The sequence below is a fragment of the Hakea prostrata genome, chromosome 1 (assembly GCF_041222555.1).
Source record: "Hakea prostrata isolate BN-2017 chromosome 1, UWA_Hpros_2, whole genome shotgun sequence".
Classification (NCBI taxonomy): Eukaryota; Viridiplantae; Streptophyta; class Magnoliopsida; order Proteales; family Proteaceae; genus Hakea; species Hakea prostrata.
The window spans coordinates 18,913,263-18,980,447 of NC_142600.1; the positions used below are offsets into that span (position 1 = coordinate 18,913,263).

The 67,185-nt window shown below is 36.8% G+C and overlaps 5 protein-coding genes and 1 pseudogene across 5 annotated transcripts; 3 read left to right on the forward strand and 3 right to left on the reverse strand.

Moving 5' to 3' along the window:
* Nucleotides 1-7,936: 7,936 nt before the first annotated feature.
* Nucleotides 7,937-8,878, forward strand: LOC149028068 (NDR1/HIN1-like protein 1). Its single transcript, XM_089147672.1, has one exon. It carries the CDS (start codon nucleotides 8,061-8,063, stop codon nucleotides 8,685-8,687), a length of 627 nt encoding a protein of 208 aa, XP_089003798.1. The 5' UTR covers nucleotides 7,937-8,060; the 3' UTR covers nucleotides 8,688-8,878.
* Nucleotides 8,879-12,264: 3,386 nt separating this feature from the next.
* LOC149028069 (large ribosomal subunit protein mL43-like) lies at nucleotides 12,265-19,833 on the forward strand. The gene is made up of 4 exons (XM_089168317.1): nucleotides 12,265-12,341; nucleotides 12,964-13,088; nucleotides 16,118-16,224; nucleotides 19,352-19,833. The coding sequence occupies exons 2-4, from the start codon at nucleotides 13,009-13,011 to the stop codon at nucleotides 19,522-19,524; spliced, it is 360 nt and encodes a 119-aa protein (XP_089024443.1). The 5' UTR covers nucleotides 12,265-12,341; nucleotides 12,964-13,008; the 3' UTR covers nucleotides 19,525-19,833.
* A 3,882-nt stretch (nucleotides 19,834-23,715) lies between these two features.
* Nucleotides 23,716-31,403, reverse strand: LOC149028070 (TFIIB zinc-binding protein). Its single transcript, XM_089168329.1, has 7 exons — nucleotides 31,234-31,403; nucleotides 30,723-30,775; nucleotides 30,456-30,583; nucleotides 29,089-29,129; nucleotides 24,936-25,019; nucleotides 24,794-24,850; nucleotides 23,716-24,679 (listed from the first exon to the last, which is right to left on the reverse strand). Exons 3-7 carry the CDS (start codon nucleotides 30,571-30,573, stop codon nucleotides 24,602-24,604), a joined length of 378 nt encoding a protein of 125 aa, XP_089024455.1. The 5' UTR covers nucleotides 30,574-30,583; nucleotides 30,723-30,775; nucleotides 31,234-31,403; the 3' UTR covers nucleotides 23,716-24,601.
* An 8,052-nt stretch (nucleotides 31,404-39,455) lies between these two features.
* Nucleotides 39,456-40,766, reverse strand: LOC149028071 (uncharacterized). Its single transcript, XM_089147677.1, has one exon. It carries the CDS (start codon nucleotides 40,641-40,643, stop codon nucleotides 39,981-39,983), a length of 663 nt encoding a protein of 220 aa, XP_089003803.1. The 5' UTR covers nucleotides 40,644-40,766; the 3' UTR covers nucleotides 39,456-39,980.
* A 5,186-nt stretch (nucleotides 40,767-45,952) lies between these two features.
* On the forward strand, nucleotides 45,953-47,733 carry LOC149028072 (trans-cinnamate:CoA ligase, peroxisomal pseudogene; annotated as a pseudogene).
* A 13,341-nt stretch (nucleotides 47,734-61,074) lies between these two features.
* LOC149028073 (protein SMAX1-LIKE 3-like) lies at nucleotides 61,075-65,017 on the reverse strand. Its single transcript, XM_089168338.1, has 3 exons — nucleotides 63,429-65,017; nucleotides 62,684-62,873; nucleotides 61,075-62,588 (listed from the first exon to the last, which is right to left on the reverse strand). The coding sequence occupies exons 1-3, from the start codon at nucleotides 64,652-64,654 to the stop codon at nucleotides 61,425-61,427; spliced, it is 2,580 nt and encodes an 859-aa protein (XP_089024464.1). The 5' UTR covers nucleotides 64,655-65,017; the 3' UTR covers nucleotides 61,075-61,424.
* Nucleotides 65,018-67,185: the final 2,168 nt, after the last annotated feature.

Here is a 67,185-nt window from a genome sequence, read left to right on the forward strand (position 1 = left end):
CTAAGGTGCATTAATATGGCTTCCCAAAATTGCATACATTGTTGCACAACTTTAATTCTTATGGTTCATGTAGTGTACACCACTCTAGTTGTTAAACCCTTTGATTTTCTATCGGATGTAGCCCAATTCAAGACTCCGTTCAATGTAATCAACTGCAAAAGACAGTGGCTTTTCAATTAATTTTCACCAAAATGGCATTGCAGAAGTACCTTTACGGAAATAATGAACCATGGTTGGGCTTCAATGCTGGGCAATTAATGTGTAACATTGAGCTGTTTAAGGTCAGGATTTAAAGTGGTCAGCCATTTTGTGTTTTTTTCTTTTGGATTTCAATTGGGATGTTCAAAAAGTTAAAAATAGAAAACCAAAACGGGTGCACCAGAATTGATCCCAAATCACGAAGATCACAATTCGCAACTGCTTCAACAAATGATAACACCTTCTCCTGGGCATTTCATCACCATGAGTTTCCCATCTGGGTTCTGTACTAGACTCCCTGCTAATGGATAAAAATGAACTAGCACTTTAGCCAGAGCTTGTTTGATTGTTTCACAGGGATTTTCCATCCTCCTCATCCCATCCATCTGGAAGCAAAATAGAACATCAGCAGGACCCATTAGTAACTCATCTACAGGAGATAAATGATAGAGCCCTTGATAAGTCTTCATTTTTGGGTGAACAACATCACGCTTAAGCTTTGTTATTGAAGTGCTGATTCGACAGTTCCATGTGAAGCTTCACATAGGCTTATTGTAATCCATCAGTTTTATCTGTCAAAGTAAAAAACTACTCTAGCTAGCTATTCTTGTCTTTGCATTAACTAGGTAGCTCCAAGACGAGCAAGTGGCACCTGGAGTGAGCATTATGATTTATGATTCTTGAGAGCCTTCGCAGGGAGAACATGACTTGGGTACCCCATTTTGCTTGGGAACAGCGTTGCTCCCAGCAGTCAAAGGCCCAGATTCAATTTGGGGTTCAGAGCAAATCTAGACCGTTGAGTGAAGTGTTTATTCAATGGTATAGATTTGCCCTAGACCCCAAATTGAATTGGGGGTGCAAAGTTGCCTAACTAGGTTCCTCGCATTTTGCTCTGAACAAAGGTTAGTTCTTTGCTTTGATTATTTTCTATTTTTCAATACAAAGTGACCTCTCTAGTTTCAAAGAAGAGCAGACCAAAGATGGAAGAAAGAATAGAATCATGGCTTTCTTATAAGAAATAATAAGCATGTGAAACAAATGCATAAGCAAATATCTTTTCCATATACTTCTAGCCATGGATTCTCACAAGAAATTTTGAAAACAACTACATATGTGTAAGAATTCTTTTGAACCTTAGCAACCCTAGAATGATAGTGTATTTGAATTCACGTTGTTGCTTGGTTCAGGGACCCTTAATTTATGTAAGCTCATACATTTTTTCTTAGAAAAAATGTTGATAGTTAAATTAACATTTAACATGCATTTATTAAAATTTGGTTCATGATCACTTATGAGAAGTAATATTTCCCAATAACCCACAACAAATGATTAATTATTTATGAAACGGAGTTATGATCAATTTCTAAACTACATTAATATTATCTCAATATGCCAACATCAAAATTTTTTTTGGGTACAATGACATCAACTTTATAACTACACGATGAAATTGAGTAGCTACTATTTGACGTGCACACATTTATTGTTTATCATCATTCACACAGTGGCTTCAATTGCTATGAACAATGATCTAGGTTTGAGTATAGACCACCTTTAATGGACTTTTGCTTAGGTCCTGCGCATTAAATGCACAGAACTGTCAAGCCAAACATCATGGATGTTGATCTCGACCATTGAAATTCAACGGTCGAGATTCAATTTCGATCGAGATTTCGGATCTGACGGTCCAAAATCTCAACTTGACAGTAAATGCGTATGATCAAAACAATTTTGACCTTTAATTACCTAACTGGGACAAGTTGTTAGATCAGGAATCCAATTTCGGTTAGTTATTCTTGGGTTAATGAATCAACTTATTAGTTGTTTACCATATTTTACTCTTTCCTAGCCCAAAGAAGATGAAAATGAAAGTAAATCATTAAAATTAGGACAATGGTAGGAGAAGATCAAATGTTAGGCTTTTTCATGAATTTAATTTAATTTAATTTGGTAGGAGGAGACGACAGTCTACCAGTCAAGCATTTTAGTAGATATTTTTATTAAACAAGAATAAGAAGAAATATATATAAAAATTAATTAAATTACATGTAGAAATATATAAATTACCTAAAATAAATTATATTATCTCTAATCAAACATTTTTAAGTCCCATCTTTTATTTAAAATTATCTATATATTTTTTTGGATGAGTAAAACTATCTATATTAGTCAATAGGTCTACTTTAATTATTCAACCTACTGATAAGGTGTTATAATATTTATTATTTGTAAGTGTTGTAATAAACTAGTAATGCAATTTCTATTCAAAAAAGTGTTGTAACGTAATTATAGTAGTAAGTACTTTACTAGATACAATCTAAGGAAAATAAAAAATATATTAAAATTAATTGATAATGAGTCAAAGGGTAAATTAGGAGATTAGTAAAAGTATTGAATTAAATTATACAAAAATGTAATAATCAACTTTACTGAAAAAAGAGAGTAAGGTCTAAGTGCATCAACTTTAGTGAAAGAACGATCAATCTTTTTTGACGAAAATTTAGAAAGTAATAAAATGAAATGAAAATGAAAAAGCGGGACGTTAACCTTGTCTAGACTTGTACACTACTACTTCCATCTTTTAATCCTAAAGTCCTACCAGTTCCATGATTAAAAGAAGTTCTTAAAGTTAGATTAAGCTTTTAGCTTCCACTTTAGTGAAAAATGATCAAGCTTTTCAATTAAGTGCTATATGACGGCACTAAAGGTTTAATAATTATTTGATATAACTAGAGGGTCAATTCTGTCTTTTTAATTACTTCCCTTATCCAATTGGCAACTGCCTAAGATCCATCCACGTGGATTGATAGAAAGGGTTCGTGATCCATTATTTCAAAAAGTTGGCCCCGATGAACCTCAGACATTAATAAAAAAAATATCAGTCACTGGATTCAGATTCCATATGAAGGGTACTCCTCGTCCAGTCCTCTCATATCTATAACTTCATTACGGATCTCCTCCAGCTTTAATTTTTAATTAATTAAAGAAGGGAGAAGAAGAAGAACAAATGGAAAACAAAAAGAAAGCGATATTCAGAATCAAGACAAATTGTCTTTCGTGTTCAAATGAACAGTTGAGTAAGATATTAGGAATCACTTAGCTCGATTACCATTTTCATTGTCTTTGTGGAGAATTGCATTAAGTGAAAGAAAAGGACATGCATGATGGTTCTTTTAAAAAGAGACACATAAATATACGATTGAAGGAGACAAGTAAAGCATAATAATCATCTGGGACCAATCCTATATCTACCAGGTTCACAGGGGCATCAACGTCTTTTTTCTTTTTCTTTGTATTGGATTTGAGTGTTAGCTTGTGGGTCTATATAATTATAATTTGATTGTATTTGTATTTGAGCTGATTATTGATTAAAATTGTAATTATCTTGAGATTATGATTTTAGGTTTTCCTATAACTTTGTGGGTATGCAAGTGGTATGAAGTTTTCTGAGATGGTGGAACTTCTTTTGTTTGTAGTAGACGTAGGTAGAATTTTGTTGAGTCGTGTTAAATTCCTCTTGTGTGTTTGGCTCGTGTTCTTCTTCATTCCCGACACCTACTCACTCAATCAAGACCAGTCGTTACATACTCATCTAAGGTCTATGGAGAGCTCCGATGGAAGGTGGGAACCTGGGTTTCTGGTCAACTGTCCTGCTTATATCAAATGTGGCCAATCCGTCGGCCCCATCTTCCGGTGCCGGTGTCAAATTTCAACTCTTCGAGCCTTGAATCACCGGAATTTGAGGGACTATCTCTCATCGTCAGACTCGTTGGCAAGCTCATCTGGATATATACATGCATGGATGGTTCAGATAGACTTAACCAGATCGATTAGAGACCAACCAGATTAATGAAGTCAACTCTCCTCGCCATCCCCAGTTGACTCAGTGAATCGGTTTCGAAATGTATGTAATGGAGCTACCTACCTACGTGCATCCAAGTTCATACAAAAACACTCTCTGTGGCTTAACAACGATGGACCACAAAATAATATTAATGGCTATATCATATCGTGGGATAGGAAGGAATAATCTTTTTTTGTTATAATATATTATGCTTTACTTGTCTCCTTCAATCGTATATTCATGTCTGTCTCTTTTTAAAAGAAAAAAAAATCATGCAAGTCGTTTTCTTTCTCTTAATGCAATTTTCCTGAAGACAATGAAAATGGTAATCTGGCTAGTTTGACTGCTAATATATCTTACTCACTCTACTGTTCATTTGAACAAGCTAGCTTTTGAATTCTGAAAACTATTGTTGATGAGTTCATGGTATCTGAGAAAACAATTTTCTTGATTTCTGGGTATTCCTGTCTCTTTTTGTTTCTCATTTCCTCTTTTCTTCTTTTTAGTTTTGGTGTTCAATGCCTTTTAGAATCTCCAACCACTGAAGGGTTCTTTCTGTGCTTTATTCTCTATCTCTTTTCTATTTCTATTCATTTTTTATGTACCAATCCAGAACGAAATTTAAGGTGGATCCTGTTGGGACTTTATGGGCACAATAATTTGATAAAGAACTTATCTCTTTTTGAAGTTTCATTTGCTTTCAGTTACTGAAAATCCTTTCCCTAACTTTCTTCTTCAATGTTTGGTTAAAGAGTGCAAAATAATGGAAGTTGGGTTTACAGGTAGGTAAGCATGGAACCTACCAATATGAAAAGTCTTCTAATATGGTCAAGCACACATGGTTTGGACAAAAACTGCGACCCTGTGGAGTGTGGATAGTATTTCTTCACCCACTCTCTTTTCTGATAAGATGTGAAAAATTAAGAATATGATCACAAGCAAAATTGCAGAAAACTCTCTGGTAATTAAGCAGTTGCTTTCTGCTTCTTCCCATACATGTATATATGTCTTCCTATTCAGTCTTGTGTTTTGTTTTCTAGTTATAAACTGATTCATATTAGAGTATAAACAAAATGAGGATTGAATTTTTTACAGATCCGAGGGGGTTTAGTGCCCAATTAGTTGCTTTCACGAGTGATGCTGAAAATGATGGAAGACCTGATGGAAAAGATTCCTCAATCTGTCATGAGTTTCTAATATTACATGGTGGTTGCTACTCACAAATCTCATTTATCCTTTTTCTAACGTAGGTCACACTTTTTGGATGTTCTATTTTTCAATGCATTGCATCCGAATTTTTTAAGTAAAGTTTAAAGTACCTATATCGAGTATTGTATCGCTCTAACTAATGTATTTTAGTGTAATTCAATGAAGAGATGTATCGAGATGTATCGTATCGGCTAGTATCGTATAGTATCATGAGATACTTTAAATCTTGTGTTTAAGTATTGTTTTGTGGGTATCTCTCGCGTGACCCTTAAACTACATATAATGTTTTAGAAATTTAATGGCTGTAATTATAGCCGAGATGAAGATTACAGTCATTGAATTCTTAAAATATCATGTATCATGGTTTAAAGACGATCATGTAGAAGATACCTACAAAGTAAGTAAGAAACAAAAATTGATTTAATCCCTAATGGCTATGATCGAGAAGTTAAACCTATGATGAATGAAAAAGAAAACCTTGGCATTGATCTTGGACTTAAGTGTGAAACATGAAAGTTACAGGTTTGATGGTGAATCGTGACAGGGCCCTGCCCTGGGTTCATGGAGAATTTGATTAATCTTATTGGTGGGACCATGAGTACGAGACGGGCTCACCAAGGATGAAAGACTTGAACTCAGGAGGAAATTCGCATTAATGTTGGGGTCATCGTGGAATTAAGAAATAAACCTGTAACAGTTACCAGCTGTTGTTGGGTTTTGGAGTCGTTCTCTTGTTTTGATTCTAAGTAAACGCTACCACTTGTAGTACATACAAAGTTAGTAGATAATTGTATCATGCACACCTAGGCATTTTTATGTCGTATTTCTCATGTTGCGAGGCCTTCCTTCATGCATGGTCTATTATTAATGAATGGGCAAGAATCAAGATGTTGACCTTATATTATATCATTTTTCTTAAAAATAAAATATTCAGTATGAACACGAATTAGCTACTTTCTGGATTGGGAGTAAAAATTTTGTTAGAATTTTTATTTTTCTGGAATTTTGTGGTGACTGGTGAGGGTCTTTTCCTGGAAAAGAAGGAAAAGGTTTGTTGGATGGTTTGGGACTTGGGAGTGGATGTGAAGTTGGTCATGATAGTAGGTCCCACAAATGGGGCTATGACGTGTCTCCTATAGATCTCCGTCACCAACCAAACGAACGAACGGTCCATAAAACCGCATTCATTAGTCAAAAAAAAAAAAAAAAAAAAAAATCCTCCGTAGAAATCCGGCATAAAGCAGTTAAACTTTTCTGGACTTTTTACACTTGTAATTCTAACTAACAGTTAGTAATAAGTAGCAACCCCAAACACTCAAACCAAATGGTCTAAAGTTAGATTAACCTTTAGGATGGTACGATTTAAAAATTCATTTACCTTTCCAGATTTCATGTCACGGCAAAACCAAGTCTTTTTTTCTCCTTTCTGTTTGATCTTTAATTGTGTAATAACTAATAATTCTTTTTATCTGATCTTTAATTGTGTAATAACTAATAATCCTTTTTATCTGGGCTTTCTGGTAAAATTCGCATCTAGGCTTTTGATTTCATAGAAATTAGAGAGTATAATTACCATGCACGGTAATTGTAAATGACTCCTGGTTCTATCAAGTTCAACTTCAGTATTGTACACTAAATGGTGTGTATGGTCATAATCTTTTCGAATGGTCGAGGTTGAAATCTCCACTATTCATTTTATAGTTTTTTTTTGTTACAGGTAAGTATGGCTGAAAAAAATATAAAAAAAGACATGTAAATTGGTTGGTTGAAATTTCACCCTCAAACATCAGTTCCATCTGATTCCTAAACAATCCATTACGCAATACTGAAGCTACATCCGGTTGTGTCTCTTGTGAATGACAGTTAGTTTCGGATGTCGTGTGATTTGTCCCACCACATTTAGGGGAGGATAATCCAACGGCGTGTATTTCATCCACATGGATTGATGGAAATTGTCATTCAATTCTTTTAAGAAGGTCTATTGATTAATGCGTGTGTATAAGTTTTCCTTGACCTTATTCCTTTTTAAGTGCTTATTATGGATTTTATTATTATGTGACCGATGCAAGAAGGGGTTCATGGAAACTGTTCACATTGCCCACCGAGCCACCGACCCTACAGTTTTCCTTCAAACGCGGTCTAATTAATCAATTTTACAAATCGTCTGCTATAATCGTCCACAATTTCGTAAACCTTCCCATAACGCCACGTGTAAAGCATTTGAAATCTTCATAACCACACGATTCGAACAATTTGGTGTAATCGTACAATCTCATAATCACATGGAGTACGTGGTCAGTGCCACGTGTAAGCATGTCCATTCAAGCTCAGACAAAGCCAGAGTGACTACCGCTAACCTATCTCCACGTGGTCGATTGAATATCTAGCTCCACCCTGTACTGTGTAGTGTGTACACATCATCATAATCATATCTAATCAGCAAGCCGACCATCTTGTCTTATAGGAGGTTTTTAATTAGACTTAAGAGCTAGTTGTAATTAATTTCAAACATTAATTAACAAATGTAATTTCATTAAATTTGCTTACCACTACTTAATCATATATTAAATATTTAATACTAGACCACCCGTAGACTTCTAGCGTGTTTGGAAGGAAAGCCAAGCAGAAAAGAAAAGAAAAAACACTAGATTTTTCCTTCTATAAAGCCTCTACCTTAGAAGTCGGTTCTCCTCATTTTACTCTTACAGCTTTCACAGTTTCACTTCTCCTTCTTCTTCTTCTTCTTCTTCTTCTTCTTCTTCCTGTTCTGTAAGAGCTAGGTGCGTCTCCTTCCCTTTCAGAAATCACCATGTCTGCTAAGGATTGTGGGAACCATGGGTACGAGAGGAAGAAGCGGATAAAGAGAATCTTCGCGGCCATCCTGTTTTTCATCTTTCTGGTTCTGTTAGTAATACTCCTGGTGTGGTTGATCCTACGGCCGACGAAGCCTCAGTTCACTCTACAGGACGTGACGGTCTACCAATTCAACGTTTCTTCTCCCAACTATCTGACATCAAGCATACAGGTGACGGTACAGTCGCGGAACCCAAATGATAAGATCGGGATCTACTACGACAAGCTAGACATCTACGGTATATATCGTGACCAGCAGATCACTCTCCCAACGCTCTTGCTCCAAACCTATCAGGGTCACAAGGACATCAACGTTTGGTCACCCTTCATCTACGGCAACTCCGTACCAATTGCTCCCTACCTCGCTGCTTCACTGAATCAGGATGAAGCTTCCGGTTACCTACTCATCCATGTCAGGGTAGATGGGAAGCTCAGATGGAAGGTGGGAACCTGGGTTTCCGGTCACTATATCATCAACGTCAATTGTCCTGCTTATATCAGATTTGGGAATCCTGCCGCCGGTATCACCGTCAACGCCGGTATGAAATACCAACTCTCCCAACCTTGCAGCACCGACGTCTGATCCTTCCTTCCTTCCTTCTTTCCTTCTTTCTTCCTTTCCATCTACTCAAAGTCATCTGGTATCATCATCACCGTCCTGCTTATCTCACGCTCAAGCCGTGCAGTAGTATTTTCTTTTTTCTTTTTCTTCTTTGAATTGGAATTTGTCTCTCCAATGTGATAAGGGGGTATAGGGGTAATTTAGAGATGTAATTTGTAAATTTTTCTTGGAAGAATAGAATAAGGAGGAGAAGAAAAATACATAGACAGAAATATGAGTAAGGTGTCAACCGTCGTGCTAATTAATTTGTATCTTAATAGTAATTTTCGTTTGTCATTATTGGTAAATTGAGAAAGAAAATCCAAATTCCCATTAATTTGTATTTTCAGTTTTAATTTTTGTCATTTTCTCAATATAAAAAAAATACTGTGGAAGGTTCTACATCATACAGACACCCCAATGACAAGTACATGGCAGCATCATTTGCGCCACTAGAATTTATTATTATTATATTATTAATCAATCAATTTCACATTTGTACTATCACCTAAACTAATTAATTATAAATAATTAAACATGTATACAAGGAGGAAAGTCTCTCTCTTTTCTGGTATTTGGGTTTTCTGCTTGGAGAGAATTTCTCTCCATGATCAGTGAATTTATTTATAACTCATTAAATAACTCATTAAATATTTATTGGAGAACTCTTCGATTAAAAAAATATTATTATAGAGAGAGGGATATACGTGAATATATTTTTATTTATAGTAGGTGAATGGAAAACTCACTGAAAAATTTGGATGGCGGCCAAAAAAGAAGTGATAAAACAATAAATTAAAGGAAGAGAAGCGTTTGGTAAGTGGCATTTTCAATTATGAGAAGTTATAGTTGTAGGTAGTATTAACTTTCGTGTGGGAGATGGTGTGGTTAACACCTCACCTACTTTGTTCACTGAGAAGTACAAGACCAAACACTGAATTATTAGATCAGTTTAGGTGATAAGGTCATCTCTTTGCATTCCTTATTTCCTTCCTTCCTTCCTTCTTTCTATAGTTAGTGATGGTCCCTCTCACCTGCTCCACCACACCAACCTACCTGTTAGTGTTGTTATTAGTGCGATTGGGAACATGGAATGTGAGATACGTTTCTTGGTTATCTTTTCTATCCATCCATATCCATGTATCTAAGCTTAAGCTTATGTATATATGCATGGCTTAATTAATTAATAACTAAGACCAAAGCTCGAACCCCAACGTAGTTTGGAATGTAATCATGTTAGTCTCATCTCACCAAATTCTTTCTAGGAAACCAAACACCTGGTTTGTTCATTTTTCTATTAGGTGAGATCATTAATTCTTAGTTTCTCCCTAACAGTGAGAAAGGAAAATAAAACATTCTAAGAAATGATTAGTCAGTCAACCTAACATCATGTGGTCAAAATAGGGGGGCTAACGTCGGTTAATTTTTATTTTCTAAATTTGTTCAGCACACATTTTTTTTCTTATGGTTATCGCACATATTCTCCAAGATCCATTTCACACGCATAGAGGGTGGTTTTAAAATTTAATCCAATTCTATTCGTATGTGTGTGGTTTGGCCAAAAGGTTTACCTCCATGGAGAAGAAACAAAAGATTAGGTTTTGTTCAATTTTGTTTCTGTAGCTTTAAAAGTTAGTTAAAATTATATGTTTATGTATAGAAAAATTCTGTTCTCATAGATGTGATCTTTTCCATCTAGAAAATATCACATGTTACGATCGAAGAATCACAAGAAAAATATCCGCATGATAAATAGACAAAGATTCTCAGATAATATAGAACACACACTCAAATTGGAAAATAAACTAACAATTGATCGACATCATTTGTAATTGATAATATCCCATTGATTGAAATTATCACATCATCTTCCCAAGTAGCCAAAAAAATATAGAAAGCCACTTGTAAGTTGATGAGGTGGATGTTCACCAGAGCTTCTTGTCTGGTAGTTTATATCTAAGAGTCTAAACAATACCAAAATTATTTATTTTCAATTTAATTTACTTATGAAAGAAACCCACTCCTTCCAATTTCCTTCACAGAAACTTTCAAAGGCTCCCAAACAATCAACATTTCCCACCCTTGTTGGCTTTTCTCCTTTTTATCTGTTGTCATAGAGAGGATTACTTGGATAAGGTATATAGTATCTCTCAGTTCATCTTTTAGTATTCAGAATTGTGTAAAAAATACATGGAGAAGCAGCTTTACTCATTCATTTCCATTTGGGTTGAATTATGGTATCATCAAGCATAGAATTATGATCAGCAAAAATAAAAAATCATTCAGTCATATATATGATGATATTATGATGGAGCAGAGAGATTTGTGTCAAGGGGATCATAAACGCCTCCCTAGTCCCTACTGGTAGTATAGATAGCTGAATCCGGATCTTCTCCCTGTCGGGAGCACACAGAGTGCTCTCCTATGGCTCCTGACCACAAAAACCAGTGGGTCCCACGATGAAAAAGTTTTTTTTTCAAAACGCCCTACTGATAGGGTCCCTACTGGTCGCTGATCCGGACTCTAGATAACTGATGTACAAGGGTTGCAGGCTTGCAGCCCAACCAAATCCCTATTCTAGCTAATCGGACAGCTTGAAACCCACAAATGGCCCAGCCCAGCCAGCCCACTCCAACCAAAATTTCATTAATATTATTAGTCGTCATTTCATGACTTAGATTTTGTTAAATTTTTTTATTGTTTATAATTAGGTGTAGGGAGATTCTCCCTTCACCCACATAAGGGTTGGGACTTGGGTGTGACTTGTGAAAGAGTTTAAATGGAGGTAGATTGGTCATTATACTATAATGAGGGTAATATGAATATTTCATTTCTAACTTAATAGGATCTTGGATGAAAATTGATGAGCGTGTAACTTATAATTTTGAGAGTATGCAATTTATAATTTAGGGCATTAAAGCTACAACCTAGAGTTTAAGCTTCATTAAATCGTGCAATCTGTAATTTACTATATAATTTTTAAAAAAACTTAGTGTGAGTAGTTTGTAACATTTTCCATTTTAGTAGACAATTAAGAGTTTTAGCTCAAAATAAGTAGACTCCATAAATCAAAAAAAACTATATATATATATTTATTTATCTTGGAAAATTTTCAGTTCTATCCCTTGAGTCACTCTTTAGTATTAATGTCACCCTTTGAGTTATTCAATTTATTAGTCAGCCCCCTATTATTAAGATCTTCTAAGTCTTAATTAGCTTTCATTTACTATTTCTAATATTATCCCTACATCTTAAATTTAAAAACACTATAGACAAATCATATCTATAAACTTCATGAAGATATGAAGATTTATGCTTGGGAGGAAGAAATTATAAACGATCAAGGAAGATAGAAAAACAAATTGACTGGAAGGGCTTTCGTTTAATGTTATTCTCATCTTTTTGAAAAACGTTTAACTTCCTTACATTACATTAGCACCTAATTGTCATTTCTTAACTATAAAGAGTATCATTGATATATTTTTCACCCTTAGGGGTCTGATTGGTAAATTAGATAACTCGAAGGCAGCATTAATTTTAGTGAACCACTCAGGGGTGGAGGCGTTAAAAATTTCTCAATTATCTTTGTGCTTCAATAGCCAGCCGTGCTGCCCTACCAAGTCCTCGAAGCCGGAGGTAAACTCACTCCTCTCCTCTCTACGGCTAGTGTTTTGAGTTTTTGGTAAACATTTACTTATCGGAAAATCAGTTTCGTTATAGATTAATTCGAGACCTCCATTGACCACATTTTCAAATAAACGTTCCAAATTGTTTCGAATTACCTCAAAATTTTCTATCTATTCTGTTGATTGATGTTTAGTGTTTTTAATTTTTATGGTTGTTTTGATTGAATGAGAACACGACTTGGGCTTTCTCAGAGATATAAGATTTCTCTTGTATCCATTACCTGTAAACCCTGTTAGTTCCATGTAAAGCCAGGTGGGCAGTGATAAACGGAACTAGTGAAGAATTGCCATTCAGTTAAAAGATTTGGGTCGCGTTCCTATTGATTTCCTACCAAACTTGCTTTGTGCCATCTGTGATATCTTTATCTGTTTTGATCCGAAATGCATCTAACCTGTTTTTGACTCAGATGTCCACCATTAACAGAGGAACCTCAAGTGAAAATATCATATTCTAGATCTATTGTTGAGGTCCTTTAGATTACGTGTTCAGTGTTATGCTTCTGCACTTGTTGTTTCAAGTCTGAGAAAGGCATTGGGCTATTTATAAAGCAATACTTTCTTTATTGTTTCAGCAAGATTTCTCTGCATCGGTTTGAAGCTAAAACATTCACTGGGGGATGGCTCTAAGGGGTATGTGGCAACTCCAAAAGTTGATTGTGAGCTACTCTGATTGGGGAGGAAGTAGTCGCGGCATCAGGTGTGTATTTTACTTGATGTTTTATTTGAGCATATGGAAGAGATATTACGTTATAGGAATAAGCTAACCACAATTGGCAAATTTTGTTTGTTATAGAATTGTGTGCATAAATTATGTGAAAAAGATTGTCTGTCAACATCGTGTTCCTATAACCGAAAAGAAAGTCTGTCCCTGCCAATTTTTGAGTCCAATGGACTTATTTTCACCAAGGTTTTGAGTTTCAACTTTGAAACATTTTTTGATTGTTGATTGAAATTCAGTTGGAATTTTGCAAGTTTAGGTTGACCAGTTGATGCTGTTAGATGGTTGTGTTTTAGTCCAGACTTAAGGAAAACCTAGATAAGCATATTTAAACACATTGGCATGGTTGAATTGTTAAAAAAAAAAAATGGCTACCAAAGTTGTACTCCAGCTTGGCAGTTTATATTGTACCTTGCTGTATGGTTTCTTCAATATAACCTTTTCTACACATACTTTACTATTAGAACTCATAATATTCCTAATAAGTAAAATATGCATTAGGAATGAAGATAAATCATTTAATATAACATAATGTCAAAATGTTACAAGTACTGCTCTGCAAATGATACAATATTGTCAAATACAAAAGTATTACTAAGGTTGAAATATCCTTTCCATATCCACTCGTCCAACTTTTTGTTAGAACCACATAGAGGTCTGGGACAAATCATCTCTGTTGAAGTGTTTAGTAGTCTCTACACTTTGTTCCACCAAGAAATGTAAGTGGATTTATCTTTTTATTTCTTCTGTTCCTATTGACAGATAAAGCAACCCAAAACTTATAAAATGGGTTTAAATTTTGACCCAAGTCAATTGGAATTGAGTTTTTGTATGCATTGTTCTCTACTAATATGATCCAAAATGAGTCAAAATAAAAATTGGCCAAACCTGTGAAATTTTTATTGAAGTTCTGCATTTCTTGACATGAGCTATCTTTTAACTTCGACCAAAATATTTTGCTAAATCTCAATCTTTATGACAAAATTTCAACCATGCTTCAGCGTAGTACCCTGATTCTGCTGGAGGAGCCAAGGTTAACTCTTACTATCTCCCTTATGAAAGCTCAAAACCCTGATTTTACTAGGTCACATTGAAGATCTCTTCACCTAAAATTGTACCATCCTAAATTAAGCACTGTAAGAAGTAATGGAAATAGTGATCCCCGATCCACTAATGCAATGCTTGCATTCACCAAAACTGAGCCCACCCTCCTAAAAATCAGTGTATTAGAAAATGCTAGAAACCAGTTGACATAGAAGAACATTAGAGAACTGCCTTCAGTGAACTGTATTATGTTTTTTCTTTACTTGGAAAATCTTTCATTTCCTGGCACATTCAATATTACCTTTTTGAAAAACATTGACATCAAGTTACATCCGACTTATACCCCCAAAAAAAAAGAGTTACATCCAACTATGCTAGTGGTTGGTTTACTAAGGCTCTTTTTGGTATTGTTTTTCATATTCTTTATAGCCTATTTTGAAAATTCACTGATGACAAATATTTTGGATGGAAATATAAATGAAAACCATTTGGTAAAATTTGACATAATGAAGTTTGGAATTAGAAATTGTGGTAACCATCTTGGTGTAAATGACATTTATGACACTTAAGTGAAATCCCTTCACCCAGCTTCCATCTCAACAATCTTTCAGCTTCAACCAGAAATCCAACCATGTAGATGTGAAGATGAGGTGGAAGGAGGACACCTTCTATTCCATTGGAAATGTTCACAAATCAAGCAAACCTAAACCTCTCATCGCCATAAAAGGAACTGCATTGCAGAACCTGATTGTTGGATCCCATTGTATGTCATCTCCGGAAGTGGATTCAAATTAGCAATTTGAGGCAAGGGTTCAACTTCTCTGGCAATACCCATACGTTTTGGAGGAATTTATGGTACCAAAATGATGATTCAGCAATGGAAACTCATCCCATCATGGAAGTGAGGAAGAATTATATAAGACTGATTAACGAATCTGACATGAGAATCAGTTTTTAGGGCTTGGGAATGTGAACTTTGGATGATGGCATGGGTTCTGAAGTGGGGAGACACGAATGAACATGGAACTTGAGTCATGAATAACAATCCAGTGGTAAATGGTAATTCACTACGAACTGTAAATTAAGCCCGAGGTGAATCTGCACCTGGTAATTGCAACAAGGCAGGCATTAATCTTTGAAACACTTGAATAGTTTAGTCAAATATCACTGGTGATATTGAAGTGACAATATGGAGCTTGTATTGATTGCAAAGAGTGGTGACTGGCAAGAACTCAAACTGGATTTCATGTGCAGGAGCATAGGTCAGTGACGGGGTTTAGAGTGAAAAAGGGTGGTGGTGGTTTTGTTGTTGCTGGGCGGAGATGATCTGTGGGGGCAACTAGCCGTGGGCTGTAGGGCAAGATGCTGATTGGGGTGTGGTGGGTTGGAGAGTTGCTTTTCAAAATTCAAAATCAAATGACTTTTTTACAATAGCTTTTGAGCATGTACTTATTAGAGTGACTTTTTTAACTGATAAAAATAAAATTTTGGCCATAATCCATGGGTCTTGACATTAGTATGGTTTTTCTATTATTTTGACGTAGTAAAGTAGAAATATTCTACAAATGATACCTCTTGCAAAAACATTTCTGTGTCAGAATAATGAAATGAAAAGTGATACTTAAATGACCTTCATTGCCTTCCTAATCATTGGATTGCAAAGGCATAATAAGTTCAACTTGATGCTTTATGTTCTTTGCAAACTTAAGATGCCACGTCCTTTATCTGGAATCTTGCATTTGGCATGAGTTTTGTGAAAATGAAGGGAGTTGTCTTTATTGTCCTAGATTAAGGCACTTCTATTTGTGCATGACATTTGAATGTTAAAGTCACTTACTGTATCAGGAAGATAAACCATCAAAAGTGAGATGTCTTATTTGTATTTATGTTTTGAATGCTCTCCATATCTCGTGCTTTCCTGCCATCATCTCTCCAACTCATCTGACTTTAGTTTGATATTGTAGGGCTTTTATGGAGTCTCATTTGCCAGCATTCAAAGAGAGCAATCCTCAGCTAGAGGTTGTCACTGAACTCATTCGTGGTCAACATCCACATTTGAAGGCCTTCTACAGTAAGTTTTTCCACCTATGACCTGTAGTTGGTACATGTGATTTATATGTCTAAGCTTACCATGGTGTCCCACAAATTTGAGCCGCATGGCAGAATGATGTTGTAATTTCGACATTGCTGTCAAGGTTTGGATTTTAGCTGCATATTAAATTGCAGGATCTAATTCATTCAAATACCTTTATTTTGGTCAGATTGAAACAAGCTAAATACAATGAATTGACTGAGACAATTTTTTCTTTTTTTCATGAATTTTGCTTCACCATTTCAAGGAAGGGGGGGGGGGGGGGGCAAATGCTCAACTTCTCTAGGCCTAGATGGTCCCAACAGTAGTATGGAAGAACTTAGGAATTTGTAGCATATCCTAGACTCCTGGTTTCTGAGCTGGTCAATGAGATTCTGGAAAAATGGGAGATGAATGGAGGAGAAGCATCATTGTCCCAATTTACCAAAAATAAATGTGATGCCCCATAGTTGCTGCAACTATAGAGGCATGCTATGCCATGAGTGGGGTCAAAAGTTGATGAGATAGAGATTCCGCAAAGTGGTAATTTTAGATACCTAGAATCTATCATCAGCAAGGAAGGTGGACAGTCACAAGATTGGGTATGATGTCCAGCATGGAGTGTTGAAAGATTAAGAAGCATCATGTAGATGAGTCAAATGTGGCAGAGATGAGGATGATGAGATAGATGGATACAATAAGGAATGGTCTGGTTCAACATAAGCTACAAGAAAGTTATCCAAGGTAGCATGGTCATGTTTAATGGAGGCTTCTGGATTATCCAGTTTGGAGGAGTTACCGGATCCAGATTGAAGGTGTTAAAAGAGCTAGGGCAAGGCCTAAAATGACCATAGTCTAAGCCTTGGCTCAAGCATGATGTTGAACAAAACTGACTTGAGACCAAGGATCCATGTAACCGGTCACAGGTAGCTTGGATTGAGTATAACTGTAGTTGTTGTGCCCCTTCATTTTGACTTCTATTATTAATTTTTTATTTCTTTGCAAGGATCTATTTAGCCAACCCCATTTAAGTTGGGAAAAGGGTGAGTTATTGTAGAAGTTCAGAATACATTGGAACTTCAAAATAACATCTGAATTTGAATAGAGCTTTGGGGGTTGAAATGTAAGATGACAGTATGTCGTCATAAATGTTTGGGGATTTACCCTTAGAACTAAGGATCAATGAACCAAGATCTCAAATGAACCAACTTGAATTGGACAGATTTGGGTTTCAGGTTTGTAAAAAGAAAGAAATTGGGCATTTAAGGATTCCAGTAGGAATCTGCGCTGGGATTTGGATAGAATGTAGGGTTGGAAAAGTGTATTGATCCAAGTTCTGATGGTGGGAAGTTTGGTTACTGAAATTTAGGCTTTTGGGGAGTCTAGGACTTCAATGTGTGCTTGGGACTGCGTAGGATATCAAATTTGGAGGTTTGTGGAAGGGTGCTGTGGTTGCAATCTGATGAGAACTGATGGTTATTTGAGGCTGTAATGTACTGTAATGAGTTTGGGTCGTCGAGAAGTTGATATGCCAAGAAAGAGATTAGTTTTAGGGTATGATTTGGTGTGTAGGCTAGATCAAGTGGAGGCGGTGATATGTTGATGCTTTGGCTTGATTATGAAGGAATTCTAATGATGGATTCAGGCTGTGGGTGGGTTTAGTTAGGTTTTCTGAGATGAAAATAATGAAGCAGAAGCTTGGTTTGGGGAAAGGTTAGGAACAGAGTTGGGGGTTGGGTAACGCAGTTAACTCACTGCTGTGCTGAACTGGCTTGTTGGCTGCTTTGTTAATGGCTGAAACTGATGGAGACTCAAAATTTGAACCTTGAAGCTTGGTGCTACGGTGTTCTTTGACATATTAAGCTTTAGTTCAAACCTTCTGGGCTTCACAGTGACAAGCAATAGACTGGATACCCACACCAATCCCACCTGATTCTTGATCGCATGCTAAACTGAGAATTTCAGGATGAAGAAGGCAGCAATAGCTTGCACAGAAAAATACTGAAATCTGGGTTGTTCACTCAGCCCCCTTGATGGGTGTATCTATAGGGAGGCCTTAACCCTAAACCCTAATCCTAATTACGATGGAAAACAACTCCAAAATAAACGATAACACTATTCTCCCTAGGCAAATTGTGGGCAGGATATGCAGGCCAAATTACGCACAAACTATTTCTTAAATCAAACCTTAACTGAAATTGAACCATGACTAAGTTGAACAACCTGTTCAACCAGTTCAATGAAACAGTCTTAAAAGGGTGTAGAATGCAAGTACTACCATACATGGTCTTCTTCTTCCTGTTCTTATTGCAGATGCACGTGTTGAGATGTGCATCATTTGGTGGAATAGGCTAAATCCAAACATTGAAGGCCAGATTGTGTCACCAATAAAACCAAAATTCATAATGTTTCTGTCAGATTTCCTGTTATCTCTAGTTGCTCTCTTTTCAGCCAGTGTCAAGTGTTATGTGTGTAGAATGACTCCGGTTTGTTAAAGGACTGTCTATTTGCTCTTTCTCCTCTGCTCTGAGAACTAATTATTTCAGGGAAAAGCAGATGCATCCTGAAGGGCCAAGTAGAACTTCTGGAATTCATAAGTTCCAAGTAGCCGATTCCGTTTAGTTGGGAAAAGGATTGTTGTTGTGTGTTGTAAAGGTTCCAAGGGGATGAAAGGATAGGCAAGAATTGTTTGGAATGCCGAATGTAGGCAACTGAGGTACCCTGTGCTACGGCAGGTAGACATGGAAATGTTTTCTGACCTCACATCAAGAGCTTTGAGTTCCTCATCTCACTCCTCGCCAACCAAGCCGGAGTATTTTGCTTTGGGTGCTAGCCTGGGGAAACATAAGATGGTGCCAGCTGTTTCACAATTATCATGGAACTACTGGTGCAGTTTGTTTTCTCTCTCTCTCTCTCTTTTTGTGGGGGTGGAGATGATATTTGATGCATTTACCATTTCTGTACCAATCTTATAAAATGGTCTCTTTCCATTCTTTTGAGGATGGAGTAGAAGGTGCTTTTAGATGTTTGACTGGTCTGCTGCTTGAATCTTTGACCCCTCATGACCCCAAAAAAAGGTTATCAATAAATTCTCAAATGCTGAGTTCAGTTTCTCTAATGTTTACAGAAAACAAGAATGAGCGTGTGGTATGCGTGAAGAATCTTACTCCAGAAGACGTACTTCTACACGCTACCAGGCTGAGGAATGCATTAGGAAGGAAAGTGGTGAAGCTGAAGACGAGGCATGTTACCAAACACCCAAGTGTGCAAGGTACATGGACGACTGATTTGAAATTTTGATCCTTCCAAGAGGAACAGTACTTTGCGTGGGCACTTGTTTGTTGGAATCTAGCTCTTTATTCCTGGAGATTTTGAGCATGTTGGTGCTGTAGGGGTTTTGTCAGAAATTATTAGAAGATTGGAGGTTTTCTTCTCACCTGGTTAAGTTAGATAACAATCAGACTCTTAGCGCATAGAAAACTTGCCACATATTTGTAACTCACTAAGCTAAGAGAACAATGTGATTTCTGTGGTGGAGAAACAATACTTGAAGATTAGATGATCTGGGTTTTCCATATGTCGCTGTGGCCTTTTTATATTTGCATTGCATGGTTAGAAAGGAAATAAAAGGCTTCCGCTGGATCATGGAAAGAAATTTCGGCGAATTCGCTAGTTTCGCCAGAGGGCGAAACAAAAATGCGGTCGAAACCCGATATTACAATATTTTGCCGGAAAATCGACGATTTTTCGGCGAAACCAAGATTTTCTGGCGGAACTTCCAAATTTTGCCGGAAAATCATCGATTTTCCGGCCAAATTTCAGAAATTTTTTTTCTTCTTTCTTTATACTGCTCTTTGAGTCGTGGGTAGCAGGCTCCGCTGCTATTTCTGCAGGAGAAGAAGAAGATGAAGAAAGAGAGAGAGATAAAGAGACCGATCTGATCTGTTTTGCCGGAGAAGAAGAAGAAAGAGAGAAAGGGAAAGAAATCCCGAACAAACTGAAAACTTCTCGCCGCCGAGATCTCGGCGATTATTCACCATTTCACTCGGTTCGCCGGGCGGCGAACCGAGCGAAACCATTGAAGCTTCGTTCCATGCTCTGGATACAAGAGAATTGAAGGGAAGGAAAGTGAAGGTTTCAAATCTGATAAGTTTTGTAAATATGCATTTTAATATTTTAGGTGAACAACCTAAGAGAAAAGTTTTTCCCCCTCAAGTTGGAGCGGCTTTTACATAAAAATTTAAAATGAAAACTTAGTGATGAGCAGTACTCAACCAAGAACACTAACTAGATAAACCAAAGTGTGTGACAAGAGGACAACCTAAAGAGAAGTCGATCATCGTTGGCTCGTAGCTCTAATCGGTATATTATTATTTTTACTATTCTTTTTTACTTGTAAGGTTCTATATAATTTGTTGTTGTAACCATGGTATGTCGCCATGTCGCTGGGGGGTGACACGCCAGCGACACCGATAAAACCTTAAGTCGGAGATATATCCCCCGTGTTAGTAGATATATCGCTAAATTTGCCATATATAACAGCCTTTCGTTTGTTTTTCACCAATTTTTCGTTTGCTTTTGCCAAGGTGAGATAGGGCCTCTAAAAGCTCCGGGGGCGCTGCCCTCACACCCCCACCGGGGCGACCCCCGTGCCCGTCGGCAACAATATGTGAAGCATGAGCCATACATCTCTTTTCTCAACATAATTGTATAATGAATTGTAAACTTTAGACATCTCTTTACTAATTGTGTATTTGTGTTTTCTTTGCATATTTAAATTAGTTTATATGAATTTTCCAAACTTCCAGTTTTGCCCGCATATAGCTGGACATGTGCCAATTATAAACTTTAGGTTAGGTGATGTTTTAGGTCAAAATAACACTCCCAATGTGTTTATTGACCTCAAATTAGATTACACGTCAAATTTCAGGTCAAAATGACCTGAAATACCCTTCGAAACAGGGGTTCGATTTTTCATCGAACCCTTGCCAAAAGTCGGGCGACTTTTGGCGACATGTCGCCCATGTCGCCGTGTCGCCAGGGTCCGACACGGCGACATGAGTCGACATATTGAACCTTGGTTGTAACACCGTTGGGAGTGCTCCCTATCAGGGGAGACGATCTACACTCGATCTGAATAGGAACTGCTGCCTAAGAAATTGCTTCAACTCATTCAAAGTGTGCTGAACCAGATCCACAACCTGCTTTGACCTGATCGAGATTAGGGTCCAAACACATCCACAAAGGATTACTATATTCGTCTTCGAAAGTTTCCCATCTTACAGCCCTACAGGTTAGTGCTCATTGAAGAAAATATGGTATAATCTGCTTCTCACTTCAAAAGAAATATTGGTCTATTTTATTGGCTGCAAATGGCCACATTTCTTTCTCGCATGGCCAGGCTTCTTGGAGTTCTTTTTCAAAACAAAATCTAATTAGCCCCAATTGGAAAATGCTTGATGAAGAGCGAGATTGAAGAGACAAGATGAGGGGAAATAAAATCTATGATCGTTGTGTGACAACACATACCGGTGTGATGTGGCAGGCATACATGATTTCACATTTCTACACTTGTGTGATTCTAATCAATTTAATGGTATCAATGATGAATCCTCATTAGTCTGAAAATTCATTTTTATCCCTTGAAGTTCAAACTATAGACGTTTTGGAACAAAACAAAGGCCAATGAAATGAGGAAATGAAGTCTGAAACACGCCAAAGATGTATTTTGAGGCATCATTCATAGATGAAGATTTCAGACCTTGATCATATGCATTTCCGGTATTGTTGAATATTCATCATAAAAGCATGAACTGATCACAATTAATGAATACACAGTAGCTCCACGAGTTGTTGGTATTGATATTTGATTATAATAATCACTGCCTCCAATTATTCATCATACACCATTTCTTTTCTTATCTTCAAGCGATAGGGGTTGAACATGAGTCTAAACTTAAATAGTAAGACTAAGGCGTTGGAGAAAATCAGAATATTCTGAACACATGTGGTATATCCATTCAATAGTAGATCTCTAAGATATTTCATTTTTAGGCAGCTACAACGAATAATATATACTTGTTAGTTGTTATTTAATGCCTTAGGAAGTATTCACCATCTATTAAGGATTCAAAACAAGCATTAACTAAGTTACTTCGGATTTGAATATGGGTTGCATTGATCTTGATCTCCAAATTGGCCTTTTAATCTTTTTAGTCCTATTACAATGCTTAAAATTCAGAGATATATTTTCTAATCTCATTTTGATCAGTTGATGTGGTTCAAATCTAGGTTTACTTTTGATATTGGTGATCAAGGTGTAGTCATCATCATTTGATTTGATATTATTGGGATCTAATTTTATCTAACACATTTGGCAGGTGCAGATCTACAGCTGTGTTGAGAAGATAAAGTAGAGAATTAGAGAAAAGTGAAATGTTTCAGAGAAAAGAAACAAACATTGGTCATGTATGTTTTAAAAAAATCAAACAACACAACTACCAGAGTGAAATTGAGGAGCAATCATTAAAACAGCAAGTTAAATGTAAAAAATAAAATCTTAAAAAACTCCAGCTTTGAAATGTAACTTTTAAATGTCTCCTGAAAGTGGGTAGAGTTAGTTTGTGTTAAATTATGAACTGGAGTTACTATTGCAAGATTTCTGTCAATTGTAAAGATGATAGAAATGTTAGAGCTTTTTTTTTTTTTTTTTTTTTTTGGTAAACCGAGCATTTTTTTTTTTTTACACTTAGATACAAAGCAAACTTGTACAGATGTGACCCAATTGCAACATGTAGACATTTGTTTTGATATAATACACCTGATGAAAGATAAATCGAATGAAAATCCTGATGTTTCAAAAATCACAAAAATAATATGATGACCAGTTATACTTGGAATAGAGAACACAAATCATTTAACATGGATGGAATGAAAAATTGCTCTAGAATATGTCCCTACTTGGTAAATGTATAGAACAAATTAATTTGCATTTAGTGTACTGGTCCTTCACTAGGTCATTTTATTGTTCTCAATGTATCTTACTTTAATATATCATACCTGCAAGATAAATAATATAAAGCAGGTAACTCCTTTATTCCAACTCCTCCTAATCCTGATTCCAGCCAATTTTTATTTAATGTTTTTTGTTATTCTTTATGATGTCCACTCTATAGAGTTGGAAAGAACTCAACTTGATCATCATCATATATATATTGAGTAATTTGGATTAGATAATCCATCCAATTGCTTTCTTCTCTGGCTGAGAGGGTGGAGATAACCTGAAATTTTGGTTTCATAGCTGTTGAATTAACTGCTAGTTTTGTTTTAATGAAAGGAAAAGAAAGATTCTTGTCAAATAAAAAAGAATTCTTAGAATAGAATGTACTTGTTTGTTATAATAAGTCTAAGCTACTTTAATAGCTTAATTCACTTTACTAATAGTTTGATTTAATTTTTCTCTTTACCATCTTTGTTGAATATAGTGTTCGTGCAACTTTGTGTTACTGTCACTGTCCAAGGCAGGGTCCATGGAACTAATTCTTCTCCTAAGAATTGAAGCACAGGTGTTTAAAGCTTCACTTCAGATTATAAAATTTCTGCTACTTGTAGTGAAAGAGATGGCAGCATTATGCTTGTATAAATCTTGAGTTTACATCCAACAATCTAGTCACGCAACTACAAACAAGCTTTGAAATTTGTGGGTCATTGGTCATTGTCTTTGTGATACTTGTATCAGAGTGCTTCTTTCCCTAGAGACCACCATACGTGCCAAAATAGTTGATCACACCTTTGTTGATGGCAATGCCATTCCATTCGAAGTTGTTATAGTCTGTCTAACAATTACTTTTAACGAACAAGCACCATACAGGAAGCATTCTGATATGCTTACAAAAGCATCCAAATAAGTAACTGTTTATTATTATTTTATTAACCAAATTCTTTTATTTGGGAATAAAATCATATAATATGACAATGATTTTGTGTAGTTTTTAGAACCAAATTAAAGATGTTAACTGAATCCTTACTTCCTTCCCGATCCACTAAAAAGAGATATACCTATTGAGAAGCAGCATTCTTGCCTGAGAAGCAAGATCCTCAACTGGCAATGGGTACTTACCTACCCAACCCTAAATTAGGAAGTTTCAATATGATACAATCATATTCTAAGACTTCTTCCATGAATACATTATGATTCCTCATTCTTCACTTTAAATTCATTCACCATTTTCACCTTCGAGGCTTTTAAGGAAGTTGCATAAATATGTCAACACTAGCCACATAACCCTCCCCCAGCCACTCCAATGTCACCCCTCAACAGAAGGGGGAAAAGAAAAGGTATTATCAAAGCTTGTATTGAAACAAAAAAGAAGGTCGCTCATGTATTGATGGAAAATTTATGCCTGCACTCGGGGCACTCATAGAAAACAGTTTGCCCTTCATCTGCTGACCGCAGCTGAAAAGAGGAAAAGAACAGAAATGGCAGACCAAGATTGTAAGTCACAGGTTATGAGCCTGTACAGTTGAATTAGTAACTAAGTGGAACCATAGAATGTAATAGGAACTTCACCTGTTTGGTGTAATATTCAAGCTGAGGATGCCGGCAGCGTGGACATGGTTCATTGACCTGTCAAACATCACATAGCATAAGATTCAGCATTGAATTTACAGCAAGCAGCTTTGCTCCATTAACCATAGTCCGTTGCACTTACCACAGCTCTTTGCACAGTTCCCTCGTCTGTGTTAATTCCATCGAGTTGCACAAAGGGTTCGATGCCAAGTTCCCTTCTTATATCCTGAAATAGAAGGACAAAAACAGCCGCATGCTCGTAAAAACTAGAAAATAAGGCCAAGACAATAGTATGCTATCAGACAAGAATACCCAACATGCAAACAAGTGAGAAGGGCGATCACATTGAGCACAAAAAAATGTGGATTTGACACTAACACTGATTTATCGTGCCTTCACCTTTAAAGATGTCCAAATAGCTAAGACAGGCGAACATATGGAACATGGCAAAAGATAGTTTAGATGGAAATAATTTGATCCAACAAAGTCGTCGGAAAATATATTAATTTTCTCTTCCCCTTTTCGGTTCTCCTTTTACCTGAATGTGAGTGGAGGTGGGCCAATCTATCTTCTCCAATAAGTATAGAGCCTTCCATGCCAAAGAATCAGCCATGAAGGAAGGATATGATATCATTGTTATAGCATCCCACTCCACTATTTTCAACACATTCACCTGGCCTAAAGCCAGATCTGATAGTTAGTGTCTCAGTAGCCCAGATGGATGAAATAACCAAAGCTCAGGAGCAGCAGAGATTCACCAAGCAAGCCGATCTCTTGCAATAAAACCCAGATCTCTGGTGGCTGTCTGGGACAAGACCAGCACTGCAATTCAGCTTGTAGAATGTGGTTTTGGGAGGCCACCATATCTCAGTATTTGCAGGAGAGGAAGAGTCGCCTGGAAGTGCGAGGTAAAGGATGCCTTAAGGATTCTGTGCAGGCCTTATGGGCATGAGACAAAGTTTCTAAAGCAGGTACCTCCATGGATCTACCCAAATCTGCTTGTGAACTCAAACCAAGATGAACTAGCTCCCAACCAAGATGAACCCAACCTTGTTCTGGTTCAGTAGTACTTTTAGGATTAATTTTATTAGGGAAAGATGTGAACTTTTTCCTTTTCTTTTTTTTTTTAAAATAAATTTGGGTAGTGGATGGTGGATACGTGAGGAATTTCCAATTTCAGTCCTAAAGTTTGGAGAAGTAATTAGGAATATCTTTTACTTGTATATATACTTTAAACTGCTCATATTGAATAGATTGAAAAGATGAATTGAGTTCAGTTATGACAAGCTAGCTTGGCAGGACTGTCCCCCCCCCCCCCCCAATTTTTCTTTTTCTTATACATTCCTCTATGCCCTGCAACTCTGATCTCTTCCATGCTTCCTTCTTCCAACTGGCTCTCCACCAATTTGGTATCAAAGACAATTTGGGAATCTCTCTCACCCCATTCTTCTTCTCCTTCTCCTCTTCCATCACAGTTCTACTACACGACCAGCAACGTGAAAGAAGCGAAGAGCACGGGAGGGGAAAACTTTAGGCTCCATCAATGCCACTTCCCTTCATTCCCATCATCAGCAGTTCCATTCTGAAAGAGGAAAAAAAAAGGTGCTGCTTTGTTTCTAGATACCACCCCTACAGCCCTACCCCTAGATTCTGCTATGAAGCCCCAATTCACATTCCTCTCCAAACCAGAAACCCAAACCCTTTCGACTCTCATTCCAATCACATCCCATTTTACCAAGAAAACCCTTCACAACATCCACTATAAATCACAAAATCACCCACCATACCACTCTGAGTTCAAGGTTGCAGAGACAAAGTAAAGGGCGAAGAAGATAAAACAAGAGACAGAGCCAAAAAGAGAAAAATGAGGCAAGGGAGCAAAGAGTAATAAGGACAAGAGGTATTAAACCCCCCCCCCACCCCCCAAAAAAAAAAATACATACCTAATTTCAGAAGCTGTGTACTTCGATTGCTAAGCAGAACCCAAATCAAAGTAGAACTCCCCTTCTCTGTTGTCACAACCCATGCTGTAGGAGACGGTTTAGTTTGGCTTATTCTTTTCATTCTTAAATGACCCTACCACTTAATTGTTACTTCATGTGTTATTTTTTTAGCCTAAATACAACTTTTATCATCCACTATCCATGTGTTAAAAAGCTAAGCTTCCTTTAGTAACATTTTTATCCATTTTGTCCTTATTTTAGCCTTCACCCCTTGTTTACCCTCCTTAAATTCTAAACCTAATTTGATCCATCCTTAATATGATGTTTCAATAGCCTGCAGAAATTCCATTTACCGATGAGTAAAAGGCAAATCTGGCTAAATCATGAAGGTTAATCCAACTGATTTACTCCTTTTGAATAACTCTACACTCAAATTTGCCAAATTAAGCCTGCACTTTCACCATCTACCATCTAATAAGATCTGACTCAAGCAGGGAAATGGGATCACCCTAAGAGATTCCATGTCTTAGAGAAGAAATATTAAACTTTGCTGTCATTATGTAAAATACTGTATATAACAGACATAATGCAACACATGCCATTTGGACCCACTTATCACAAAAGCCAAGGCGGAGGAGCTTTTGCTTGACAACAGACCATTTGAGGCAACTACAAGCTTTTCATGAAAACTGCAACAAGTTTTTTCTTCCCTCTTTTCCACTTCTTAATATGACATAAATCTCATGACTGTTTATCCATTGTCTGAAAAAAGCTTTCCAGTAAGAAATGCCAACTGTCGCGGGAGATTATATCGGGAAGAATAAGCTGAAGACAGCAGCCATAATTTTTGCTGTAACTTTAGTCAGAACATACAAAGGCTGATCTGATGAAGTTGTCCTGCTTCTGGGCTGTCAACTTTGGGAACAAGGTATAAGAATCCAAGGTTGGCTTTTGGAAGGAGCAACCCAGATAGGAAAATTTCTGTAACAAAAGCTACAAGGTTGCACTGGACAAGATCCGAGAATTCTGGAACATAGCAGGTGGAAGTCCATCCAGATGGGCAGACCGTTGAGGTTTCTAATTTCGAATAGGTCTGGAATTGCCACAAGATCTGATTGACATCCTCATGGTGGAGCTGAAAGATAAGTGGAAATGAGAGGTAATTCCCAAAATTTGTAGTTTAGCTAAGAGTCAACTCTTCAGTCAATTTATCCATTATTTTATTTTCCAAGTTGGTTTATGTTACCTTACACCAGATTAGGCCAACGTGTTTCTTAGACTTCTACATAATTTTGCAAGGGGCTACAAGCATTGTACATGAATTTAATTAATAAGATATAGAAGAACAAGATATATAGCTTTTATGCTTCTCTGTTCTCTATGATAAAATGGAGATGCCACTTGCGGAAGACAGAAACACTATGAGGAGCCATGACTGACAAACCTACTAGAGAGACTACCCTATCTTCTTAGCCCCTCTTCGGTCCCCCCCCCCCCCCCAAGACCAAAAAAAAATGTCCTGCAAAGAGAACCAATAAAAAGTATTTACTGTTGCTGAACCTGAAGTTTGTGATCCTCTTGTGAACTGGTTATCAAGTGTGACTCATCTACATTGGAAACATAAGCATGCATCCCAAAAAGGACTTGCAGTTAAAAGTGCTCACATACATTCAGACCAATGAAATCAAATAACAAGTGTTAATAACACTGCACTCCCAACATGAATCATATCACTCAAGATAAGATCTAGTGATACCATACATTGCAAGCAAACTACATGTATGGTATCTTCCATCATTTCATCCATTTAGAAGTCAGATGAATGAAACACATAAATGCAAAACTATAGAGGAGGCAGTTGCCAATCTCTCCTTCCAATTATAGAAGGATATATATCACTAAAACCCAGTCTTATCTTCTTATCCTAAGTTACCTTACATCATGAACAGTTAACAAGTTGGCAATTTTCGTATTTTACATCCTACAATAGGTTTTAGACTCTAAATTGTAGATATTATAAAAGAGAAAAGTTTTAGGCAACACAACCTATCGCCCCGAAAATGGAATTAAAAAAGGGGCCACAATCTTCATAGCAATATGAACCCAGAAGTATGTGCTACAATGACACAGTTTTGTTCAGGTTGGTATAATGTCTCAAAACTTGGACGCCGAGATAGGCAAAGATGCAATAAGATTAAGAACAATTTACACATTCATTTTCATCTCTAGATTTTTAACTGGTGGGAAGCACCACCCGGAGCTACTTCTACTGCCTGATCTTTTTCATGCATATTATATAGCAGTAAGCATCTAAAACAAAGAGAACTTCCAAGGAAAAAAATAAAGACATACCTCAGCAGTAACTGTGTAGGATGTTTCTCTGTTGATAATGTCTGGAAGAGGCAACTAGTGAAATCAAGAAAAGCTTTAAATTTGATACATAAATAAAACATAAAACAGATCTCGACTACAGAATATTGGTTTAAAACAAGCAGGAAAACCAGAAGACTAAGCCATATAAAGAATGCATTATAATACAACCACAACAACAATTCAATGTGCAATTGAATAGAGCTATATGGATCCAAAAGACCAAAATGAAAATCAGAACACACTTTTATCAGCTTGTTCATGAACTAAACAAATTTCAATGCAGAGAAGACACAGGCAAAGAGAAATTATCATTGTTCATTTAAGGTAAGCATTTATCATTGAAGCAGGCAAACCGATTCTAGTAGGAAAAGTCAATAAGCATTCTTAATAAATTGATAAGCAGAACAATTGGTACTCTTTAAGCAATTAAATGAAATTTTCATTTATTTATAGAGAGAGGAAGAAATGTGGTAACCAGTAGCCATCTAAGATCGTGTATTTTCAACTAGGGAAAGTGGGGAAAAATGAAAGCATGATAAGGAAACTGGATGTTTCTTTAGTTCTCTTAACAACTTTTTTATGCTCCCTAGAGACCAAGTCTCACTTTTCTTTTACGTATCATACCGCAAGAAGCTTCTTGAATCACAACGGACGACCTATTACTGTAAACTTAGAAGTGCAACAGCTTCTACAATCTGCATGACTTCCTATAAGATGCTTTGACTATATAAGACCTTCAAATATTAGCCACTTTTACTTGACATCACAACCAATGAATCCAGTTGACATAATTAGAGCTGATAGTATAGTGGGTTAGCATTGGAACGATGGTTAGGTTGCATTGCGACCATCCTTTGCAGGTTCAAATGGAATGGCCACCCTACGAAGTGGAGGTAAGGCTTCATACATTGGTGGGAGCCTCATGCAACAGGATGCTCTTTTTTTTTAAAACTGATAGCATCTTCATGCTTTCCACAGTTTCTGTTAGGCATGATAAGCGAAAGCTGAATTTCAATATTAGACTCGTGAGGATTTCAGCCTGGGATCAATCCAATTACTAAACTGAGTCAAAAACAATCTTACAAGCTAAGAATGGCATAAACTTCCTATTCCATTACCATCAGGGCAAACAACTTAAAAAAACTCCATGCCAAATTCACCACACCAGAATATAAAAGCTGGTGTCTGCCATTCATGATCCAATTCAAATTAAGAGAAAGTTGTCTCACACGATAAAACCAAAAACTCCTACATATATTAATTAAACATCAGAAGAGAAAAAAAGAGCATGGGGAAGATGAGGAGAGCCTAGAGAAAAAATAGAACTATAAAAAGCAAAGGATCACCTTTTGGGTTGCGCTTGCATTTGCATAATGGACACTTAGCAATGTCGCGCGACTCCAGAGAAAGCAATGTTCCACACATATCACAGAACAAGAAATCACGCCCTTGACTATATGCCATTTAAGATATCCTTCAAATTTTCATCATTCACAAAGAGTGGAAATTGTTAAGTAAAACTATAAAGCTTCTCTGCCTTCAAAAGAGGGACGAATTAGCGGAAATAAAAGGAAAAATTGAAGAATTAGGATTTAAAAAAAAAAAAACCATACCTGCGTTGAGATGGTATAATTGCGATCCCTGCCTCACAGGCAGGCAATTATCCCTGCAAGATAGAGGACGCGCGTCACTAGTTACTCAGTGATCAATTTTGAAAGAGAATTTCAAAACACAAACACACCAAAGGATTACTGCATTCTCGGGCAAGGGGATAGCGAAGACTTAAGAGAATGGCAGAATGCACACAGATACGGGAGAACCATAATTAAATGGGAAAGTTAATAAGAACATAGAAACCACATGTTGAGCAGGGTCTCAGTCGGAGAGGATCAATGGCAAGTCACACAAACAAAACAACAGAACGAATTAAGAACTGCCTATTCCAACCCAAGCTCCAAAATGTCCATATCTATCTGGTTCTACTTCTAGAGTTCTGAAAGAATAATGTGTCAAGAAAAGCAGGGCTAGAATACAACAGGGACACAGAAAAGGAGAGACGAGCATGTCATTGGCAAGAAACCGGAAAGTTGAGGTGAATCAATGGCGACAAGCCTAAAGAGTTACCTGAAGTACTTTGTCGAGCCGTGAGCAAGCAAGAAAGTAAGGATTTGGAAATCTTTGGCTCCCAGGTTGCAGACTTGCAGCTCAAGTGCCCAACTCTGGTATTTGATTACACGGGTATCTCCGTATCTGGATTCTGGGGTTTTGAATTTCGCTCTTTCGAGCGTAGGGGTTTTATTTTTCTTCAAATAATTCCCTGGGAGGGTCGGAGCATGGAGGAATTTTGGGACGGTGGAGATTGAGAATTGGGTCGATCTCGACCGCTCATTTCAGTCGTTTCGTATATATAAGTAATTCACAGCAACTTTTGTTATTTGATGTTTTATCTCTAGGGTAATCGTGATTTTTCTTTTTAATAATATGTTTTTTCCTTATAAAAAAAAAAAATTCACAGCACCTTTTGTAAGATGAGCAGTCGAGAAACTATTTTGATTTCCACCGTACCCTAATGAGCAGTCGAGAAACTATTTTAATTTCCACCGTACCCTACCAGTGCTGCACATTGTTATTCGACATGTCAGTAAATGTCACGTGTTGCTGGCTGTTGACACCAGCGATATGGTGACAATTTGCCGACATGTCGACGATTTTTGGTAGGGTGTTGTGAAAATTCGCCCTAATTTTGGAGATATTTGGAATCGTTTTTGCTTACATTTTTTTTTGTGTGGTTTAATTTGAAGCCAATAAACACATTTGGAGTATTATTTTGGCTTAAAAAATCATTTAATCCAAAGTTTATGATAGGCGCATGCCCGGATAATATGCGGGCAAAACTGAAAGTTTAGAAAACTCATACAAATTAATGTAAACATGCAAAGAGAATACAAATACACAACTAGTGAAGAGAAGTACTAAAATTTACAATTCATTATACAATAATATTGAGGCGTGCTAGCTTTCCGCCTTTGTGGCGTGTCGCCTAAAGTGGCGTTTGTGATGGTGGATATGATTGTTGTATCCCTTGTGTTTATTTGTGGTTGTTACAGCTTTTATTCTAAAGATTTCTTGGGCTTGACTCAGTCCTTAGCCTGGATGACCGTGTCTATGGCATGTACGACATTTGGTCACTTTCCACTCCATGGTTCGGATCAAACTTGGGTTTTCATGCATCTATTTTTTGTATTTCTTGCTTTTATACGTTGTGTTTGTATTTCCTCTGGAGTTCATGAATGAATATTTTTGACATCTTACGGGAAAAAAAAAGAGTATATGCCAATAAACACAAGGTGAAAAATCGAATGAAATTTTGTTAAATAACAACTTTTGGCATAAGTCGTTGGGGGAGTCATATAGCCCCCAATTACATGTCAGCCTATTAACCTGTAACACATTAATTTTGTCCTCGGTAAAATTTAGACAGAAATATTTCAGTTCCATCCATGAGTTATTTCTTAATATTAATATTATTTTACCCAAAAAAATTAATATTATCTCATAAATTATCTAATTTATATTTATCCCCTTATTAGTCTATCAATAATACTCTTTCTTTTGTTTAGTTCTTAGAACCCCAAGATTTACAAGTCATTATATTTTCTATTCCTAAAAGAAAATTCAATTACAAATGTCCGCGGCTGTTTAGGACGATGATATTATCCTAAGACAAATAGTTGAAGTATTAATTTTAGACTCTATTATTCAAGTATTTTTTACATTAACAACTTTACATTCATCTCTCTATTTTATTTTTTCTCCTTTTCTTTACTCTTTTGGCTGGGCAAGAATGGGGGAGACCTGAATGCTGTGTATTTAATGCACAATACCTGTTGCTAACGGTCGAGATCGATATCTCTTATTTGATAGAGATTTCGATCCTAACCATTGATGATACAAAAGAGATTTTGATCTCAACCGTTAGCAGCACAGAAGAGATTTCGATCTCGACCATTGACAGCATGATACTACGTATTAACTGAAGTTGAACCGGACAAGAATAAGAAATGTAATGACAGCAAATCAACCGTCAAAGCTCGCTAATGGAGATGACCAACGGCAAATAAGGACTGTCAAAGTCAATTTCCAAAAAGGCCAAAAGAGACTTTGTTGCTCTGAATCTTCTTCAAAACCACGTTCACCTTTTGCAATTTTCAAACCAAATGAAAGAAAAAGCACTAACCTAAACCTAAACCTAACCCTAACCCCAACCCCTGACCCTCGTGTTGCAAGAGAGGATAAAATGGAATCTCACCCCAAGTGATCTTACAAGTAGCAGAAGCGTTTATTGTTTATTTTGATGATAAACGTAACTGTTCGAAAAGAAGTTAAGCAGAGACACGGATAGAATGATAAGGGACTTTGCTTCAGTGCGACGGTTAAGCAAAGCATTTCGATCTAACAGAGTTAGATTGAAATTTCAATCTTAGTCATTCAAATTTCATGGTCGAAATTTAATTTCGATTGAAATTTCGGATCTGACGGTCTGAAATCTAGCTTGATGGTCATGCATATGTCGCAAGCAAAATTAAATGATAAGCACTTTGAAGTTAATTTACAACCATACAAGTGAAGAAATATGCTACGCCTTCAGTTAAACAAAATAGCGCTCCAAAAAGCCCTACAAGCTTTGACTGGTTGCTTTGAGCATTAGACCCTTGAAGCTTGGGAGTTCCCCCTAAGCTTAAATCTAAATTTAATCGAGTCATGAAATATAAAATTTATATATTGAATAATATTAATGTATTTATGACTCGAGACTTGAAGGCGTGGGTCGTGAATCATGGGTTAAGGGTTTTAATGAGAAAATGTGCTACTAGACAAGTACTTTTCTATATGAAAATGACTTAGAGAAGTGCCTTCTCATAAGGAAGTGACATTGTCCCTTCATCTGTAGGATTTGAGACTCTACATATACCTAGGAAAGAGCTCTTCTTTTCTCATTAAGTTTCCTTCCTTCTCTCTTCACCGTCATCTTTCGGTTTTAGAATGAATATAGTAACCTTTCTTCCGTCAAAATGAATATAGTAACCTAATTGTCTAATGGAACCTTTTTGGGATGTAGCTTTAATAGTTAAGGATTAACTAATTTTGAGCGTGAAAACACAATTTAATATGTATTGTACAATTCGTGATGTTTAAATACTTTAAAGAAAGCACCAATAATATGTTTTAGTTTCAAAGTGTTCGAAATTGTAGCAATCACACGAGTGCTCGTGAAAGATCTTCAAGAACAAAATATATGTTTGGCACCCCCTTTTATAAAATGACTTTTTTACAACTTCTAGAACTAGTATTGAAAAAATATATGAATATAATAAACACAAATAGATCACTCAAATCTCCTAAACAATACATTAAAGTCCAAGATCACTCAAATCTTATAAACAAAAAAAGATCAAAACCCCACTAAAAGTAGTCTCATACATAATTTTAAACGCAGACATAGAAAACTGATGGAATTTTTTTTTGGTAAAAACAGATGAAAGTTAAAGTGCAAAATACCATCAAAGTAAACAAAATCCTAGATTGACTATATAAGTTTGTGGGAGCTGCAGCCTCTCAGGGCATTAGGCACATTTTAATAATATTGTCTTCCTTAGTAATCAGGAAAACTCCCCCACTTCAAAATCAAAAAGCTAAAGCCCATAATAATGGAAATAGTAGCCAACGCAGAGCTGTTCTAGTGGTGAAATCAACACCTCTTAGTGAAGAAGTCGTGGGTTCGACTCTTGCTGAGGCATATTAATATTCGGAAATAGTAATCATCAGCACTGATGGTTTAAATCTTGAACCTTGTTATTCATTCTTTCTCAACTTCTTATGCTGAAATGTTTCCTATGTTTCTCATTGGCTACCTCTTTTAGCAGTCAATGAAATATAATCATTTTGTTCTATATTGGATTCACAAATACTTTTCATGGTTTTTCAAAAATAGCTTTTCAAATTTTTTTCCCCCTTTTTTATACAAATCAGTTTGATTTGTATATATAAAAAGAGCAGATATTATACATCATCAAAGAGAATTGAATCCATGACCACTTCATTAAGGGATTTTTTTTTTTTTTCTTTAAAAGAATATTTTATATCAACTTACTGGGGAGAGGGGGGGGGTGGGAACTATTATATATACCGCTATTGAGGATTAAGTCTTGACAACCCCACTGGGAGGTGTTGGTCACTACCAATAGATTTGACTTTTAGTAGTGTACTAAGGTTGTCTTTGACATGATTTTTTTTAAACTATTTTTCAAAAACCAATACTGAAACCTATTTTGTATAAAAATATGAAAATTGTTTGGTAACTAATATCTAGAATAGTTTTTTCACTAAAAAAATACATTTGGCATTACCCTTTTGCAAAATAAATTTTTTTTTATAAACTTTAAAACTTCCATTGAGAAAATTCTATCTACATTGTATGGTTTTTTGCCTTCCAAACCTCTAAGCAACTTGTTCTTAGTCTTACAAGAAGTATAAGAATCAATTTTTGCAAACTCAATCTCTTCCAGTATATGTGTGGGTTCATTCCAATCACTCAAAAGCAAAGAAGCAGCTAAGTTTCTTCATAACCTGTTTTTGGGGAAATTTTTTCTAGGATATTGATTGAATTAGATAAGAGTAAGAGTTGAAATACAGTCTTTCTGAAACGTAGAACGAGTCTTCTGTTAATCATAACTTTGTAAGATAGTACATCAAATTGTGTTTATTAATTCAAAACTACTATTTGGCTGAATTAAACCTCTCATCATTATTATGCTTTTTTTTTTGGTAAACCCACATAAGCTAACAATATATAAAACAACTAAGGGAACCGTAATGCAGATAAACCACAGATAAGAACTGGACAACCAGAAACAAAACACAAATGTTTTACACATTAATTAAAATCTCCTACAATGAACCTGAACAGAAAAAGTAGGGTAACCACACTGTTTTGACACAAAGAAGCAGAACCTAGTGAACCCAAAACCCGCTCCAATAGCCATCTACAACCTACAATTGATTACGCAGCTAAATCATTAACAAGCTTTTTTGGAGAAAAGGGCCTATATGATGACCCGCATCCAGACAAAGACCAAAGAGTCCTGAACTAAAGTCCTTACTGAAAAAGGAAGAGCAACACCCCAACAGAAAAAGAAAAGGAACAGAGGAAAGACACCACACCCGAGACAAGTCTTGAATGTCAATCATAACTTTGTAAGATGGTCACATCAAATTGTGTTCATTCCAAACTACGATTCCCCTGAAACCCCTCTAGAGCCAACAAAATACCTGAACAAGCCTGGCAATAAATCTAAAAGGAAAGAAAAAAAGAGGAGAAAAAGACCAGCTTAACCACAAGCCCACCACGGGTCATCAGGATTTCCCCACTTGACTGACGCGGCACCAAGATATAGCCAAATAGGCACACCCACAGCAGCACACCGAAAGAGAAGTGGTTCAGGCAAGAGAGTTGGTTAGATAGAACTTGTACGATCTATATGGGAGATTCTTCTCAAGTAAGCGAAAAAAAGGAAAAATATTTGTTTTTTTCATTAATTGGTCTATGGATCTGGGTATTGTCTAAATTTTTGATTAATTTTTTATTTGTAGATGCACAAGAGACATACTGTTCAAATTAAATACTGTGGTTATGGGGAAGAACACTGCATATCTGAATGTTGATTCTTTATGAGATTAACGAAGATAGGAACGATTGATTGATAATATGTTATATGGCTCTTTACGTCTATGTGATTATATGTTAATACCTTTTCCAGTTCTCAGTTTCCATTATGCTTTAATCTTTTAATGTAATTTCTGGGAGTGGTTGTAGTTTCTTACATGGGATCTCAAGGAATGTAGAATCGTTCAATTACCAAATAAGACTTAAAAAATGAACACTGAAGCATCTTTGTGCTTGACAATGCAAAAACTATTCAAATGGTGGATGAAGGGGTTTTCATTTCTTCCATCTTCTACCTATGCAATTGGATCAATTAGATATATACATAAAGAATTTTCAAAACCCAAAAGTTTTGAGGATTAAACAGTGGGAGGAAAATTGATGATGACTATCCAACTTTGAAGAAGATTTCGTAGAAGATTAGAAGGGTTTGGGTTGGGATCATGGCGATCAAATCAACAAACAATAGAGAATGATATTAGTATCAGAAACTTCTCATCGTTAATGTATTTTTAAATTGGAAATATCATCCGCATTCTTGGTTTCTGATCTTTCCATATCTCCCAATCTGTTCAGGGTAATTTTCATTTCTCCCAGATTCTAGGTAAGTGAATGGAGGAAGAAAACAAAGAAGTTTTATCATAGTGCAATTTTTTTTATCTAAATTTGATGGTGGGCGAAACCGAGATGGTCAAAAAATTGCCAAAAATTCGGTTATATATAGCCAAAATCTCAATTTTTTGTTATATTTTTTAAGATTTCTTGCGATTTTTATGTGATTTTTCTCGCAATTTTGTAGTTGAATCTTCAAAGTCAATGGATAATCTTACAATTCTTTCTCAATGATTTAAGTCTTAAAAGGCAATGTGTTAAATGTAGGTAGGGAGGAGAATTTACGTAGAATAATTGCTACAAATAATTCAAATTAGGAACATATTTTAAACAAAATCTTTAAGATCAGTGATCAATCTTATCAATTATATCCCAGTGATTTAGGCCTTTTAGGCAATGTGCTAACTATGGTTAGGAAATAGTATATACATGAAAGAATTTATGGAAACAATTTAAATTATGAAGGGATTTTGTAATGGAATCTTCAAGGTCAACTAGTAATCTTTTCAATTATGTCCCAATGATTTAGAGCTTAGCATGTAACATATTAAAAATGTGACTAAGAATGAGAATTTATAGGAAATAATTCAAATTTACTAAATATTGGCGTCAAATTAGGCCACAATAGGGGTGTCAATTTGTAGCCTGAACCGTTAAAACCGAACTGCACCGGCCCGTTATAGCCCGAACTGCCCGAACCGAACCTTAATGGGCTACGTTTGGGCTGAGGGTGGCAGAGCTCGCACCAACCCGAAGCCGAACCGCAACCCATTATAGCCCGTTTTACAACCCATTTTGTAAATTTACATTAAATAGTATTTGAATAAATATATTACCACTAGGTAGTTGGTATAAACAACTAAAAAAATTAAGCATGAATTCAAAGATCAAATAGTCATTATACTATTTAATATTTAGATTCTTGATTTCTATAGAATTGGTGAATTTTTTTTAATGGAAATTGATCAATAATAACTTTGTTTTCCAAAGAATTTTGGCTTTTGTTGTAGGATGCTCAATTATTTCTTATTGTTCTTTTTCTTGCACACCATAAACCATTAGTCAACCTAAGTCTAAACCATTAGTCCGAACCCAAACCCAAATCGAACCAAACCAAAACCGGCTCGAAACCGTTATTTTGCTAATGGGCTGTGTTTGGACTATGTGTTTTTCAACTCGAAACCATTAGGCCCAGTCCGAAACCGCCCAAACTACACCGTTGACACCCCTAGGCCACACACCAAATTTGGGCCTAAAATGACCTTAAAATACCCCTCGAAATCTAGTCATATTTTGCTAAATTTCACCGATTCGCCCGAGTTCGCCGGTGAATTCACAAAAATTTCAAACATTGAGCTTTTAAAAAATATATATGTAAATTTAATATTTTAACCTCCCTCGTAACTTTTAGAATCACATGTATTTTAAGAATCACCGAAAAAAAAACATAAGAAAGTGATTTTCTTAGAAAAAAAAAATTATGACTTTTGATTTTTTTTCACTTTTTTAAATAGAAAGAAGCAGTTTAAATTGAACCAAACATCATTATTTCTATTTATTTAGATAAAAATAAAAAGTGAAAATCATGCCAAATAGGTGTTGGTCGATATCAAGTGAACAACCTGTAATAACCTTTTAAATTTTATTTTGTAAAAAATTGATTCTGTTAATATCAATCAAATATGCCAACCCAGAACTGTTCTAGTGGTTGAAACCAACACGTGGGTTTGACTCTGCTGAGGCAAATTAATATCCTCATTGCCCAGCTTATTAAAGCCCCTTTGCACCAAAAAAAAAAAATATATATATATATATATATATATATATATATATATATCAATATATATATATATATATATATATATATATATATATATATATCAATCAAATATATCACTTAAAAGTTTCCTATAATTTTGAACCTTACTTTTACTAAGCTTATCTTTTTTCTTTTCTTTTTTTAAGGATAATTATTAAATTTATCACCAAAATATATATTTGAAATGGGGCCTGACTTCCTGGAGAAAATCAAACAATTCAATAAGCTTAGCTTGGACCACAATTCACCCACATTTCAACGTTGCCAGATAGTAATTCAATTACCAAGGGGTTAAAATGTAACGAAATTACTCGGGCAGTAGTTAAATGTAATTTTGAAGAGTAAAAAGACGGCCAGAATTGATAAAATATACAAGAAGATTAGTTTTCTCAGACGACAAAACCTGCCATCGTGTTTGTAACGGCTATAACTTCTTACTTACAATATCACACACTCGTGACTAGTACAGTAAAAATTTTCTCCTTTTTACCTTTTTTTTTACAGGAGAAAAGAATTACCGGAAATTGTACGGGGAGCGTTAAATGCTCCATTAAGCTCTCCATCAACTACAGTACTGCTCTGCTCTGCTCTGCTTTGCAAAAATTGCAATACAGATCACAAACCTAATCTGACCTAACCGACAAGATGGATACAAGGATTAAGAGACGCAATTACAAACAGATGAAACGTACCTACGCCGCCGGTATAACAAACCCTTCATTCGCCGTGAACTTCTACGCCGACGGTAACGGAAGATTCTGTCTTGATTTCTCCGGCGACGCGAGGAGGAGAAGGAGAGGCAGAGGGAGAGGGAGTGCAGGAAGAAGGTGAAGCACAAGGCGTCATAAACGGAGTACTCTCCTGTAGATTCTCCACATCGACTGCGACTGACGGCTCTTCTTGGGTAATCTCAAAACACTCCCCTAGAGAAACCCTCTTCTTCTTGATGGTGTTGGGGGTTGGGTTCCTCTCCGCCGAAGAAGATTTCTCCGACTCCAAATCCTCTTTGTCCTCTTCTTTGATGGTGAATAGAAGCCTTGATTGCCCGTACAGAACATGCCATTTTAACGGATTATCGTTTTCTTCCTGCTCCGCCGTGGAAGTGGTCGGAGCTGCCGCGGGCTCAATGCGGGACTGTTTTTTCCAGCAGAAGAAATATACTTGCTCCTTACAAGAGCTGCTACTATCGGCGGCGGCGATGGTGGTGGTGGTCGTCGTCGTCGTATAAGGTCTCCCTGAATCGTCAGACTCTACGGTGGCATTCTGCCGCCGGGATCTTCGCCTGCACCAGAGAACGTAGAAGATTTCGGCGAGTAGAAGCAAAACACAGGCGAGGAAGACTACGGTCAATCCGGTTCCAAGCTTACTTAGACCGCTCATGATCTATAAACGAAGTGTTTCAAAACGCAGATAAGAACAGTATAAGAGTCGAGATCGAGAGAGCGTGAGAGAGACGGAAGGTGCGATTTTAGCAAAAGATTATCTTTCGGATTATTTGTGTGGACAAAGTGGATTTTGATTTTTAATCTGAGTGACCGGTTGAATCCGCCATGGACAGACAAATGTGTGAATCGATTCAATCGAAAAACCAAAAAGTCCCGCCTGACCGAACTATTTACCGGCTATAGGCGGTGACCACCAACGGATATGACTTTTGTCAGTGATTTCTTCATTATTATATTGCGAAAAGAAAGAGATTTTTCTTGGAAATAGTAAATGCTGGGTGATGTATGTTTAAAGACTTTATAAGTTTGACGTGGACATGTCTAATTAGCTTTTTGTGGACATTTTAGATATTCAAAATTTGAATTTAAATAGGAGGGAGAGAAATGATGAAATGGATGCATTGTAAGTCACGAGTGATCATATGCATGAGAGAGGAGAAGGTGTGGAAAGAGGGAAGCCGCCTCCGATGATGAAGTTTTATTCTGGAAAACATGATTTTTCCTAGAGAAGAGTAAATGCCCGAAAAGATGAAGCTCTTCGGTTGGTGTTGAAGTTAATAAGTCTTACTACACCAAAGTGCGAATGATAGTTTATATAGTTAAGGAAGTTGGAAGCAACTAATACTAGCCATTGGATGGCAAAGACCATCTACTTGCGAGGCTCCATTTGGGCACGTCCAACCAAATTCGCGCATGCCCCTACCAAAGCTGACATTGACAGTGACAAGTAATCTTGTTTAGAACTCTCAAAAAGCCGGCGGGAAGCAATACCTGAAGGGATCCTAGGATGCTAACGTATCTCCTGATAAACGCAGCTTATTTAATGCATAGATATGGTGCATTAAATGTTAAATTTAGTGCTTTAGCAATTGAATGGCTATATAGGGGGTGCCTCATATCTTGCTTCATTCTCAGCGGATAACCGATGGCCGAGAAGTCCCTTAAATGGGTCGTTCCGCCATATCTCCATTGACAAGTGCCTAGGTGAAAATGACATTCCGATATTCGCCCTACCTTGGCACAATTCCACAAGCCACTTGGTTGAGAGGTTTGTCGATGGACTGAAGCCTGGTCTTGGTTCGATGGATCATGGGCCATTAGGCACAACATATTTCATTCACTAATTCAATTTTATTTAATCTCTCATCAAGGCATAGAGCATACTAGCAATAAGTACTAAGTTACTAGGAAGGAGAAGACTGGCTAGTCATGTGTGGCTTGTGGATATCTACATCCACAAAATGCCTTGATCAACAAGCTTGCAAGAATTTTAGTCTTGCTATAGCATATGGTAGTTATCTTGTGTTTAAATGCAAGATTTGCAAACCCAAGCAACCTTTATTATTATCTGCAGACAAAAGCTTTGCTCACCAACTTTGCAGCCTGTTATTGATGCAGATCAAGAGGAAATCACATTGTTTTTTTCTTCAGCTTCCCTTGAAGAAGAGGGATACCTAGATAGATGTCAGTTTCAAACATGAGAGTGATGTGAAAATTGGTGGATAACTGTTCTTTCAGAGACGCTAGTGTGCTAGGGCTATAATGAGCCCGGGTCTTGGATATATTGATTTGTTGACCAAAAAAATGTCAACACTGTTCAATGAGGTTATGGAACATCCGTGCTTTTGTGAGAGTAGCTTGGCCAAATAAAATCAAGTCATCTGCAACTGCTAAGTGGGTTAATTTAGCCCCTCCACGAGATAGTTGAATACCTTTGGCTTTTTAGAGCACATTGCTAGATCCATGTGAGAAGGACAGGATTTCAGCACACAAGACAAAAATGTAGGAGGAAAGTGGATCACTTTATCGTTGTCCTCGGTTGAAAAGATTGGAGAGGAGTACCATTGAATAAAATAGAGTATTGCAGGGTAGTAATACAGTGCATTACCCATTAATCTATCCACTGTTGCGGAAAACCATAATGTTAAAATGCCAAAGCAGTGAAAGCCCATACCATTCTATCAATGGCTTTACTCATATCAATTTTGATAGCTATGATCCCCTTCTTGCACTTCTTGTGTGAGTGAATCTTATGCAACTCCTCATGGAAAATAAAAATGTTATCGTGAATGTGCATGTCCTTAATTAAACCATTTTGTTGAAAGGATATTAAGTGTGGTAGAATTGTTTTTCAATCGATTGACAAGTATTTTTTTTTGTCAGAAGTCATTCACCGATTGAGGGGACTCCACTTTAGGGACTAGTGCAATAAAAGTATGGTTGAGGGATTAAAGGTACCTATACTAAAGAATTCCTTAAATCATATTGTTGATGTCAAGTTAAATGTCATTCCAAGAGCATTGAAAGAAAATTCCATGAAAACCTTCGAGACCTTAAAGGCCTTAAGGCCATTGGATTCGAACACCACGAACTTAATTTCTTCATCAGTTACTGGTCGAAGTAGTTGAAGCCTATCATTTGCTGTAACTCGACCATCAATAACGAAAAAGGAGTCATCATCTAACAGGTTGTTTGTAGCAGTGTTTGTATGCCAAAGTCATCATTTAATGGTTAACTTAATTCTTCCACATTAAAAGAAAGGAAAAAAAAAAAAACAAATTTGATTCCACAAATTTCTAAAGATAGCACATTTTGTCATTCTTATATAACTTAAAAATGAAATAAGGTCTTATGATTCCACAAATTTCCAAAGATAAAATTTCCCACCATGATGTGGTGAAGTTTCATCTATCATTAGAGGATTCCAATATGCTCCTAAAATATTTTCGTGTTCTAAAATTTTTGACTTGATTTCGAATCAGTGTTTTAACTAGATTCGTGATTATTGATTAAGAAACTCGAGTCGACCAAGTGGCTCGATCTTGTGGATGATGCTGGCAATTCGGGCTGAGAAGTCGGGATTACTCTAACCCAACGAAGAGAACTTGAGTAATCAGGAGAAGCTCGAAAAGATCAATGCTCGGAAATACTCAAAACCTTAATTGGAAAGAAGTGGGATACTCAGTGTTATCTTTATCTTTAGGCTCTGCAATCCTTCAGTTCTGAGCCCTTAGCACCTCACCTACTGGGGATAGTGTTGCATTCATCTACCCAGCCAGCACAATCAACCTGTTCTCACTATTTGTTCTTATAAGTGCTAAATCGATTCTTGAAATTCAACCTTAGTCCACTTGGAGAGTCAGATTTGAACACAACACATTACACCCTTTTGTGATCAAGAAACTCAGAGTGATTTAGTTTCTTATTGTTAATTGAACACAATTAGTTGAAGGGAATGTTGACAGAATCAATTATGGTAATACAAACTCTTCAAAAGAATTTTCTTCTTTTTGTTTTTTGGTCTGATTTTTAAAAAAGACCATATGCGTTTGAATGAGCAACACTAGGGTTGCAATTGGACTTCAATTTCACTAATTATGGTGTGACAATGAATGAATTGATAGCACATCAAATAAATGTGAATTAATTTTGGGTCTATTGTAATCAAAGTTAGGATGTAAAGTGAATGAGAGGTTTTAATCACACCATGATGACTAGTTTTGGTGTGAGAGCCGTTGAATTTAAGAATCCATTAAACCTGCATTAATTTTAGTTTGGAGGAGTTGTAACCAACTTCGAATTCAATTCCAAAATTTTAGTTTGGCCAGGAGTTGTAACAATTATTTCCAACTGAAATTTGTTGGGCCCCACATGGTGCTTCAAGTAGCGTGGACTGCTTTGTTGGAACAAGTGGGGCCCACAGGGTCCCACTTGATGCTCAACCAACTGATCATTAACTCCATTCAAATTTGTTTGGCCCCACTTGTTCCAACAAAACAGTCCACACTATTTTGAAGGACTTGTAACAAACTTCGAATTCAATTCCTTGTTCAAAATCTTTTGAATTTGAGAAGGATATGTTCCAAGAGAGAGAGAAAGATCAGGGGAGGAACTCTTACCGACTCAAATCCTCCAAACTTGCCTCCTCTAAAGCCACACAAATGAGTTGTTGAAGTGAACTAGGAGTGTACATTCGCACACCTACATTGGGAATCTCATCCACAATAGGAATTTCTGCTGGTAGTGAAAGCTAACTAGTCCATCTCCAAAAGTAATCTTACATCAATCAATCTCTAACGTAGCAAAGTGAAACGGAAAAGGGAAAGTGCTAGAGAACATTGACTCAGTATTTGGTAACGAGATTATATGTTGAACTAAAAAAGATCAGGAGTGTGAGGAAGAAGGCAGGGATAAATGATCTGCAAAATGGAAAAATTTCTACTATAAGATTTTTCTTTTTCTATTTTTAAAACAAATGACTTCTTAAGGAAAAAGAAATTAAAAAAAAAAAAACCCTTGTAAATCGTACCATTTAGAATTATTTAAAAAATGGTATGATATAGTTTTTGAAAAAAGATTCAGTTTTGGTTACAACGGGGCGGACCACAGGGGGGCGGGGGTGAGGGAGGGTTTTTTTTTTTTTACTTTCGGGGGGGGGGGCGTCGGGGGGGTCCGGATACAATATCAACTTTAGGTACCATACCGAACGTATACCATTTATATTATTCTTGGGCCAGGCCTGAATGATCCAATTTACTTCCTTCCATTGAGAACAAAGTGAGGAAATTGTCATCTCAACTCTAACAGTTTCATTAATTAGCTCACTGTAGACAATATTAAAAGAGCTCTGTATTGGACAAAATTAGGTTTCTTCAATAATAGGCATGAACCAGTATCATCTCACCAAAATTCAACATGACTAGATTCAAAGTCTTTGATCAGTTGGGTTTAACAAAGATTAGACTCATTATCAAGAGCCAAAAGACAAAGACATCAAAGTATTTTCTTCTAAGTCTATAGAAAAGACATTTGTTTTGGCCAAAAAAGAAAAGACATTTGAGTGTTACATGGTAAAGAGCCAAGCAGAGAGAAGCCCTACAAGATCAATGTGAACGATGTAAAGACACTAAATGTATAGTAGTTTTCTGGTGAAACCGGAATAGCATCTTCAACATGACATCTTTGAACCTTCCCTATGAATTCATACTGGTTCATGATAACATTTGATTAATTTAAAAACAAAATCATCTCCGTTAGGAGTCCAAATCTTCTTCTTTTTTCTCACTCAAAAGAAGATTTTGTTTTTAAATTGAATTGCATGATCCCCTCTATATAACTCTACCCATCCTTCACTTCCACTCTAGTAGTCCCTCTCATAAACAACACAAACTCATCTTTGCCTTTCTCTTTGTCTTCCTCTCTCTTCTTCTCATCCTCGATTGCTGCAAAACCCTGAATCTGAAAATGGACATGTTACCCAAGTGTCCTGCCAACTATGTCCCTCTCTCACCCATTAGCTTCCTCTCAAGAGCTGCAGCTGTGTATGGAGACCGCAAGTCTATCATCTATGGCAGAACCAAATTTACGTGGAGAGAAACCCATCAACGTTGTCTTCGCCTTGCCAGCTCTCTCCAATCACTTAACATCGTCAAGAATGATGTTGTCTCAGTTCTTGCGCCAAACATTCCAGCCCTTTATGAGATGCATTTTGCCGTTCCCATGGCAGGAGCTGTTCTCAAAGCTATAAACACTAGGCTTGATGCAAACATCGTTGCCACTATCCTCAAGCATTCTGAAGCTAAACTCTTCTTTGTGGATTATGAATATGTTCCACTGGCACATGAAGCACTCCGTCTACTTGGTGCAGACAAAGCTCTGATACCATGTATAATTGTCATCGCCGACATAGATTCCCCCACCGGAAGAGGGGAGCTTGATCAATATGAGCAACTCATTTACGATGGCAATCCAAGGTACATTCCGGAGCCACTGGCCGATGAATGGGATGCGATTGCACTAAATTACACTTCTGGCACCACATCGAAGCCTAAGGGAGTGGTTTATAGCCATAGAGGTGCTTTCCTGAGCACTCTCAGCCTTGTTTTGCAGTGGAAAATGGGGGAAGAGCCAGTTTACTTATGGTCACTTCCTATGTTCCACTGCAACGGGTGGACATTCACTTGGGGAGTCGCCGCACGCGGCGGCACCAACGTGTGCATTCGCAACGCATGCGCCGCTGATATGTACAGAGCCATCGTCGAACACAATGTGACACACATGTGTTGTGCACCTATCGTGTTCAACATCCTACTAGAGGCGAAACCAGCCGAGCGCCGCCGTCTTGTGTCTATGGTGGAGATACTCACTGGTGGCGCACCACCACCTGCAGCGTTGCTTGAGAAAATTGAAAGATTAGGGTTCCACGTAACACATGCATATGGGCTGACAGAGGCCACTGGACCAGCTTTGGTGTGTGAGTGGCAAGCTAAGTGGGATCAGCTTCCGCGTGACCACCAGGCCAACCTGAAGGCCAGGCAAGGCATTAGCGTGCTGACCCTGGCCGAGGTAGACGTGAAGGACTTGAGCACCATGACTGGTGTTCCAAGAGATGGGAAACGAGTGGGCGAGATTGTTTTACGAGGAAGTAGTGTCATGAAGGGGTACTTCAAGGATCCAGAAGCTACTGCAAAGGCTTTCAAGGATGGATGGTTCATCACCGGCGATGTGGGAGTCATTCACCAAGACGGATACGTCGAGATCAAAGACAGATCTAAGGATGTCATCATCTCCGGCGGCGAGAACATTAACAGCGTCGAAGTGGAGGCGGCACTCTATAAGCATCCAGGTGTCTTAGAAGCTGCCGTCGTTGCAATGCCTCATCCGCGTTGGGGAGAGACACCTTGTGCTTTTGTTACACTTCGAGAAGGAGAGAAAGCAAAAGTGAACGAACGAGATATTATCTTGTACTGTAGAATTAATCTCCCAAAGTACATGGCTCCAAGGAAGGTTGTGATGAAGGAAAAGCTCCCAAAGACTGCCACAGGTAAAATTAAGAAGTTTGAATTAAGAGAAGAGGCAAAAGGGTTTTCTGTTTCAGAGAGCAATATACGCCCCCAGAAGACCCAGAAAGCTAGCGTGAACCAAATGTCACAATACACAAACCAGCAGCCTATGAAACATGCAGGTATGGCTACTTCTCGTCTGTAATTAATTCCCAGCTGAATTAGCCGTTAGGATAAATAAGATCAATGTAGAGCTATCATACAGATGCATAATGATGTTTGCTTTCTTTTCTAAACAATAATATATAAATTATTTGACAAGTATCATTAGTATTGTTTCATATAATCTGCAATTTTTTTGTTCTTTTTGGAACTTAAAACTGGAGTTCAATTCAGGTTCTTCGGTTTAGAGATGGGAATCATATCCTTACACAAAAGACGTCGACGTCCAATATGCTACTCCATCTCCAAAACTTAAACCAAAGAGGCACAAAACTAATTCTTGAAAATCCGAAGCAACAGCCTCTAGAGGTGTGAATGTTAATTTCTTTGTTCCCTTTTCTTGATATCCAAACACCATGAACCCCACAAATCTTAGAAAGCCATGGTAATAGGAGAGGCATTATCCATCTGTTTACTTGTGGTTCTTTAATATGACAGGTGTTCCATGCGTTGTCAGCGTTGTACATTTTAATTAATAAAATTTTTAGGAAGGTGGTAGCCGTCCTATCAATAGCCATAAAATTTTTTTCACCAAGTCTATGAAAATTAATTATTAAAAATTTTATATTTGAGTCACCAAGTCTGGATTGAAACTGGTGTTTCCTCCTAATGTGCCTAAAATTACTTGGTGTTAAAGCCCAACTAATTTGACTGGTTAAATGGTTAAATGACTAAAATATTCTTGTTTCTCATCCAATTTCTATACCTTTCTTCTCCATCACACCCAATCTCTGCAATAAGTGCTACTATTTCAGCCACCATCACCGACAACCCTGTCAACAGAGATGGATGAAAGCAATAAGATAACAATCAATGAACAGATACTATGGTAATAGAGTGATGCTCAAGCATTTCTAGTCAATCAACTCAAATATCAACTAGTACAAAGGTAGGTTAGAATACAAACAAATTTCCAACGATCAACCTAACCACTAAAAGTAGAACCCAATCAATCAATAGTGTATCAAAAAGGAAAAATCAAAACATTGAAAGCTCATTAAAAAGGTTATGTACGTCAATGCGTGGGACAGTTCAGCAAGGCCATCTGAATTGTTGGATGGCAAAATTTTGATCGAGATTGAATTTACTTTCAAATGTTTTGAAAGCAATGAGCCGTCAAGATTCGATTTCGACCAAAATTTTGCCATCCAAAGTTCAAGGTTGCGTTGCTAGACTGTCTTGTGCCTTAAATGCATAGTACAGAAATAAGATCAGAAAGCTCGAGATTACTAGACGTGGAACCTATAGCAAATTAACAACCCTCTTGGGAGATACAGCAGCCCAAAGGATTTATGATTATGTTAATCAATCCTATGCCTTTTGGAACCCCACAGTTAGCGACCTCCCTCTCTCATTTTGTTTCATTCTTACCTCCCTCTCTCATTTGTTGGTGGTGGATGATTTCCAATAGGGTAAAGGAAGAAGATGGGTGAAAGGGAAATTTCTTTACCCACCTACATGAAGGGTTAGAAGAAGTACATTGTCAACCAATTCTCATGATTGTTCTCATTCTTCTACAATGTTTATTTCTCTGGGAATCTCAATGGTGAAAAAGTTGTGTGAAACTTCGTTCATACAATCAAAGAGATGAAGTTCCTTGGGCTGGGTGGAAAATGGAAATACAACCAAATACATATTAAGGCCAACCAAAAAACATGTACCAAAAGACGACACAATACCACCTACACAAACTAATAAATTAATATCTCTACCCAAGCAAATGAGCAATCGCTAAGAGTGATAAAGATAGAAGGGAAGAGTGCTTTGCCTTGACTAACAATGCTAATGATTGGTTTGATGGGCCTAATTTTACCATTGCGATTCTAAAGTATGATTTAAGAGGGCGGCGGATTGGGTTTGCAGTTTTTGTTTGCTGGCGTTCTAAAATGATTTAAGAGAGTGACTGGTTTGGAAAATATGAATTTCTTTTAGCACAGTAGCTCCGGAATGATTTAAGACAAAGATGTCGGTGAGAAAAAATATCTAACAGTTTGATTCTAGATAGATTTAAGAGAAGTGGCCAGTTTAGAGTCTTAGGGCCTGTTTGGTTATTTGAATCCAAGGATTTGAAATTCTTATTTGGTTGTACAACATTCTCAAATTTATGAGAATTTCACATTTTTTGCCTAAAAATGTGATTAAGTCATTTTTGAATATTGGACGAAATCTATGGATTTGATAATAAGTATAAATTTGATGAAATTTGTGAATTCACACAGAGTAACTTGACAAAACTCTACAATCTTCGATAGATTTCAAGCTAACCAAATAATTAATTTTTTAAACCATGAATTGATAGATTTGAAATCTATAATTTTAAAATTTTATCCCATTTCAAATCCCTAGATTTACCTGAGTAAAGAGGCCCTTACGTGATGTCATTGTATGACTTCAACCAGAATTGATTGGAAGAAATTAAGAAACGATTAATGATGGCATGTGAAGTCTCACAAATGTGATTTTGATTGATCGACTTCCACCAAAACCTAGCTTTCTTTTTCTTTAGCACAACAAAGAGTACATGATCCTCCATGTGAGTGGCCTTCAAGATAAAAGGAGTAGAACACGACACCACACACTTCCTTTGGGAAAAAAAATCCCAACCAACTCGAAAACTCTCTCTTGAAGTTGATAGGTTTCATGCAATGTTGATCACGTCCTTTCTTTTTCTTTGGTCCATCTAATATCACGGGGCGATATATTAGGAAAAGTTTTCTTTTGTTTTGGTGTTCAAGATTCATCCGAGTAAATTTCCGCGCACCTCGATTACATCTTCAAAGGGAGTTTTATCGTTCGCAAGGGTCAAACCCATGACCTCTCCACTGAGAAGTATGAATCTTACCACTCTACCAGCCCTTCATTGACATATTAAAAAAGTTAAGACATGGATCACCATCATTATTCATTATTTATTCTTCCTTCTTTTCTTTTTGTACCCTTTCTAAATTATGTCCTATAATCATGCAAATATATTTTTATTATGGGACAGCGATCAACTTTGGTGAGTTATGGTCACTATAGAATATGCTCCAAGATAATTTAATTTTGCATCATTGCAGTTAAAATTTATTGATGGTAGTAGACTGATAGGAAAAGTTGACAAGGGGGTAAAGCATGAACTAAGAATCCATGTTCCGTCTCTGACTCAAATGAAATAAATCCCGCATGAAAATCAGCAGTGGCATTCACTTTAAACAAATGATGGACGAAAATACAATTTATAAAATCCCGTCACAACTCCTAGATGTTCTCCAACATTGCGAAGATAGCATCGCCGTTAGAATCATGACCCATCGTTCCATAGCCTCCTTGATCCCCAACAACCGATCCATCACAATTTATTGCTATCCAACCTTCTGGATGATGGATCCAAGTTAAGGCGTCGTTCATGCGAATTAACATAAGTGACAGGAATATGCCATCACCAAAAAATTCACGATTAAGATGGGTTTTCTCCACTAAATAATTAATATGGTTATACCGTCCTTGAGTATCACTGATCACACAAGCCAAAATAGAATTTGGTGTTGGAAGTCGGTCACCGAAAATGGCCTGATTACGAGCTTCCCAAATTCTATATATAGTGACAGTGAAGCTAAATTGCGGTACTTGACTTTTCAGATAAGTTCCACATAAATGTCCTTCCAACCAATCAACCTCTTCAGACCAAGTCAAAAGAAGGCGAGAGAACCCATTTTTATGTAATACATCACTCCAAACAACAGCAGAGAAAGAACAAGAAAAGAACAAGTGTGTTTCATTTTCAAACGTTGTACCACAGAGTGGGCACTGAGGTTTAACATTAACACCCCAACACAACAATGCAGATCGCGTTGATAATCTACACTGAATCGCCAGCCAAGTGTTGAAGGAGAATCGAGGTTGACATGTTGCAAACCAAGCCAACTGTCTCTTTATTTATTTTTACTTTTCGGTCAAAAGTTCACCTCTGATTCCCCAAAAAATATGTACTTCTCTATATCCCATGAAACTACCCTTTGTTTTTACCTCGCTAACCTGTTGTATTAATTTTCTTAGCCTTTTTTGTTTTTGTTTTCCTTTATTTTCTCCCTTTTCATAAGAATCTATACATGGATGTATTTTTCTTCTTCTTTCTTTATAGTATTTTTTTAATTGGAATTCATTAAACACGATTATATGTATTTTAAAATTTCTCCTTCCTTTCTAAGAATCCATCACAAGGAAGGAGAAATTTCTATCATCTAATTCGTTAGGTTAATAAGCTGGGCTTGAGCTCGAGATCTAGGTTTAAGATCAAGACAATGGGCTCAGGTTCTGGAAACAGTTTGGCCCATTAGTGCCCAACAGTTGGGTTCGGTCGGAGGTTTCCATATCAGCCCATGGGCCGGCCTGAATGATCCAATGAACTTTCCGTCCATTGACAAAAAAAGAGGGAATTGCCATTTCATCTTAACACTTTCATTAGCTATATTATTAAGAACAAGCTGGTTGGTGTTTTTTATGCTTACTGGAGAATCTTGGAAGGGTCATATATGTGCATGTAGAATGGCATATGGCTAGTCAAAAGAAAGCTTTTAAGCACTTGATTTAAAATTTGAAACTAAAAAAAGCTAGAATTACAATTGGAGAAGATTCCAATCAAAAGCTGTTTAACTTAAAAAAGCTACACTGGACCTCAACTTTGAATATATGGCCCATTCAAGAACATATTCTATGTCACATGGGCCTGTTTGCCTTGGGCTGGAGTTACATTATTTAAAATACATTGGGAGGGGCCCAGACCAGCTCATTGCCAAAATTCCTACATGGTGAATGTAGGGTCTTTAAGCCTTTAGGCATACATGGTAGACAACACCTCTGTCAGTCACTGAGAGGTTAAAATGCTTCAAGAGAGTCTCCAAAAGAGGTTAAAATGCTTGAAGAAAAGGACCCAACAATCATAAAAAGCAGCATCATTGCCTAAAATCTCATCAGAGACATTCTAGTTAACTAGCATGTGTGTTCTCCCCCCAACTTTTGACCAGCTCTTATGCCAAGACTTGGACTGGGAAAACAACCAAACAGTCTCACTAAGGTAGTGCTTTTCTCTTTCTTTCTCAGCCTCATAGAACTGAAGCATCACTTAAAGAAGAGTCCTTCCTTGGATCCCTCAATCATCAGTTTCAAATGATAAATGCACAAGTATGAACAGATACTTCAAATGGATGAAAGAGAAATGATTGAAGACTGCAGGGATACCCATTGATTATGAGGGGCTTTCAGATCCCAGATTTCCCTTACTTTCATGCAAAGAATTTCACTTATGAGAGAAAGGAGAGAAGTGGGGAAGGAATTGATGGTGACATTATAAAAAGAGCCCTTCTTAGTTCTCTCCTTTTCTTAAAGTCTGCAAAAGTTCAAGGTGTGGAAACTTTGTCTCCATGCCTCTGTATCTTTTGCAGATGCCAAAACAATCCTCTTTTGCCTTTGCTGTTTGCAAAAGTTCACCAGGGGAAGAATGGCAGCTTGTCTTGCTTGAGCCAATGCAAGGAAAGAGAGGTACATTAGGGTACTTCCTGCTCACCAACTTGGTACATTAATATATATACAGGATCTAACCCTGGCATTCTCCTTCCTATAGTTAATTTTAAGGATCATATCCTTCAAGTTTTACTTCCCAATTGATCTTTCCTAATCATGTTTTAGGATGACCTTTTAACTTGCTAGTAAAATAGTACCCATTGCCTATAAAACTTGTTCATCTACCTTGGAAAGACATGTTTGGAATTCCTTAATTGGGTTTTCACATCTGAGTTACATTAATCTTTCTTTGGTTCATACAGAACTTCTACCATTATGTACTCAAAAAAAGTTATCATATTACGTATGAGAATAAGATGCTTCCATGTATTGAGCCCCTTACAGCAACTCAGACTGGAAAGTTTCAATCCAGTGGGTTCTGGAAGGGAGCTTTACTTGTGGCCAGGAAGGATTTTGGAATCACGAATATGTATACTTTGAAGAAAGGTCTAATTTAAAACGACAAATTGCATAAAGCTAATAGATTAAACTAACAATTGGGCTGGTAATCTTGGATTAAGTTTGAATTATCAAAATTCCATTTGTCTAAGAAAGCAAGATTATGTTATCTTGTGTTTGGGTTGAACTGTTCAGTGTTTTAATTACTAGATAAGTCCAAAGAGTTAGCCTGAGAAGCTTTGGCCATGTGGAAGCCACACAACATGGATGTTCTAAAGTATATCCAAAACTTTATTAAGGGAGAAAAAGGCAAGAACTAACAAAAGGAAGGGTAACCCATTATCTCACAGAGAAAATTAATCCAAAACCCACATAAAGAAAATACAAAATCTTGAGAAAGATACCTGATTTGAGTTACAAAAGACATTTAGGGTTTCATTTTATGATAGAAGGGAAAAGTTGCAAAAAGTGAACAAAAACCATGTTGGCCATAGATCAAAAGGAGAAAGAAGCTGATTGGGTCTACCAAAGCTAAGATGGGGTGTTGGCCTAATGAGTATGTCTGTTTGTCCTTCCATAAGGCTTATGCTCGAAGTTTTAACAACCACTAGAACCTTTGGTGACGTATCACTTTATCACCCTAATGGGGGCAAAGCTCGAGGCCAGCCTTGTCTTCATCTGGCTAAGACAAAGGGCTCCACCATCATCATTTGAGGGGCTCACTAAGACTGATAATTAAGACCAAGCTAATCATCCAAGATCATCAAAAGACTTAGAATTACCTACTCACTTTTACCCACCAGCTTCTTTTTCAATTGAAGCCTTTTCATATAAATTGGGTTTTTATAATGGTATAGTTATTACTAAATTTCAATTTGAAATTTCAAAACTTAATAAGAATATTTAACCTTCAAGACTTCCAATAATGGTGGGTTTTTGAGTTCTAAAGTAATCAGAATCATCTTTAAGGTGACAACAAGAAGCAACAAATTAATGGACATTTGCATGTTTGTCTTTTTCTCTTTTTGGATTGGACAAAGAAACGCATTAAAAGGAAAATAGAAAACTAAAATCCCCCAAAAAAGATGGGTTCTAGCTATTACTCTAGAACCCAACAAACCCAACAAGCCGTTTTAATGTTGGGCACTTTCTACGACCTGGATTTGAGAAGATCTTGCACAGAGTGAGAGGGAGTTAGGAACTTGTTAGTGATCGAATTTCAATGGTATTTGAGTTCCCTTTTGCCAACATTGGATAAGGTTTTTCTGATCACCTTCTAAAATATTGATTCTGATCAAAAACCAATTTTACAAAATAGGGCACCTATAATTTTCTTTTCTTTTCATTTTTTCTTCCGGATGAGAGGCCACTATGATTTCAAAAAGAGTGATCACAGCATGTTGGGATAATTGTATTACAAATTCTACAAACACAAAAAATAAAATTGCAATACAATTGAAAGATGAAGATTTTTTACCAATCTAAAGAGCTTAATGTTGCAATAGAACAAACCACCAATCAATGAGATTGAGTCACACCTTGAGTGTTGTCTTTAAGGTAATTGATGCACCCTACTACCAAGGATTCTTCGCACCACCATCTCCAAGATAAAGCAACCTCTAACTAGAAGATGATGTAGTTATTCTAGTCCCTTCAAGGAGCCAAAAGCTAAAGCACAATACTTAAACAAACTCAAAGGAAGAAACTTCTAAAAATAAGTAACAAATAATGCAAGTATGAGGAATGTTTCTATTACACATCACATGCAAAGAAAGATTGAGTTTATATAAGCCCAAACCACACCTTACACCTTTTGAGATTCTCAAGGCAATGAATTGGGTCATTGAATCATAATGACTCACCTCCTCACAAGGTGGAGAATGTATTCCCAACTAATGGAGAATCAATGGGTTTATCCATTTTCCACTAATGAGAATAAACCACTTTGACCTAACCTCCGCACTACTTGGAGAATTAACTCTCATATTCACTTCTTTTGTATGAATTGAATTTAATCAATTCAATAACCTTAACCTCACTCATGGTAATGGCCATGAATGGTCATGAAGTTGAAATGAGAATTGAATGAGGCCAATGGTTCCTACAAACAAGTCCATCTCATCACCATGATCAAGACCTTTAAGACCCATGATCAATGTCATGAAAAGCCTCATAACCAAGTTTATGAAAGGCCTCCTTTATTCATGGGTGCTTCATTACCATCTTTCCCTCATGGGTCCCACACACTAACAAAACAATTAAAAAAAAAAATGCAAAAACTAATTTTGAAACTTAATATAGATTTGAATAAAAAACCTAACACAGCATGACTCAACTTCTCCATTTTCTCATGATTTGCTTCATGTATTAGACTCTACTTTTGTATGTGATTGTGCATTTATTTCAATGATTAAGCATTCAAATAAGACATATATTCTCATTTATTTGGTTTTAATATGAAAAGATTTTCCAATGTATCTAGAGGAATGATTCGATCTTTATTTTTATTTTCCACAAGCTGTAAAGAGAAGATTAAAGCGAGAGATTTTGTAGCCAAAGCTAAAATTAAGTTTATCTAATGAGAGAATTCCATACTTTCAATCATGGTTCTGAATTTTCTTTTTAATGGGAATTTTTTTTTTATTGAAAAGAGAAGAGGGGTGGGATCCCAAGACTTAAAAGAGGCAGCTACAGTATACAGGAGCACATCGAATTAAAGAAATGAGAAAAAAGGTAGCTACAATATACAGGAGCACATCAAATGAAATGAGAAAGAAAAAAAAAAATCATCAACAAGAAAAATAAGTTGGGATTTCCATTAAAACACCAACAACTATCTAAAAAGAATGAGCAAAGACCCCGAGGAGAAGTTATCATAAGTTGGGACTTTTGATATCTTGGGTCCCTCAAAATGTTTTACACACAGATCAAGAGAATCATTTTAGAGTTACACTTACACTTACTAATTCTAACTTCTTAGTACTCCCTTTTCCCATCCTAAAAATAAAATAAAAATCTTAATATCCCCTTTGGGAAAGCTAATAGAGAACATCCTTTTACTTCAAGCCATTCATTTCCCTCCAAAAACAACAAAAGATTTAATTTTACTTAAAGCCATTCACTCCCCCTTCAGAAGAAGAAAAAAAGAAGAAACTGTTAAATCATATCCATAAATTGTCTTCTGATTGGATGGGTTACAAGCTAGCTACTCCCTTGTTGGTCACGTATAGCTTTAAGAATCATAGAAGCACTAAGAGAAAAAGAGGAAAGAGAGAGAGAGTGCTTTTGGTGCACAGTGAAGATAAGAGAGTTGTTTTAGCAATATTAGAAATTCCAGGTGTACTTAGGTTTGGCTTGGGAAATTATGGAATTCATTATAATTTTGACTTTGAGGTTATCATCTGTTAATACCACATTTTATCATTTTTTGCAACAATATCAACAAGGTTTTCATTATAGGCATCTATTATATATACATATATGCCCACAGCCCATATATACATGGTAATTATGTAATAAAGTTACAGATGATTGTGTAAAACTTCTTCTATTTGTTTATTAGTAGATTTTATATTCTTGAAATTTTCAACAACAGTATGTTCTTTAAGAATATCTTTCAGAGTCAGTCTTTTGATCTTTTTTAAATCTTCGTTAAGATTATCCTCAGCAACTGGTGTTCAAATTCTTCTTTGAATCCACCTTACTTTGTGTGTTTGTGTTTTTTCTGTCTTCTTCTTTTTTTGTTTCCTTTAGAAGGAAGGCAAAATGTAGATGGAGGATTAAAAGAAAAAAGATGATGCAGGCAGGATTCTATCCCCAACACCAAGCCAGGTACCTTATTTTCGAAAGGTGGAACAGAATGGAAGCTTCTTGTATAAACTTACCACCCCAAAACCTACATGTTTCAGGAACTTGGATAATGTTCTTTCTGTATAGATAATATCTTCCTCGACAGAAAGAAGATAGAGGACGGTTCAGTTTCCTTATGTAGACCATATAGGAATACAAAGAAGAACCCTAACAAACTGAAATGTGTGTGTGAGTATGAGAGAGAGAGAAGAGAGAGAGACTGCAAAAGGTTAGAGTTGTCTTGCTAAAGCTCTGGATAGTGACCAATCAGATCTCTGGGTCTTGCACTTGGAGAAGATTCATGGGCATCTTTACAGGTGGATTGAATTCAAGAAGGCCCTTAGTGAAGAAATGTAAGATAGGAAAATTAGTTATAGGGTTTCAAGCCAAATGTTATCATTAGTAATACAAATAATAAAATATGAGCCTATTACTTGATATAAGCAGATTCTCAATATTTATTTGATCCAATAAATAATGAAGCCGAATGCTTTAATGTAAGTGCAATGACTTGGTATCACTACTCCCATAAAAGAGGAATAGAGGGGAAAAACTGGCTTTCTTTTACCAGTTATATGGTAATCTAATATGTTTCTCATCGAATATTCAGTTTGATAGAAGAAGAAAAGAAAAAAAAACCTCATACTATAAGAAAAACCTGAACAAGTTCCTGTACTGGAAAACAATGAGAACAGTGCAGAGATGTTAAAGAGGAAACTTGAAGAGAAGGAAAAGATGAGGGAGTGGGGTGTGGGGAGGAAGGTGTGTGAGATGAGTCAAAAAAGGAGTAGAAAAAGAAGAGAAAGGAGTTTACAAAAGGGACATCCACTTTCTGCAATTAATTAAAATTTATAAGCTTTATCAGAATCACATCTTAGTGATTTCACAACTCTTTTCCGGCTTTTGAGAGAAAACTAGATTCCTCCCAATTCCCACATTTTTTTAAATTATCTTACTTTCCGCACTCCTCTGAGTTCCCATTAGGAGATTGTGCTCCTAATCACAAAATCAACTTTAGTAATTTTTAACTAAGCAATATATATCATCCTCCACTTGTATATTTTTCTCATTTGAGAATATGTATAGATGTTATTAATGGTAAGTGTGGGTCTTAGCGCAATGGTTGATAGACCATAATTGTAATATGAGATCAAGGTATCAAAAAATCTCTCAACAAAAAACTCCAAAACTCCATAAGAAAGCAAAGCATATTATATATAGATCTCATAGTATATTAGTTAGCCTGATCTGCTTTCCTGTTTCGTGGTTATCTTGGCCATTGGTTAATTTTTTTTTTCTTCTTACTCATCCACAAAGAAACAACCTAAGTTTTAAAATAAAGGATATTTGGTTTTGCATGCATGAAATGACTTGGTTCCACTTCCACATTTACTGCCATGAGTAATTTAAGGAAAAGGAAGGGAAAGAAAGAAAAAGAAAATGAGAGGAAGGAGAAAAGTAGTCTAAGTTAGAGGCTTCTTCCTTTTAAAGATTTGGAATAAAAAAGTTGTAAAAGTGGGAATCCAAAAGTGAGGGAGAATAAATTAAGATGTTGGAGAGTTTGAAAAAAAGAGTAAAGAAAGCATATGAAAGAGATTGAAGTAACATATCAAGCTACAACTTTGTGTTTCAAATGGTGAATTAATCTGAAAAATCCTATCCTTTTTGAAAGCCATAAGCGACAAATTCCCTACTTATGCTTAGGTTTCAATTTGAAAGGTGAGAAGATGATCGTCTTTTTATGATTCTAAAGTAACAACATCTTTAAGGTCTAAAGATGGTATGCTTATCTATGAATTTTAATTTGGTCATTAGTCATTCCCTCTTTTTTATTTATATATTTTTTTTTATTTCTTGAAGGATTAACCATACCACCACTACTTTTGAACGGAGAATGTTTTGGGTTATGAAATCAAAAAAAAGAAAAGGTGATTCTTTTGCATAACGCATCAACAAGCATAAAAAGTAGTGCCCTTTTGATATTTCTTAAGGAAGATTTTACTTTTTTCTTCTAAAGTGACATTCTCCTTTGCACAATCCCTACGTTATGGATCATACCTAAATTCTTACTTTGTGAATTTCTAACATTCCTTCAACAGTTTATATATGTACATGTCTTAATATGTATATCATGCCTTTTTCTTCTCCCATTTTTGTAGCAGAAGTGAAAAATAAGCCTCCAATGCATATAATAAGGATACTGAGGCTATATTCGGATAAATGAAATTCTTTCTACTCTAATTGGTGACAAGGGATGGAAAAGGTAACTTCGGAATGTTAACAACAAGGCCAATCTCAAGGGTTTTGTTGGTTGTTTATTTGATAAGGATCAATTGTATTAAAATTGAAAGCAAAAGGTCAGAGAAACACAAAAAAGGAACTCTACAAGAGTAGATAGAAAAACCAAGTCCCCAAAAAAATTCAAGCGATAGACTTGTTGCATTCCTTTCCAAATCAAAGACTAAAGAACAAGGTCACTCCGTCACTGGGGGAAGCGTGGCTACTGAATTTGCAAGAAAGTAAGCCAAATTTGTTTTTCTGTAGCAATGAGTGATTTTCCATTCAGTTCCTTCTATGAATGTAAGCAGCAAGGCGTTCCATTTTTTTATTTTTTTTTTGGGTGGGGGGAAGGGAGTTATTAGTGAATAACTAGCACTGGAATTGTTTCATAAAATTCCATTTCATTGGTGTAAGTATGCCTCGTCAAATATAATGCTTTACGATTTAATTCAGGTAATATATAAGTTAGTAGAGGACCAAACAAATGTCTTATTGGCACTATTTCAACTTATAATAAGCAGAGAAAGTGCATGGCTAAAAACACACAGACTTAAAAATCTCCCACTTGAATAATGACATATATTAATTAGTGAGTTCAGCAGTTTTGGAGAAGAGAGAGAGAGAGATGAATTGAATGTGTCCTCATGCTGCATGCCTTCTAAAAACTAGGGCCAAAAGGAACAAAATTATTCATGGTCATGAACTATCATTGCAGCAAAACACATATAGGTCCTACTTGAAAAGTAAGAAACATAAACATATATGTGTGCCTCTGCCATTCGTGATCTTAGGTTGCAATGATGAACACAACACAATTTACTGATGACATCTACTTTGATAGATTCAAGAGGAAGGAGCTGTATTTATACCCTCGGGTGCCATCGATGACAATTTTTGTTTCTTGCAGATGCTCACGAGGCCAATAATAAGCTCATCAAGTAAGGCCCTACTACCAATGAAGATCACAAGGAGGAAGAAGCTATGGAGAGCATTCTTAATGTCCCATCGATGATGACTAAGTAACAAAGAGACATGAATGATCTGACATGGTACCCCTTACAGAATACTTGCTTATTCACGTGTGCAGATGAATCTACATTAATTATTAGCCTGCCCTCATGATCTGATCTGATCTGTTCTATTAACAATTCCTACAAATTTGTCTTTCATGCACATTGAATTAATGCTTGTTCCATGGAAACAAGGTTGGCATCCTGCATGTAAATTAAAATTGCAGTTATTTCATGGTGGCAGTAGTAAGAAACCTAGAAAACAATGGGCCCCACATTATATTCAGGTCAGAGAATTGGTCCAAGATCTTTGGAACTTGTTGTATTTGAAATGAACATTTGAATTTTGAAACAAAACCCAACACCACAGGAAGAAGCTAGAAAATTAAATTTTGGAGATCAACAAAGTTTTACAGGGTAGATGAAAATTGAAATAATATACAAGTACGACTAGCAGTAGTTGTTTTACAATCTACATGGCAGATTCCCCTCCCCCACCCGGCCCTAATGTCCATTTGCTGGATAGGGAATTTTCAAGAATCAGCACAACCCGAGTAACAAACCTGAATCTCATCAAATGAAAAACAAAATATACCCACCGCGCTTATGTAGATATCTCATTAATGGGTTCACTTAAAAGTCTGGTAATTTGAAAACTATCCGTCTATCAACAGCTTCTAGAAGTCCAATGTCATCGATGGACTGGTCATCATCAATATTATCTTCGTCTTCCACAGAAAGATTCAAATCCAGTGACACGCATGGACTGGTCTCTTTTTCACCATCTTCATTCTTCTCTTCCTCAGTAGTCTCACCAGACTTTTGCTTCATGGAAGGGGAGCAAGCTCTTGATCTTGAGCTGAAGCTTTCACAACTCAAAATGACTATCGCATCACGAAGAACAACTTTTTCGCCATTCGAATCAGTTAGTCTTCCTCTTTCAATAGCCCTCTTGATACCCAATTGAGATCGATAATCAACTTGTTCTATGTCCTCCATAAAGAAGACACGATGTGGATTGCTGCAAACTGCCTCAGCAAACCTCTCAAGATAACTACAACTTGATTCATCCCTGGATCTTTTATTTCTGAAATCATCAGTTGAGTCGGCCCTTGTCGATGAAAAACTGCTAAGGCCCAGTGAGATGAAGTGAGATTGAGACCCAAACACAAGGCCAGCCAACTCTCTTGCAATCTTCTCTTTACCTTCTACATCAACACCATGGAAGAATAGCCAAGTGTCCTCTTTGGGTGCACTATATCTGAACCTTTCCTTTCTCCTTACCAACCCAGACCTGCATTGAAGAATAGTGCTGGCTATTTCTGGAATTATCTCCATTTGCCATGGAACCTGTTTCTCTAGTGCATTGCATAGGGTCTTCAGATTCTCTGCATTGAGCTCCTTGAACCTCTGATGGTACTCCATTTCCATTGCTTCACTTGAAGAAGCTGAATTAGGTGTGGAGATAGGGATACGGTTATGGTTAGGAATGGATAAAAAAGATGACTTTGGTTCCCTGTGCAAATTGGGTTCTAAGCCTTCCTCCACATCATTGTCAGAGATCCAGATATGGTGCTCCCTCCATGACTGTTTGGGTTCAGCAAAGATAGGCCATCCATGGTGAGTCTGGTGCATGTTCGGGTAGTAATGGTCATGTGAAGAGACGGAAGTAGAGGAAGAGGGAGATATGGAAGGGAACGTTAATTGGGTCTTCTCAGAGTTTTGGTTTTGGTGATCTCGGACTGAAGTACCTATTGAGTTCCATCTGTGGCAGAGATCTCTGACCTGGATGCAATCCTGATAACGAGAAGACAAGAAGCAGAGGGATGTTAATGAAATTTTTTTGGACTAGTTCTAGTATGAAAGGGACCAATGATGAAAGTGATTGTTACCTGTTCACTACTAATCAATCTTTTGTTCTCTTCCTTGTACTGTTTGAGCCATGAAGGTAAGCTTGAGGTAGTTGAAGATGTCGTGGAGTCATTGTAACTACTGCTTGCTCGACTTCTAGCTTCATTATCAAGGAAAGAGAAACCTGATCCATCTCCAGTTCTCTTGCTTTTGAACTGGCCTTGTGAATCACTGAAGGAAGAAAAGAAAACACAGGTAGAAAATTTTGGTGAGTCACTTTGAGTGGGAAAAGAAAAGAAATGATTTTCACAATCAACCACTATATATTTCTCCATTTTTCATCTCAGTTACATTTTCCTAAACAGTACATTTCAATTAATTCCCATGCAATGCACTTCGACATGGAACCTAACCAAACAATTTGAATTCTTAATGTTTAAGTAAATAATTGAATTCCACCTGTTCCTTTCCCTTCTTTACATGGTGCAAAAGCTTTTTTTCTCTGTGGGGGTGGCGGTGGTGGGTAAGAAAAGTTAAAGTAAACTACTGTTAAGAAATTGATAGTTTTGTTGTCAAGAATATTGGGTGGATAGGCAAGTAAAATAAAGGTAAATTGAAAAGTTTGATTTCATTGCTCCCACTTATCTTCCTTAGCTTTGAAAAATTAACATTGCAAACCCATGCCATTGATGCAGAAAATACAGTGGATTTGCAGAGAATATTTAGTAAGAAGAGAAGTTAATTTACTATTGATGAAGAATTTAAAAAACTGATCATGAATTTTACCTGTCAGAGTTGAGGCTCAAACTCAAGCTGCCGGCCGGAATTGTAAGAGGGTGAAGATGCCAAATAGCCTCCAAGGAAGGATTTCCTATCCTGCATCTCATATAAGTTTGGAAGGTTGCAATTCCCATGAGCCAAATTTTACCACCATCGGTTCCACAAACCAACCTTCTAAGCTCCACAATCATGTGTTCAACTGGACAATAATAGCTCCTCCCTTGATCAATAGAATTAGCTCTAATCTCAGCAGCCCATTTGAGATCACCCAAATACAATACAGCTCCTTGGCCAACACAGCTTTTCAAAAGGCACCTAAGTTCCGCAATTTTCTGCTCAACATCCTCTTTGGAGAAATGCCCAAAAGGGAAAAGAGGAAGGCTAATGAACTTTACATCTCTTAAACCCTCATGAACATCTCCTTTCTCGACTTTATCCATCACTCCCCTAACTACACCTTCTATACTATCCAGACATTCTCCAACAATCACAGTACTTCTCCTCCTATGCATTAAAGTCTCAAGCACACTCATCACATCTTCATTTTTAACTTGATCAAAAAGCCTTGGATTGTTAACTTTCACTCCAAACTGATGAACCATAGGAGGAGGAGGGGAGGGAGGAGGAGGAGATGGGGGCTGAGAGGAAACACTTCCAAGTACTAGAAGGTTACTATTTTCCTTAGGTTTATTACTGACAGGAGGATTTTGGGAACAAATCTCCAAAGAGACAGCTTGTTCTACGTTACTTTTCACTTGGGTACTTGAGAAACCGGCCTCCCTCATGACTCTACTGACACTAGGATCATCTAAGATAGAGATTATGAGTTGTTCTATCTCTACCTTGACAGCAAGAAGAGGTTGTTGCTGATTCTCGATGGAGCCTCGACGTTGGTGGGCTTGAGCACGCTTGAAAGCTGCAACAAGGGCATTGGAGAGGAAAGGATGGTGGGAGTGGTGATGACCTAACATGGGGCTAGAAGTGGATGCAGGTAAGCGGTTGAGGGCAACGTTGAAGCAGAGCTCAAGGGCTTTGCACTGGAGGGGGTGGGAGTGAGATTGAAGACAAGCAGTTCGGAGAAGACCAGTTGAAGATGAAAGCATGGTGTTGGCTACGTGGAGTGGAGTTACTTGGGCATGGCCACGCCGCTTTGCAAGGCTCACAGCTTGTTTTACTACATTGGCTGCGTCGGCTGTCAGAGCCTGTTGCAATGTCCAACCTCCTGTTCTCATTTTCCTCAGGTGGTTTATGGCAATAGTAAGTATATGAAAGGCCAAGAAGAGGTGAGAGATCAACCAAGAGCTCGTATAGGGTGTGGTATCATTTGGGTAAGGAGGAGGAGGAGGAGGAGGAGAATTGATCTGTTTCTCTCCTAGCTAGCTATACGTCTCAGTTTGAACTTCAATTGGGAAGAAATACTGGTGGGAGAGTTGAGGGATGATAGAGAGGGGAGGAGAGCTAGAGTTGCTGAGAGGGTTTGATCGATCTATTGTGGAGTGTGATAGATGTGGTGTGTGTTCAGGTGGATATAAGGGAGGTGGTGTAAGCAGAGAGAGTAATAAGAGAAGTTTTATGGGATATTTGGACTATACTTTACTTGTGGGTGAGGGAAATATTTTGGGGTCTAAAGTTGATATTGTAGTGGAAAGTGGTTTGCATGTGCTGACAAGCAGGTCGAACGCAGTCCCAAAGGCAACTCAGCTTTTCCTCTCTCTCTCTCTCTCTCTCTCTCTCTCTAAACTTCATTATTTGTATGTAATTATATATACAAACACTGTTAGAAAAGCTAAAGATGTATTAGAGACTGTAGTGGGCCCTTTCTTAGCTAAATCAATCATACTTAAATCTGTAAACTTAGAAATTCATTTCTCTCCTCCCTCTCTCTCTAGTTCATGCAGCTTTAGAATAATCTATTTTCTGGTTCAGCATACCAAGTTTTAACAAATCTTTAGTATAGCTCCCCAAAATTTATTCCCCCCCCCCCTCTCTCTCTCTCTCTCTCTCTCTCTCTCTCTAAACTTGATTATTCGTATGTAATTATATATACAGACACTGTTAGAAAAGCTAAAGATGTATTAGGGACTGTACTGGGCCCTTTCTTAGCTACAGCAATCATACTTAAATCTCTAAATTTAGAAACCCATTTCTCTCTCTCTCTCTCTCTCTCTATAGTTCTTATAGTTTTAAAATAATCTGTAAATTTAGAATTTCATTTCTCTCGCTCTCTCTGTATCTCTCTCTAGTTCATACAGCTTTAGAATAAACTATTTTCTGGTTCAGTATACCAAGGATATGTCATTTTTGTTTTAACAAATCTTTAGTATACCTCCCCAAAATTTATTCCCCCGCCCCCACCCCCCTCTCTCTCTCTCTCACTTTTGCCACCAATTCCAAGAGCCTGAAAAGAGGCGCGGGACTGTCTGTACAAAAGAATCGGGAACTGTGTACGTTTTCTCCAGGACTCAATAACAAGGAATAAAGAGTTCTATGAGATTATCACATATATACTTTTGGGTAGTATGTATCACATATTTTGACACATAAATGCTTAGATCCAACACTTATACTCTCTCTTTAAAATATAAAGTATGGCTTTTGGGAACCCCTTCATTTCAAAAATTAAACTTGACCAATCAGTATGTGAAGGAACAATGTTTCTAACAAGAGGGGGATTTTAAAAAAAGAAAGAAATGAACAACATAGGTAGCTTCAAAGGTGGCTGGAATAATAAAGTATGCATCCCTACTAGGTAGGCATAAATGTTCTCTAAATGATTTGTGTGATTCATACCTAAAATCCAATTGTTTAGCTTTCATTTTTGAATCCAATCAAAAATACCCATCATCATTTATGTTCTACCTCTTTCGTATCTTACCAATCTGTGTAAAAATAGTACAATAAACATCTCACAATCAAAATTTCTTTAATAAATGAAAGGTTAGTTAAGTGGAAAAAAGAAAGAAAAAAAAGGTAAAGGTAGAGTTGGCCAAAAAACTTGACGTTCTTATGATCTCCTAGATATGAAAGTTTATAATCACATTTTATACTATAGTAATGATCATTCTTTAGTAATTGTTTGTGAACATTCGAGAAGAATCATATCTTGTTCTCAAAAATGAAATTGTCCTATGTGAATGAAGCACAAGAAAAAGCCAAACACTTAAATGAAAGAAACAGGACCCAATTCAATAAAGCAAAAAAGCAATATTTTGTTTTTTAAACTAACTGGGCTCTAAAGTTCTTTTATTTTGCAAAAGAACCAAGAAATTAACTACCTTGAGAAGACTGAGTTATAGTGTTTGAATTTATATGAAGATATGTGTTTTAGATTGCATAACGTATTGACCAAGGTATTTTACCAATTTATATCAAACTCTATTTTAGGTTGACTAGAGTCTTTATGAATACTAATTGTAGAGTTCTTCTTGGATGTAGTAGTTAGTGTTTGATAAGCTGTGGGACTCCTAACAACTTTGAACTCTTTGAAGCAACCCTAGTCGCATAAGCTTGAGATTGTGGGATATGTATTTAGTTTAATGCAAGTTAGGACGACAACACGTCCAAGCCTTTGAAGTCTAATCCAACCTTGACCCCAAAAAAAATGTATAATCCAACCATCTTGTAGCTCTAGATAGATCCACCTCTATCAAAGCCCAAACGAAGATTGCACCTATCCGGCGACATTTAATTTCCAGTATTAAAAAAAAGCACCAATACCAAAAAAAAAAAAAAAAAAAAAAAAGGCCCAAACGAAGAACTAGGC

Coding starts and splice junctions, on each gene's coding strand:
- LOC149028073 (XM_089168338.1), bottom strand. CDS start 64,654: ATGAGAACAGGAGGTTGGACATTGCAACAGGCTCTGACAGCCGACGCA. Junction 62,874..63,428: donor TTGAGCCTCAACTCTGACAG/GTAAAATTCATG, acceptor TTCTTCCTTCAG/TGATTCACAAGGCCAGTTCA. Junction 62,589..62,683: donor GATTGATTAGTAGTGAACAG/GTAACAATCACT, acceptor TCTCGTTATCAG/GATTGCATCCAGGTCAGAGA.
- LOC149028071 (XM_089147677.1), bottom strand. CDS start 40,643: ATGAGCGGTCTAAGTAAGCTTGGAACCGGATTGACCGTAGTCTTCCTC.
- LOC149028070 (XM_089168329.1), bottom strand. CDS start 30,573: ATGGCATATAGTCAAGGGCGTGATTTCTTGTTCTGTGATATGTGTGGA. Junction 24,851..24,935: donor GAACTGTGCAAAGAGCTGTG/GTAAGTGCAACG, acceptor GATGTTTGACAG/GTCAATGAACCATGTCCACG. Junction 24,680..24,793: donor TTGAATATTACACCAAACAG/GTGAAGTTCCTA, acceptor TCCTCTTTTCAG/CTGCGGTCAGCAGATGAAGG.
- LOC149028069 (XM_089168317.1), top strand. CDS start 13,009: ATGGCTCTAAGGGGTATGTGGCAACTCCAAAAGTTGATTGTGAGCTAC. Junction 13,089..16,117: donor GGAAGTAGTCGCGGCATCAG/GTGTGTATTTTA, acceptor TTGATATTGTAG/GGCTTTTATGGAGTCTCATT. Junction 16,225..19,351: donor ACATTTGAAGGCCTTCTACA/GTAAGTTTTTCC, acceptor TAATGTTTACAG/AAAACAAGAATGAGCGTGTG.
- LOC149028068 (XM_089147672.1), top strand. CDS start 8,061: ATGTCTGCTAAGGATTGTGGGAACCATGGGTACGAGAGGAAGAAGCGG.